The 55,590-nt window shown below is 45.3% G+C and overlaps 2 protein-coding genes across 2 annotated transcripts; one reads left to right on the forward strand and one right to left on the reverse strand.

Annotated features, from left to right (window-relative positions):
* Nucleotides 1-4,531: 4,531 nt before the first annotated feature.
* On the reverse strand, nt 4,532-49,175 carry LOC119161116 (coiled-coil domain-containing protein 6). The gene is made up of 7 exons (XM_037413454.2): nt 48,876-49,175; nt 48,429-48,578; nt 22,438-22,581; nt 21,017-21,417; nt 10,457-10,554; nt 10,041-10,228; nt 4,532-9,965 (listed from the first exon to the last, which is right to left on the reverse strand). Exons 1-7 carry the CDS (start codon nt 49,128-49,130, stop codon nt 9,792-9,794), a joined length of 1,410 nt encoding a protein of 469 aa, XP_037269351.1. The 5' UTR covers nt 49,131-49,175; the 3' UTR covers nt 4,532-9,791.
* Nucleotides 49,176-50,965: 1,790 nt separating this feature from the next.
* On the forward strand, nt 50,966-52,647 carry LOC119161119 (mitochondrial import receptor subunit TOM40 homolog 1). Its single transcript, XM_037413457.2, has one exon. It carries the CDS (start codon nt 51,132-51,134, stop codon nt 52,116-52,118), a length of 987 nt encoding a protein of 328 aa, XP_037269354.1. The 5' UTR covers nt 50,966-51,131; the 3' UTR covers nt 52,119-52,647.
* Nucleotides 52,648-55,590: the final 2,943 nt, after the last annotated feature.

Here is a 55,590-nt window from a genome sequence, read left to right on the forward strand (position 1 = left end):
CGGTGCATGCAGCGCCCCAAGCGGACCGGTTTCGGCGGCCGCTTTTCACACCTCCCCATTCTAGTCACCCTACCCGGGGAGTCTGTATGTTTATTTTCATCTTTAGCTTTGACCTTGAGGCGTCCCTTGGCGCTTGGTCGCCAGAATTTGGCAGCGCGTTCTTGTTTGAGCGCTCGTTTGTGACACACGGCTCCATGACGTATTTCCGTCACGTATATGACGTTGTAAAATATTTACTAACAGACTTCCACTAACAGACCACAGACTGCGAAGAAAATGATACGTCATCACCCGCTAAAGGGAACCGTGTGTAGATATGAAGCAGCTGGTGCTAACGATTACGCTGGCGGCGGCGTTGACGCTCATTGCGACGTTGCGCAGGAGAGAAACCTGGGGAGGTGCAAAGCACGCAGTGATGGACCGGTGTTTCCTACTGGAACATGCCAATCACTGCTAATGGGCGATGAGAGACTGAAGACGCTGATTGGACACACATTTCCCGCAGTCCGCTTTTAGTTAACACACAGGCGGTGATTTTCTATTGTTAGACAACGCACAGGAGAAATTTCCCACTGGCACTATCTTGGAGGTCAAGATCCAGTGCCTACATATACGAGGTGGCCAATGAACGCTTGCGCCCCGCCGCGGTGGTCTAGTGGCTAAGGTACTCGGCTGCTGACCCGCAGGTCGCGGGTTCGATTCCCGGCTGCGGCGGCTGCATTTCCGATGGAGGCGGAAATGTTGGAGGCCCGTGTACTCAGATTTGGGTGCACGTTAAAGAACCCCAGGTGGTCAAAATTTCCGGAGCCCTCCACTACGGCGTCTCTCATAATCAAATAGTGGTTTTGGGACGTTAAACCCCACAAATCAATCAAATCAATCAATGAACGCTTGTGCAGAGCGATCAGTCGGTTTTTAGGGGCGAAGCTCCTTAAAGGGCCACTCACCAGGTTTGACAATTTTGAGCTGACAAGCGCAATGCGTAGACGAGGCGTTCATGATCACGTCTGCCAAAATTTGCAACGCTACGTGCCGCAGAAATGGGTCAAATTTCAAGATCAAAGCTGCTCCCCTTCCCCTCTGCCAGCGCACGCGTAGAGAATGAGGGCATGACGTAGGCGTAGGAATGGCCCTACGTACACGGCAATGCGGTGACGTTGGTTCTCTACGTAGACGAGTCGGCTCTGACGTCAACAGTATATCCCGTGACATGGCAAAAATTATATAACACAACATACGTAGTTTATGTATTTGTTGCGTTAAGACATTAATAAAACTTGAAATAAATAATGAGACGCAATAAAAATTGTGCGCGTTTTCCTTTCATTTTTTCCCGTGAAATGGTACGAGATGCGGGGCTAATGTGCCAGCGTTTCACATGCGTTTGTGTCCCCGCGGTCAGCGCATTGAGCAGACGACCGCCGTGGAACGCTTCTACGCGTTCGCGCACTCATTGTGCTCATCTACTCTACTGCGTCTAAGCCAGCGTTTCAAACCATTCCGCAGAAACAGGCAGAATACCACAAAATAACGCATGTCAACAAAGCAACGCTGCTCGCGTGCTCGGGGGCTGGACTTGTTTGGGCACGTCATGCGCACGTCACCTCATGGTCGGATGCTCGAGAGGGTGGGGAAGAGATTTGGCTTACGAAGGCTTCGCGGAGGAGCAGCAAGGGTTTCGAGCTCGCCTCCTCTCATTGTCGTTTCGCGCCGCTTCAAAAAACCGGTTTTCTCCGCTCGTGATGAACCGATTCGAAAAATTTTTGTGCCAAGATGTTCCTCATCGGACACCCAACAACTTCCACTGTCTAGTTAAAATTCGGTATGGGGCCTGGTGAGTGTCCCTTTAAAGCGGCACCCGTTCGTCCCTCGTAGTCGTAGCGTGTAACAAGTGTTACATTTTGACCTGTAAGGTGGTGCCGGTGGGAGATTTCTCCTGTGCTTTGTTGAACAATAAAAAGTTCGCGGCGTGCGCGTTAACTAAAAGCCGAATGCTCCTGTCTCTCATTCCCCATTAGCAGCCATTGCCATGTACACTGAGCACTATCTGACAAGAAAGGGTTGCTACGTTATAGTCTCTGGGTGTAACCTCCTTAGTTTTAGAAAGGTTTAGCGAGCATTGAGCCGCAGTACCGTGAATACAATGAACTAGTTTATACCACGAACTCGAGGTGGTTAAAGGTGGGAAGTAGATACGAAGCGCAAGCCGTGAGAAAGTAAAAGCCGAATTCTCCTGTCTCTCATTTCCCATTAGCAGCCATTGGCATGTACATTGAGCACTATCTGACAGGAAAAGGTTGCTACGTCATACTCGTTGGGCGTAACCTCCTTGGTTTTAGAAAGGTTTAGCGAGCGTTGGGCCGCAGTGCCATGAATACAGTGAACTAGTATATACCAGGAACTCGAGGTGGTTAAAGATGGGAAGTAGACACGAAGCGCAAGCCGTAAGAAAGTGTGCGTGTGCCACCTCTCGTTTAGTCCTTGGAATGTTCGCTGGATGGCGGTGCTTCTATATGGGGAATATATGATGAAAATATGCGAGGTGGCGGTACTTGGAGTGTTGAATAGATGTACGAATGGACACACAGACAGATGCATAGATGGACCCATGAACGGACGCAGGGGCGGATGCATGGACGAACGCAGGGACGGACGCATGAACAGACGCACGCGTGGACGGGCGGATGAACGGTCACACAGACGGACGGAAGCAAGAACGAATGGACGGACGAATGCTTCGCCTCACTCTCCATCATTCACTCCGTGGATATGCTGCCATTTTTTTTTTTCATATAGAAACTCGCTAGCAGACGTTGCCTGCGTCGGCGTTGCGAAATGGGGAGCGTAGGAGTGGAGGGGGCGCGCACGCGCAATGGGGGTGTAAACGCCGTGGGAGGAGTGAGAGGGAAAGAGCGTTGTAGAGAAGACGCGCATGCGCAGTAAGGGTGGTCACGCCGCACACCGAATTGAGCTCAACCATGAGACGCTTCGCATCTAAAAAGCTAGTTCCGCAGTGGGGCGTCGAACCAGCGACCTCGCGCTGAGGCGCGCGTGATGCCAACCGCTACACCACAGAACGTCCCTTCTCCGCCATGCTAAATGCAAGCCATTTATATACACTAGTTTCATACAAGAATACCTAGGAGGGAATCTGGCGCCAGGGTTCACGCGGGTTTAAAACCCATATATTTTGAAAGCGACTCTCTCCCCCGCGCGCGCGTATTCCTCCAATTTTTGCCCCCTCCGGGCCGGCGCGGCCATGAACCCTCCACTTGCTCGTTATAGCCGCATTAGAATCGATGGGCGCGCTTGTTTATTCAGCTCCTTGGCGCATTATACGAGGTTTTGCGACTTGAAAGAAAAAACACCTAGACGAAAGTAGGATTCAGGTAGAACACAGTGGCCGACATATTTTTGATGCGCTTCGATAAATATAAGCGGAAGCACTTAATGAGTACCAACTATCGGCTGAGCAGCTTACCCAGTCCAGCAGCGAAGATAGCCGCACGAGGAGACGAGGTTTTCCACCTGCGGGTAAAGGCTTGTCTTACAAGCAGAAGAGTGTTTACCACCCGTGGTCGAAGTCGTGTTCTGCAGTCGCAGCGCATGAGTGGCCGACGTGTTACCGGTTAAGTTTTGTTATTGAAGTGCGGACATTTGACGACGCGAGAGTTTCCTGGAAGAAAAACTTCGGGCGCAACGGGACAAGTGTTTTCTTGAAGAGAATAATTCAAGATTTGTTCCAAGAATTTTGGACTAAACACGTTTGACGAACATTTTGGTCCAAGCATCTTGGTTAGTTAATGCACGAGATTGCATTGTAGCATTGTTGTGTCAGTTGTCTTGAGCATACCTTGTGTAGTCAGTTTTGAGTATTTTGAGTGATTGTTGACGTATTGTAGCCGATTGTTTATGCTCATGCTTGTGTGTTTGTTCTGCCGTATTGGAGAATATCTGGTTTGTTATAAACTCTCTGCTCTGTCTTGTTCATTGGACCACAGCGGGCATCTGCTGGTGCACTAAAAGGGACCAATTCTAAATTGTCCATGATTGCGTGGTGCGTTTGAGGGGGCCGACACTGGCGCCTTTGGAATCAGCCCAGCGATTACCTCACTAATTAACGGGACAAGTGACACCAACCATAATAAAGTCGATAGGCTCTTTTATCTGCAGGTACTATTGCAGCAAGCTCTAGTTTCATTTCGAGTCGATGAAATAGGCGCACAATGTCGCAAACGATGAAAACCGTCAATGATGAGGAGCAATCCAATGGTGGCGAGAATGCAAAGCTTACTACTGTCTGCGAAAAAGCTGGCTGCAGTGGCAATACTAAAACTCCAAATTTGAAAATGTCTTCTACATGCCAACACAGCGATTCGATTGTGACGTACGTCATAGCGTGGAATAACTTTGACTGTCTGATGATCTTTAGCATGCAGTGAATACATAGAACCTAAGCATTAGTACTACATGTCACTCCCATCGAAATTTGGTAGGGGTTCAATGCCAATATACAAATTAACCACAAACATTTCATGTGTGAAAGGCACAACATTGTTTTTATTGTAATGAAATGCTTCCGAAACCAAACCAATAAACAAACCTTTTTGAAGTCCTGTGTGCAAACACTGTTAGAAAACAGACACCTGTTACAACCTATAAACACACATACTTGTGTGCAGACACACCCACACATGCACGCTTGCATGTTCAATACCAGTGCCACTAATTGATCAGTTCGGCTTTACCCCTCCCCCTCTTTTTGGAGCACCCAATAAGATCTTGCAACCCATAGGAATTGGGTACACTCAACTGGTATCACAGTCAGAAGCTACAGCAACATCTTTCAATAGAAAAGTCAGAACACAAAGGAAACTTTCACAAACTGCAGATCTGCTTGGGACCTTCAGCACACTGGCACTCACATTGTGCCTTTTGAAATTGAAGTTCGGACACACAACAGCAACATTCAGAAAAAAAAGAAAAACAAAAAAAGAAAAGACAGCAGCACTAGGCTGTTATTTCATGGAAGCCTCAAAGTATAGAACCTAGGGGTTTTACTTTGTGTCTTTTGACAATGAAATTTCGGCACACAACAGCAACATTCAGAAAAAAAAAAAGGCACACAACAGCAACATTCAGAAAAAAGAAAAAAAAAAGAAGAAAAGACAGCAGCACTTGGCTGTTATTTCATAGAAGCCTCAAAGTATAGAACCTAGAGGTTTTACTTTGTGTCTTTTGACATTAAAATTCTGGCACACAACAGCAACATTCAGGAAACAAAAGAAAAAAAAGAAAAGACAGCAACACTTGGCTGTTATTTCATAGAAGCCTCAAAGTATAGAACCTAGAGGTTTTACTTCGTGTCTTTTGACATTGAAATTCCGGCACACAAGAGCAACATTTGGGAAAAAAAGAAAAAAAAAGAAAAGACAGCAACACTTGGCTGTTATTTCATAGAAGCCTCAAAGTATAGAACCTAGAGATTTTACTTTGTGTCTTTTGACATTGAAATTCCGGCACACAACAGCAACATTTGGGAAAAAAAAGAAAAAAAAAAGAAAAGACACAACACTTGTCTGTTATTTCATAGAAGCCTCAAAGTATAGAACCTAGGGATCTTACTTTGTGTCTTTTGACATTGAAATTCCCGCACACAACAGCAACATTCAGAAAAAGAAAAAAAAAAGAAAAGACAGCAACACTTGGCTGTTATTTCATGGAAGCCTCAAAGTATAGAACCTAGAGGTTTTACTTTGCGTCTTTTGACATTGAAATTCCCGCACACAACAGCAACATTCAGAAAAAGAAGAAAAGAAAAAAAAAAGAAAAGACAGCAACACTTGGCTGTTATTTCATGGAAGCCTCAAAGTATAGAACCTAGAGGTTTTACTTTGTGTCTTTTGACACAGAAATTCCGGCACCCAACAGCAACATTCAAAAAAAAAAAAAAAAAAAGAACAGCAGCACTTGGCTGTCATTTCACGGAAGCCTCAAAGTATAGAACCCACAGGTTACAGGTTACGAGTAAATAGTGCCAAAATACACTTTAAGAACAGGTGGTACAAGAACGACAAGGCAGAGGGACAACCGCAAACAGGTCTCTTAACACACAACATCACCCAGACCGCACTATGAAACAAGCATGTCGGGGGGCCCAAGTTGACTGCTTCCCTCCTCTTGCTGGCGACTGCACTAAAGATAGCACTGGGTGCACTAGCTAAAGCACATTCGCTACCACTCACAAAGCAATTATAGTTAACAAGAGAACCAAACTGACTGTTAGTTGAACAGCAACAAATTATCACACACCAGAAACTTTCATACAATGTGCATTACTCACAAACCTGAACAAATACAGAAAGAATGACAAAGTTAAAACGTGCGAACTATTTACAAAATGTTGCCAAAACTGCATCTGTAGTTTGACACACAGATTGTCGCACCAAAAGCAGAGCATGGCTCAAATGGCAGAGCCACCTAGAAAAATGTCAAGGCCTCCAAATCTCCTTCAATGCTCAATACATCATGACAGTGAGATGACAGCAGCAGATGGGGGAGAAACGCCGCCAAACGACGCACCCCGCATCGTGAACAAAGTATCTTTCTCTGCAATTGCGACACAACAAACTTGTCCAGCGTTGGGGAAAGAAAAAAGCTTTCTCCATGACTGCAATGCTACAGCGGCCGCATGCAGAGCATGCTGCATCACATATGTGCTTGCTTTCTACATGTATGCGTGGTTAGTCATTCCCACGGTCATCCACTAAAGCACAGATGCCTCCATGGCTGTTGCTGTCCACCAAACTGCATACCAAATTATGACTGAGGACCAAATCTTCGAGTGACCAGGTTTCCTTCCGACCCAACGAAGCGGGCATTGTGAACCAGAACTAACCTTGAAAGGACTTGTCAACCAAGTGATACGCGATACATTTATGATTGAATGTACACCAATAAAATAAACCTTGATAGTTCTGTGTATAGGCCTGTTTTATAGAATGCAAGAGTGAACACAACCACTGGAAATACGATTAAACTAACTGTTTTTACCATTTGTCATTACAGAATACTTTGTGACCCCCCCCCCCCCCCCCCCCCGGCGAGGTCCCACCTGTGTTTTTCAGGTGTACATGTGCATACATAGGCGCACATGTGCAAACACATATGAACGTAAATAAGTTACGACCGAAATAGCCTCCTCCCTCACACACCACCCCCGCTCACAAAATCTTTCGGGGGGAGAGGGAGGTGATTTTGGTTATAACTTATCTAGGTTGGTATGTGTTGGGGGGGGGGGGGGTCACACTGCTTGAGTTACATAGGCAATAAGCTGGTGGAGATACATAAATTCAAAAAAATATTTTTCAAATAAAAAAATACTCCTTAGTAACTTCACATATTATCTAATAAATGGGGCTTTCAAATAAGATATTGTGCACATTTTCAGTCCGACCACCAAGGCAAGTTTTTTGACGCTGAATAGAATGCTTTTCCCCAAAAAGGTGAAATTCACAATTTTTTTCAGACTATCCCCTATAACTTCAGTGACCAAATTATTTTTACTTTGCAGCATGTTAAATAGGCCACCAGCACATATTTTGTGTCCTTTGAGCTTGCGGTGTTCCCCCCAAAAATGCCAAATTTGGCAACTTTATTCAATATTACTCGTGGGCAAAGCCCGCCCTCGAAGAATTAAATCTGTATAAGACATTACTTTACAGCTAGGTCACTTCATTACCTTGCCGTAAATACAATTTTGTCAATTACAAAAACTATTTTGAAAAAAAAAAAGTTTGATGCTCTCTAGCTCAGTCGGCGCCAAACTACAGACTCTCATAAATAGGGCGGGAAATTTTTGGCAACAGAAATAAATGAGCAGGGTGCGTTTTGAATTTAACATGTGGAAATTTTTTCAGTCATATTCGTGGTGGTAGGAAAAACACTGATTTGGCATGCAATGACCCACCTGTCTCCATGCGACCGGGGACAAGCCCATCAGAACTTTCTCACAACTGCAAACTGGAGAGAGAACTAGAGAAGCGTCCAGAAGTTTTCTGGCACAATTTCAGGCATGGGTCCTCAAAGAGCTCGTATGAAAGAGTCTTTGTATATATAGTCTGGTCAGCATGCAAAAAGGTTCCCCCCGCCTGGTTTGGGATGCGATCACTTGAGCGGGCAGTTAATTCTTATTCCTCCGAGTCAAAGGTCCTGACATCACTTAAATTAGAGATTGTAATCAGTGGGACATTTATGAAAATGATGCCTGGTTGGGACGGTGATGTGGGCGAAGCTTATTTATTTTTAGACTGTAATCATTTACAGTTAATTAATCTAAGGAAAGAGTAAGAGAATGATGCTGCTTATGATGGGATACAAGGTCGTGAACCAGTGCGAAGGACTAATATTTTTCCATTAGTTATATGTGTCTGACGTTGGGACCAGAGCATATAAATTGCTAGGTTAAAAAAAAAGACAGCGCTAATTTTCTGAAGTCTCAAATAGCGACTTGCAATGGGACTGCCTACAAGCACAATAAGCCTAGATGCGCCGAAGCCAACGGTTAGGCCCATCTCACTGGCATGATGTTACACCGGAGTTTGGAGGCCTTCATATTTTTTCTAGATGTTTTGCACGTGCACTTCCCTGCATGTAATCTGGTTAAAAATACACATCCCCTTCAGAGAAAAAAAACGCATTCCCAATGCAAAAAAAAAAAAAAGCAACTATGGTAACCTTACAGCAGTAACATTAAAATTCTCACTGGGCTCTTTCAATGCCTGCTTCACCAATTTGCACTGCATCAAAGACCTGCTTTTTTTTTTTTTAGCACTCAGCAGCTTTCATGCAAATATTCCATCAATCAATTAATTAGTGTAGTAGATAACCCTACCTGAAATGACTAGAACCACTGGGGGAGTCATTACTCACTACTCCATATGATGCAACCCTCTCCTGCATTTATGAAAACCTTTGGATATCCAACTTCCTCTATTACCAAAGCTCAGTTAATGGCACAAACACAGACACCCTCGAGGTCAAAACTAAAAACTCCATCGGCAGGCGCTACTTTCTCGGACTGTAAAGGTTAATGCCAATGCAGGCTACGTCAAGAAGCGTGCACAGGCGAGAAAATAAAACATTCTATAGTGCTGCCCTTTTCACTCATGACAGTGTTGATTTACTGACATCCACCATGAGTGAGACATACAATACACTGCTGTCTGAATTTCCCCGTTAAATAAATAAAGCCCCCATCCCAAGCCTCTTTAGCAGCTTCTTTGGCTGGCAGTAGTGTCTCCCCCCTCCCTCCCGAACTTTGTCACATGAAAAAGCATGTCAAACCTGGTGTGTCAAACCAGCACATTAAGAACAAGATAGTACAAGCACAAGATAAAAGTATGTAATGCACAAAAACCTACTGTCCTGTAGGATAGAAAATTAAAAAAACTTTAGAGCTGCATTTTAAACCACTTGTACAACCAGCTTAAAAAGAGGGACATGTGAAACAAGGCATTTCTTTTGCCAACAAACCTTCCATGAGCATACTGTTGCCATCCACAAACCCTTGAGGCGTGCTAACTACTTGTAACAAGACCCACCAACTCTGGTGAATTGGTAACCCTTCCTTCAGCCTCAATTCAATAGTGTGCCTTGAAAAAAGCACTTGGTGTTGCGCAGCTCACTTGGGGGTTCTGCTTCCATAGTTAGGGCAGAAAATTGACTGTGACTTCAGTAGTAAGTGGAACACACAAAGGTTCCATCATTGCAATTTGTGGGAACACTGTCGGTCAGTCCATCATAGGGGATGCTGCAGCTGGCACAGTTGGCGGCGCCAGGTTTGTTGTGATGCTCAGGTGACCGGGTGCGACTGGAGACACCACAGGTGTTGCTGAGGCAGGGCCCTTGGAGAACCGCTCCTGTGATGACGTGCGCACACGGGCCTGGTTTGAGGAGGGGAAACTCTGCACAATACAAATGAGTTTCAGTCACAAAGAGGAAAGAAATCACTACTAGGGCAGTTGCAATGCCTCACTCACAGCAGGGTGTGGCGGCAGCATATTTACTGTGGGCGGAGATGGGGAAGGCAGCAGGAATGCAGATGGCGGTGCTGTAGGCCCACTTGCATGAAACAGGGACTGTCCACAAGTCTGGCAGCGATTTAGAGACCCAGATGGGCTTAGAGCCTCCCGAGACAGATTGCCCAGCACACCACTAACTGGAAGACCTGTAACATGTAGCAAAATGCCTTGGCTTAATCCTCTAAAGAAGTGCGAATCACAGGCAAAAACAAATGACAATAAAGAAAGAAAACCTTCTGCCCGCTATGTCACAGACAATTGAATGATAGGGTTACTCACTCAACAATACCTTACGCTTGGCCCCTTAAGATTACACTGAAAATGCTTGACCTGGTGTCTTGAAACTAAGAAAACAAGCAAAGAAGACACGGCACCTGGACTAAGAGGCCTTGAGGAGTTTGGAGACGGATTGTAAGGAATTGGGCTTGACACAGTTCTGGGCCGCATGCCGTGTGCCATTTCATTGAAGTGCCTAGAAAGAGAACAATTTCAAGTTAAAATGTGGAAAAAAAAAAGTTAAGGCTGTTCATCCCAACACACAAGGCAAATGCTTAAACTTTCTATGACTATTTGCCCTAATCTTCTGAACAAACTCGCATATAAGTACCATCGCCTTCAGCTTTTTAACCCTGCTAGTACGACAAGGTAAATTTTCTTACAGGTGGAGAGACAAAATTTTTTTTTATAATTGGAGCTTATTTGGCACCAAACTATTTGAACAGTTCTAAAAGAACTAAAAACATAACGAACTCACTAAGCCTTCTTTAATGCTTAAAAATCCAGCCTCTAGTTATCAAATGCCAATTTAGTGCTGGCCATAACGCTACAGCTTACAATTCAATTTGGCCAACAACAAGCTGGAATACAGTCAGGCTTGTTCGTCTGTGATCATGCTTGAATGCAGACATGCGTCGACAAGTTTTTTCGGCCACTCGGCCACTGGGCCAATAAAGGCATTTTTTTTTTCTTCTGGTCAATCCTTTCTTTCAAACTCGATTATTCAGACAGACTTTTCGGCGGTTCCCGCCGACTCTGAATAAAAGATTGGCCATTGTAATTCTTTCTACGTGCTGTTACAAAGCAGTAACGAAGTCCTTGGGCCAGCTGCCCCCAAGCGTGACTTCCAGCCATCTCGGACATTTTTTTATGGGGTACGGATTTGTCACCTGCACCGGCTGTCTGTCTCGGCTGTGCGTTTTGCCGGCGGAGAAGTGGCTATGAGCAGGCCCCTCTGGAATGTGCGGAAGGCCGGTTGTGTGCTGCAGGGGCGACTGCAGCGAATTCCTCCTGCGTGGTCGCCCCGAGTTCCCGCGCGTGTGCCACGTGTGTCTGCCACGCGCGTGAAGGGATACTTGTGTTGTGCTCTTCATGAGTGGTTGGTTCCCCGAAGTGACATTCCGCCCTTATCTTCGGAACTGCACAGCGAGGCAGCAGGAGCAGCACGGCAGAAGGAACGAAGAGAGAGACGCGAGAAGAGTCGTCGTTCCGACGTTACTGTCCGACATGTTGTAAATAAATGTCTTGTTAAGTTTTCCTCTACGCCGGTCCCTCTGCCTCAGCTTTCTGGAGTTCTGAATGTCCCCGTGGCCTGCGGAATGATGACCACCACCCAGCTCCACGCTACCTACTAGGTCCGCTGGGGCCACCGACGCGGCTCGTAACAGTGCATAGTTAAAAAATGAAGAAACGAGCTTGTAATAGGTATCTCAGGCCACGTTTACTATATGCATTCGTTTTTTTTTTTTGTCTTGCTACTGGTGAAACCCATAAGATGCATACAAGGCCCGTGTGCTCAGATTTGGGTGCACGTTAAAGAACCCCAGGTGGTTGAAATTTCCGGAGCCCTCCACTACGGCGTCTCTCATAATCATATGGTGGTTTTGGGACGTTAAACCCGACATATCAATCAATCAATAAGATGCATACAGTAGAACCCCGATTATACGACTTCCAGGGAACCACGCAAGATTCGTATAATAGCAAAATTAAGATTATAAGGCAGTGACACTCAGCCTTGCCCCCCCCCCAAAATACAGCTACAAACTGCCTGAATAAGCCCACTGCACGACCTTGTGCCTCTGTAAGGAAGCTGCATTAAATTATTCTCGCCGGTGGCAGCATTACTTAGTTGAAAATAGTGCGAGCAAATATTTATTCTAAATCTTACAAAAAAAAATCCAACACGCATCTTTCTAACGACAAAAAATAGTCTGGAAATTGCCTGCGATTGAAAATGAAACCGAAACAGTGTTGCCAACAACCTCCCGTAAGAAGAGTATGACAGTGTCATCGTTATCACATAATGGCGACGGACCACAAGTTTGCATAAAAGGCCTTTATGCGAGACTGAGCTGTGCATTTTCTAATTTGTTGCCTTGTGAAGTGCAGCTAGTGTTCTATACGGACGTTCCCTTGAAAGTGTGCACTTAGCAACCAAATTGTTTGAGTCTATTTTCATTGAAGAGTGCTAACAACCCCTCCAGTGAAAGGTTAGGCCTATTTACATGTTAAGGGGAGACGCGGGTCGAAAAGTCGCGTTTTTTTTCCAAATTTCACCTTTTCTGTTTTTTGTTGCTTTATCATCTTTATACATTATATTTTGACATCTGAAAATATCACAGCGAAATAAGCATCAGAAGTCAGTGAAAAACGCGTCTGAGTGAGCGGCAGTGACGCGCGGCATCACGAAATTTACACAAAACGGGCTGCTGTTCGCGTGCTCGCGGGGCCGCGAAGAGAGCTGTCCGCCATATTGCGGCCGCTGGCTCGTGTAGAGTTGTCCTTACTCTCCACGATCCCGGTTCTTGAAGTCTCGTACGTTCACGAAAAATCTAAAAAAAAAGCAACAAAAACAGTCTTTTCCCGCCGTTTCAAACCGCGCGCCACTAACGCAGGGCCGCCATTGGCTGACAGCACCCGTGTTTTCTTGCCGTAGTTCGTTTCACTGTTTTCCGGAGTTATTTTTCGCTGTTTTCGTGCGATGGCAAGCCCGAAAAAGGCCGTTGCCGACCATCGGAAATACAGAAGTAAGAACAAGTTCAGAGGGAAGCGGCGGAGGACGTACAAGAAAGCCACCGCCAACGAAAATGTCCGCGACGGGCCAGCGGCCGGTAGGCCTAACATCGACCACGGCAACGTCGACCATGGCAACTGCGACGACGAGATCAACGCTGCAGTGAATTTTGTGAGTGCATCGCAGAAAAAGATCGCGTTATTCGAAAACGACGTCAGGCCGAATGCCGATCGTGCCGAAAGCGTAGTGCTGTGCGAGTTGGGTGCATTGACGGCCGTCGTCGCAGGCGCGGCATGCCCCGTTTGTCACGAGAGTAAACTCGCAGTTCGGGCACCGAATAAAAAGCGGAAAGGCCTTTCGGCGTTTCTGGAGCTACACTGCGAGAATGCGGAGTGCTCGGAGAGCATCCTTTCGTCCGCGTACTCGTCGAAGCGGGTCGCGTCAGATGGCGGCCGCGGTGCAAGCAGAAGCTACGACAGCGGGAGTTCGCGTGACGCCTTTGCCGTGAACCTGAAAGTGGTGCTTGCAGCGCGTGCCGTCGGTATCGGGCATGAGCAACTTTCACGATTTTGTGCAGTAGTTGGATTGCCAAACCCTATGCACCATAAGACCTTCCATGCTATCGGCAAAAAGATTCACAGTGCGGCAGTGAAGGCTGTCTGTGAAAACATGCAAAGGGCACGCAGCGTCACCAAAGAGGTGGCTGGTAACAGTGACGTGCCAGTCATGTTTGACGGCACATGGCAAAAAAGAGGCCACAAAAGCCACAATGGTGTGGGAACTGTAGTGTCCTTGGACACTGGTTTGTGCCTGGACTATGAAGTGCTTTCCAACTTCTGCCTGGCGTGCAGTTTGCATAACGACATGGGAGGCGATGAAGAAACATGGCAGGCGTTTCATCATCCCGTTTGTGAGAAGAATTGCGACTGTTCTTCGCATGCCATGGAGGCCGAAGCTGCAGTGCGCATTTGGCAGAGGACTGTGGACTATGAGACACCCCTGCGGTTCACCATCTTCCTAAGCGATGGAGACAGCAAGGCCTACAACGGGGTCTGTGATGCCAACGTGTACCCTGACACTCCAATTGAAAAAGAGGAGTGCACCAACCACGTGGCGAAACGTCTGGGCACCGGCCTGCGGAAGCTGCCAACGCCACTTCCACGAGGGGAGAAGCTGAAGGAGACCACCATCCAGAAGCTTCAAACTTACTTTCAGGTGGCCATTGTGAACAATCGGGGAAATGTCCACAAGATGTACACTGCCATATGGGCCTCATGTTTGCACTCGTGCTCAACAGACGGTGCTGGAAGTCACAAGTTCTGTCCTGCAGGCCCAGACTCGTGGTGCAAGCACCGACGTGCTGAGGCGCAGGGCCAGCCTGCACCGTGCCACACCCCCCTCCTGACCAAGGCCCAGGGTTTGGCAGTCCTCCCAATCTACAAGCGTCTCACAGATGCGAAGCTGCTTGCCCGGTGCCTCCACGGCAAGACACAGAACGCGGCCGAGTCCCTGAACAGCAAAATATGGCTGCTGTGTCCAAAGACCCGGTTTGCTTCCCGGACTGCTGTGGAAACAGCCACAGCCATTGCAGTCCTGTGGTTCAACCGGGGCCACGCGAGAAAAGGTGCTGGAAGAGCTTGGGGTGCTTCCTTCGGAGGCCCTGGTTACCCTCAGCGACCGCCGAGACAGCATGCGCATGCACAAGATGAATGTGCGTCAGACCGCTGAGGCGAGGGCACACCGTCGCAGTGCAGCCAAGAGGGCCCGGGTGGAAGAGTCCTGCCGCACCAGCCGGGAAGGGAAAACCTACGGTGCTGGAGAGTTTTAGACAACTGATATTCCCTCTGGACATGTGTGTATGTGTTCAGCACAAGTTTCGTGCTACTGCGTTTTTCATTTTTGTAAATACAGACTTTCAAACTTTCAAACGCGTTTTTCTCATTTCGCAATTTTGGCCAATTTGCATTTTTTGCGGGAAGTGTTTCGGGCACTTAGAATGGTCATACGACGACGAAATTTGGCACACACATTGAGGAGAGTGCGTAGGGTGCCGATATCTACTTGAATCAGCACAACCTATCAGCTGTAAATATCTATTCATAAATTTAATGGTGGTCGAGTGGAAAAAAAAGGGTAGTTTGCTACACAGATGTTTTTTTCATAGTTTCAAAGTTGGAGCACAATTTCTAGCTAGATATCGGCACTCTATGGCTAATAGGGAGCAAAAGGAGCCATTGAACAACTCTCTGCATGAACATTTAGTATGCGCGAAAGTTCCCGGAAAACTTATCAAGTTTCACCATTACTTGAAACACAACTCCCAAACTATTGCACTTATGTAAAAACTGATTACAGATTTGGAATCAGGAGGAAAAACTGCATCAGTGGTCCAATTTCTGAAGCTCTAAGTTGAATAACAAAAAAAAAGTGCTTTCGAGGAGCGTCTCCCCTTAAGCGACTGCCACTGTGTGCTCACGAGTAAATTAACATTCGCCATGAACTTTTCGCAGCTCCACTAAAGCACAGTACCACAACCAATCATCCCTGGCTGGTTCCGTGCAGCAGGTCACTTGCTCTGCTTTCGCCGTTTTTTTTAAATAGTAGTAGGAAAGCACACAAATTTTTAAATAGTAATAGGAAAGCAGCAGATATTTTTCGGCATGGAACCGCAAAAAGTATGAATTAACCAATTGACAGAGTTTGAATTTGGAGGCTTTAATATACACTGAAAGAATAGAGAGCCAACCAAAAAATTGAATTTGGTTTGAATTAACCAAAAGTATGAATTATCGAGAGCCTACTGTATCTTTACCGCGACCATGTCAGAAGTGTTTGTTGTAACAGTAGGAGGCTCTGAAAAATATTCGCTATATATGAACAGTTTCTATGTGTAGCATAGAAAAATTGTTAAGTCCACCGAAATACGGTCGTTATAAATGATGGATCATTATATTGGGGATTGTTAAAAGTGGGTTCGACTGTACTCACAATTATACGGCATATACATGCATGAGTAATTGAGGAAAAATATATGCTGTGTCCCTTGACTAGTGCTAACTGCCCCTCCAAAATCTTAACATGCTTTTGCACAAGGCACCAGTGTACTACAGCGAAGGTGGCTTAAAGTAGAACTTCGGCGTTCTTTCAATATTCACAGATTTCAACAAAACTTTGAACATGTGTTCTCATCAGTACCATGGTAATATGTGCGAAATTAATACAACCTTAAGTGATTTAGTATTTTTAGAAAACAACTTTTAAAATCAGTACCAGATTCTGCAATCGCACTGGAAAACGCGGGCCACCCTGTGTATGTGACGTAAGGGTCTACTCCGTTTCAGAAACCCCGCTTGCCCCAGCAGACGGATGCAGCGTGCACTTTCTTCTACGAGGCAACGTGAGCATAGTTCAGTTTTGTTAGCTGCATACAGCGTGTTAGTCGTCGTTGACGTCAGGTCGAAATCAAAAAGCGATGCTTCCGCGCTCAAATAGTACTTGTCACTGGTAAATCATCACTGTACTTGTCACTGGTAAGTTCAGACGAGCTGGCATAGCCCGATTCCGCGTCGGACGACATTGCCAACTTTCTTTTCGCGCGTCAGAAGAGGCACGTGAGCTATATTTACACCCTGGCCAACCATGGTGGTGTGTAGCTGATTCGCGACGTCATCCAAACCTCCCATGGATGACGGAGCGGCTCCCTGCTTCGGTTTCCGTTTTGACTCATCGTTTATTGCTTAACTAAAATTACTGACAAGTGCCTGAGCAAAATGAACCACCCTAGCTTTAGAAGAACTGTCATTACTATTTGAAAACAGCATTATTTCAGAATGGTCGAAAATGCATCAGAGTTCCCCTTTAAAGGGCCACTAAATTCGATATGTCGTGTTTAACGGCCAAAACCACCATACGATTACGAGACGCCGTAATGGAGGGCTCCAGTAATTTCGACCACCTGGGATTCTTCAAAGTGCCCCTAAATCTACGACCCTACAGCATTTTTGCCTCCATCAAAAATACAGCCACCACAGCCGGGATTCGATCCTTCAACCTGCGGGTCATTAGCCTAGTACCTTAGCCACTAGATCACCGCGTAGAGGCTAAAAGGTCATTAAAGGCAAATAATTTATGTCAGAATGAAAGTTAAATGTACGACGTCTTAAATGGCAATATTATCAACAGCAGAGCCCTACTTACCGAGAAATTAAGCTAAATGTATCACACAATGTGCGCCACGAGTGGGGACATGTTGGAAATGATCTTGATGACGTGAGACTGCAATTATCACTAGTAATCAAACTGGCTACAATAAAAAAATGTTCCGTTCATTAGGAGACCTAATAAAATGCTACTTGCCCATTTCTGTTTGATTTACATTATAGAAAAAAAAAGAACCATCTGGCATTATTATGGAAAATGGTGCGAATCGTTCAAAAGTTCAGTCTTCGCCAGGTTAGGCTGGATAGGTGTTGCCATCTAGAGGGGCCCAGTTGAACAAGACAAATAGAAAATTGTTCAATATCAGTTGTTGCTGCTGTGGCTCCCGCTACTTTTACTCTGCTACTACTAGTGTCTGCAGTCACACAGTAAAGGCGTGCAATGTTGGGCACAGCAACAATGACACGATTTGTTTTGGAACACAATTTTATTTATTTCAAACACGATTTTATTTTAAATAAGCACTTCCTTAACACAAAAGTAGCACTGAGGTTTCTGGACCACTATTTTGATAATCAACGTCCGCTTATTCACCTTCAGAGCCCCTTTAAGGGGGGACGCGGCTTTGGGATCGCGAAAAATGGCAAAAAAAATCGATTTTTTGAAACTGAAGTTTTCAGTTTCTGGAACCCTTTTTCTATCTGGTTCCAAAATATCTACACTGAAAACCGCGCAGAAGTGCTTCGGAAAATTTGTTTTACCCACCTAGGTAGCAAAACTTTTTCTGGAAATGGCGAGAAAACGGCGATTTTCAAAAAACTATAGCTTCGCGATGCTTGGGCCGGGAGCCGGCTTCTTTGGCTCATCGGAAAGAGCGTTTCTCCGTGTAACTTTCCCGCCTCAGCTGGCTCCTCCCTTTAACAACAAGCGAGCAAAAAGCAAATGTTTGAAGGTCGTGTTGAGGCCCTTGATTGGCCGTGGCCGCCATGTTGACTCAGCTCGCCTCGCCATTGGCCCAATGCTCGCTCCGGGAGATCGTCGTCTGCTGCTTCTGCGTCGCGAGGACATGGCTCTCGGAAAATCGCCACTTCGTGACGTGTTCACGGCTTGATAATCACTTAAGATATAATTACGCTTTAGTTACGAGCAGTAAGCAGATGCGCGATCAGGTTACTACGAGCAGGCGCGCAGCGGTCCAAAAGTGCGGCGCGTCATCGGAGTCGGCTTTAGCCCTAACTCCGCCGACAGCGAGACTGCGGGCAGGAACGACGCGCAAGCGCACTCTTGGTGACGTGCTTCTTCGCAAGGAATGTACCACATCACTCGCTAGCTCCTCTGAATCACGTACGGGCATTTTACGCATCGGCAGCGGACAACACAGTCAAGCTCGTCACCCCCCCCCCCCCCCCTCACTGCCAAGGATTGCTCGGAACAGCGGCTAGCAGTTTCGCGCGTCGTCATTTGAAAATGCGATGCCAAGTGCAGTGCTCGCCGATTTTTTGTCATCGCAGTTGCACATTTCGCGCATCGTCATCGAACGCCGCCGGCAAGTGCATTACGCGCCGGCTGCACTGCCCACACAGCCGCGCACACCACGGTCATACGGAGTGCTGTCAATAAGCTTTTGTGATGCGATTCAGACGTGCTTGGAGCCGCGCTTGATATCGCCACGAACGTCTATGAATGTTCCGAGGTTAATGAATTGCTGTAGATTAGAGTTTCCGCGACCGGCTGTATGATGATGCGTTTCACAGCTAGAGCGGCGAAAGAGCATGTATGAATCAGGGGCACGAATTTTTATATGCCTGTTTCGTGTCATTAATTATACTGCTAGAAATTCCTGTGCCACCAGTCTTCTGCCCATAACTGTTATTTGGAAAGAAGGCATAGGCCGTCATGGTGTTATCTATTTTTCTGGTGCAATAAACCGCTCTCCAAATAAAGAAAAGTTCAGTGAATATTTGTAATCAAGTACTTAATTATGCTAATTACAACTTCATCACAAAAAATATGTGTAATAATTTCAGTATATGGTTTTATTCAATTACAATCTTTTCTGTCATACCTATCACACCACTCTTTCATACAAAGAACTTGGTTTGAAATCCATACTTGTTTGTAAATCATGAAAATAAGTCAAATATCACAAGACAAACCTGAGATCACAATTTTTAGGTGCCTTAGAGACGTAAAGAAAAGTTGAAACTTTAAATGCAGCTTTCTCAATACTGTTTTTTTGACATTATGCTCAGCCCCTACACATGGTTCAATGAAGAAATAATTTGTTTCTCGTAAATTATTTGTGGTATCGCTTCAAAATTTTTGTGGAAGCACTGTGAGGTCATTCTTAGTGTCTGTGCCAATTTTCATCAATATCCAACGAGAAACAAAAAAGTTCATTGAAAAAAGCCTGTCGAAAACTTCGACAGGCTTTTTCTCACAAGTGTGTTTTGGACATTGCGCATTGCTCGTGGAAAGAGTAGCACGGAAATGACTGGACCGATTTGGATTCTGTTTTTTTTTTTTCCTGAATCCCTGAACACTGCTTGTGGGTACAGCAATCTTCAATTTCTGTTTTATGTCCCTCTTATTTTTCTAGACGATGATTTGTCCGTGCCACTGTTTCTGACAATGTGTGTCGGCAGCCATTATGATCTCTAAAAAAAAAAAAGAGAGAACTTATTAAAAAATTCTGAGTGCCATACCCTGTAGCTTTCTTTTGAGTAAAGATCAACACCATTCGCAGCTTCTTGGCATGTTTTGTTGCAGCGCTAGGCTTTACACGAGCAGACCATGTAATTGAACCATGTAGCATTATGTAACTTAAGAACCGAAGCTATCATGATGAAACTGCATATCTACCTATTCGAGACACTTATGAGTATGCATGCCAAATGTTATTGCTGTAGGTCAACAAATAAAGTTTTTTTCAATGCCACCTTCCCTCCTTAAAGGTGTACCGACACAAAAACTTTGGCCTCGCAGTTCTCTGCTGCAATGTGTTGCTGGGGGCCCATTAGTCATAACACGACACATCGTTTGCTACAGCACGCGACAGATAATTATGGGCCCCTTGTTACCGGCCAGTTTCGGTTTCGGAGAGCTCCAAAAACGAGAAGCCCCCGGGTGCAACTATCGCCACCAAGTGTGTGCAGCTGTCGACTACATCAGCACACAGAACTGTGACACACTTCCGCACGGTCCGAATTACTTTCGAATAGGAAACACTGCAGTGTCGCCAAACACAAAACTTTCAAAGTGTGCGCCCCGGCTACTAACTCGTGAGTAGCCACCAAAAAGTACAGACTGCGGGAACAAACGCAGCAAAAGAAAAATGGTCGCTATGACCACTGCAGCGCGGTGACGCGAGGAAAATGGAGGATCCTCAAAGAGTCCCCTTCGAGGGTGTCAATGGCACGATGAAATCTAGTGCTCACGCAAACTTCAAAATTAACTTAAAATACCTTCTAAGCTATATTCGCTGTTGATATTCTCCAGATGATACACGAATATTCACAGGAATCGACCCCGCAGGCAATCTCTGCTGCGGAATTTTGCGTCAGTGCCCCTTTAAGCAGAGTTCTGCACGTAGTGCAGTGTCATGCATTGCAGCCTGTAGTGAACCTCTGTGCATAAAACACACATGTGCCATTGAAAATGCCTATTTTCAACCTAAGCATTTTTAACCTGCCCCAGAAGACTATCATGCAAAAACGATAGATCACTATGAATTATATCCAGCGCTATGCAAAAAAGCTGTCACCTTTCCTCGTCCATCTCTAAGCTTGACTCTGACTCCGACAGGTGGCGGCAGAGAGCCTCGCGGCGATCCATCTCAAGCTGCAGCTTGCGCTGAAGGCGTACATTCTGCTCACGGATATGGCGCTCATCCTGGGCATACTGGGCCACCTTCTCATTGTGCTCCTGCTGTGTGTCATACAGCTGGGCACGAAGGCGCGCCAGCTCCCCATGCAGTCTTGCTACGTGGGCCCCCAATGCAGTGGGCGTGTCACGCCCAGGCTCAAGAGGCGATGGTGGCGCTGATGGGGGCTGCTCCAACCGTTCTTGTAGCAGGCGCTTTTCGGCCTCCAGCTTGTCCATTCGCTTCCACAGGCGGTTCACCAGTGCCTCTTGCTCTTGTTCCAGTGTGCACTCCAGCTCCACCTGGAATATGTAACACGCACATCTCTAAACCGCCATGTCTGCACAATTATGATGACTTCAAGAGAACTATTACTCTCTCGAGGATTAGCTAGGACTTGTTTACAAGGACCCAGGAAGCTGCCAGAGCTCAAGGCATCATGGGCTACTCGCGACTTTCTTAAGCAACCTTTATAAGTAAGGATGCTTATTAGAGATGTGTGAACATTCAAGTTTCAAATTCAAATCGAAATAGACCTCATTATAGTGACATTCTATCTTACACGAAAATAAGCTTGCTATAGTAGCAAATTCGTTATAAAGGTATATTCCTAACGCTATTTATTGTAGGACTATTCATTTACTTCATTACAACTGATCTTTCGTCATTTACTTCATTAGAACTGATTTCGTTATATCCGGGTTCATCATACCGAGGTTTCAGTGGAATTCATAATTGAGTAATTCGAACAGCCAGAATATCGAAAACGCGACGTATGTTAATGCTTCAACTTAGTTAAGGTGGAGTGGCTAAAACTAATGCCAATGTCATTACGACAGGCCTTTCATGAAAACTTTCTCCTATGTCTTGGATCAAGAGCGGGCGCACGTTTACTTTAAAAGCGAGCACACGTGGCTAACAATGACTTCAAGGAAATTATTACTCAAGCCCTTTAAGAATTAGCTAAGGCTGATTTAAGACTGAGGAAGCTGCCCGAGCTCATGGAAGTAAGGACGAAACTCGCCTCTCCTTAGCAACCTTAATAAATTAAGATGTTTGTTAGTGAGAGCCTGTTTACACAGTTTTTCCAAGTAAATAATGAACATCCACAGTTTGGTGTACAGTAGCACGGTTAGGTATACAAGCAACTATTTTTTTCTTGCACATTCTGTTTCAAGTTGCAATATTAATAGTTTGTATCACAGCGAAAAATAGTGTGTGTGTGCATGTTCGAGAAAGTTTCACTGAATACTTTCTTTAAGTATGACACTCCAATGACGATAAAAAACAGATATAGAAAGACGAACTGCACGACAGGTCACCTTTTCTCGGCGCAACTGCTCCAGGTTTGCTTGCTTGGCCAATGTCTGCGCTTCTAGACGTTCTATCTTTCGCATCAACTTATTCACAAGTGCCTCTTGTTCCTGCTCCAAGCTCTTCTCCAGCTGAACCTTCTCCTGGCGAAGCTGCAAAACAATTTGAACTACATTAGAATGCAATACAAAAGCACAAATAATCGAAAAAGGATTAGTGTTCAAACCCACATGCACACAAAAGATACATCTGTTAGTCATAGGACTGTGCGAATGTTCAAAATTTCAAACAACAGACCTAGGGTTGCCAGCTGGTCGGTTTTTTAGACAGCAGCCCAGTTGCTGGCCCGTACCCACTGTCATCGGCCAGTTTTTTTCAAAACAGTAAACGAAGCATCACTCTAATCACAGGTATTTTTATGCATGCTATTAGACTAGTAAGTAAGCTCAGTATGCTATTTTAGTTTGTACATCAAGTTTATTTGGCTCAAAGAAAGGAATATTACATTAAGTGGCACTGTATGCTGAAGACCTGACATCACATCTATTGTTCAACACTAATTTAATATGTTTAATTTTATTAATTGCACCTACTAGGACACTGAAAACAGGCATAATAGACAAATAATGCACTACTCTGATTATGCCAACCACTTAACACTATACAGCCCTAGACTTCTATGTACATTACTAATGGTCCAGTCCAAGACTATTTTAGCTAGTTTTAGGTGCTATGTGAGAACACCCCTTCCTATGCAGGCCCAGCAAAACTTTTTTTCATTCTCTATTATTGCAGTCCTTCAGTGGTACTTTCATGCTATGTAGTACCATTCAATGCACTCCCCAGGGTGAAGCATGGTGTGAATGCTGTGAGAACCCCCTCCCCCAACCCCTCATTTATTACATTTTTTCCAAAGCTTTTTAACTTTGTACGTAGCTGCTACCTCCGAAGAACACAACTGTACACACACAATGGATATTATTTTACCTTTTACAATGCATCAGGGCACAGAAATATGAGGTGACCTTTCTCCCATGTCTGCCACTGCCTATCTAGTGGCATATTTCCTTGGTCAATCCTAGAGCAGGACTTGTTGATCCACAGCTAGCACATGCTTATTTCACAGGCTAATAATAAAATAATTGTTTGGGTTTAACGTCCCAAAACCAGCATATGATTATGAGAGACGCCGTAGCGAAGGGCTCAAGAAATTTTATACACTGGGGTTCTTGAACGTGCACCCAAATCTAAGCACATGGGCCTCAAGCATTATCGCCTCCATGTATTTCACAGGCTAATTTGGAGTGGGTTCGCATGTTTCACCAGTCCTTTCAGAACAACTCGCTCTCCACCAGATTGCTCTCACTTGCTTCCCCACCAAGTTGCGGATTTGAGAGGAAATAGAACGAGCAGAATATGTAATGTCATGTCACTCTGCTAGTAACCTTGGTCGCACTTCACAGTGGCAACCAAGGTTGCCATGGAAATGCACAAAGCAGAGGTAGGAATAATTTCTGGAACCTGTTAACCCTTTGTTTCCCAAAGCCAATCAAGTTGTGCCAGTAAATATTTTTTTTTGCACATATGTAATTACAATACATTTAAAAGTGGGACTAAACTGAAAACCTGAAACATTTAGCTTTAAGTTCTAAAAGAACACGAGTGCCCACATACGTGGACAACTGGAAACACCTGTTATACTAGGTCCGTCATCCTTGGAAGATTCAATTGGAAGATTCAATTCCACTAGTAGACTAAAAAATGATGGCATGTATATGTTGATCGCTTAATCTACGTACTGATCAAAGCAAATCAAATTCAAGTTGTATTTGCCTATATACAAATAATGTTTTGTGCAGAGCCGCTTGGCAATGAGGTGGGTCCTAGTACCATACGGCGTTTTATCAGCTTCCTACACATACTCTGAATACCCGCGGATACCGCAGCGCCAACTCGCATTACAAAATTTTAGTGGTCTGCAGTGCAACGAAACACACAAAAACAAGAAAAGCCTTTCCTTTTCCCAAATCAAGCCGAATATAATTTAAAAGCTCTGAAGAATTTAGAGTGAACTATTAAACACATGTAGGCCTAGACCTCTACGAGCAACTTAAGAAGAATGGCACTTTTCTGTGAGCATTTACTGCTGCACCATGTGAACACATGCATATATTTCATGAAATTTTGAAAATACCAACATTTCAAATACATTTTTAAGTCAATGTGTTGGCTAGCCTCATGGCACTACACTGATATGTTTTGTCCACATATGTGGCACAAAGTTTTAATCCGACATGTGGCTAAGTAATTTAAGGTGTAATCTCACGGGGAGCATCCCAGTGTTTCACTGATGAAGAAATACAACCCGAGTGCTCGCTCCACGATTTTGGCCACCACTCCAATCCCTCACCGTGAAAAATGCCATATTGCATTTCAAGCCTAGCTTTTCTATGAAATAATCACCACTGCTTGGCATCCTCACAGTTACGTACAACTGTATCTACAGCAAACATACATTGGCCAGCAGAAGAAAATTGATTGCATGTGCTTTTTATATTAACCTTGTTAAATGCCAAGGAAAGGTGATGTTATTTTAAGTAATCAAAATGTAAATGTGAAAAAAAAATGTGGACAAAAAGATGACTTGCCCCAGGCAGGGACCGAACCTGTGACCTTCAAATAATGCGTCCAATGCTCTACCAACAGACGTGTACATGTGCTAAGCGACACCAAAAGGGAAAAAAAAAAAAGTGTTCCACACTTGCCGTAACTGCTAGTGGTACCGCTGACTGATTCTTCCAGTTTAAATGCACATATGCCCAACAAAATAGATTGAGGGATGACCGCAGACTTAGCATCGGACACGTTATTCAAAGGTCACAGGTTCGGTTCCTGCTGGAGGCAAGTTACCTTTTCTTTACATTTACATTACAATTACTCTTAATAACATTCTCTACTTTTTTTTTGGCATTACTGCCTGGTAGTCCCCATTAATATTGTTTAGGGAATGTGATACATATGTTTTTGTTTTTATGAAATGGTGATGCAATGCCAGCATTCCAATTCGATTTTTAAGGCAATGTGTTGGCTAGACTGATCCCACTAGGTTTTATCTTCACATGTGTATGTTGGGACACAAAAAGTTAGGTCTGGGAGTGTAATCAGCACTGCTTATAGCCATGATGGCAAATGTGGATCACTTTTTTCTGCATGCTGAAAGGTTGAAGATTCAGTACTTGCTGGCTACAAGTTCTCTTTTTGTCCACTTAAATTTCCTCTCACTTATATTGCCGTTGCAAGAAGATATAACATCCTCTATACTTTCCTTGGCTAGAAGGTCTGTTACAGTGAAACTTCCCTTGAATAAACCTATGAACCCCAGGAAAAAGCTTGTTAAAGAGAAAGTTTGCTGAACTGAAATAGCTGTGTTGCAACTTGTTATTGGAAACTGAACATCAGTAGTTAAAATTAAATTTGAATCCTCTTGACAGTAAGTGCAAAAAAGAACACAAAAAACAAGTAGACACCACAAGCGCTAACAACCGAAAGTTTACTGGAATGAAATTTGAGCCCTTTGGTTTGCAATGCAGCTCATTTTGAATGGGAACTGCTTGTTTAGCAAGTCTTCAAGACTTGCTAAACAAGAATGTAATCTTTCGCTGCACTTATGCCCTTAAGACTGCAGTGTTCATGAATTGAGTCACTGTGTCCAAGCTCTCAAGAACCTTGTCCAGCACATTCTGCTGAGCAGTAAAGGATTTCACGTTTTCCTTTCCAAGTGCTTCTTAAGCTAAAATTACTGGTGCTTTCTCTACAAGGGCTACTTAATTCTGAGGCATGATGCATGATACAGCCTCTTCAAAAGACAGAGTGGCGCATGTCTACACTCGAAAGTCACAGGTGACAGTCTTCAAATCGCAAAGTGCTATCTGCACCCAGTTTTTCAGACAATCTCTGATCAATACGACATAACAGGCGCTGGATGGTGTCACAGAATCTGTAGAATATAAAATACGCTCTGCACTAATTTTGTTAAACTGAAAAGCATTATCTTTTACTCCAATAGCACTTCGGCAGATGTTTAATTATGTTTGTACAACTAAATAGTTTAGCTTAACTGATGTGGTGTTTATTGTAGTTCTCATTAATTTGATTGATATGTGGGGTTTAACACCCCAAAACCACCATATGATTATGAGGGACGCCGTAGAGGAGGGTTCCGGAAATTTCGACTACCTGGGGTTTTTTAACGTGCACCCAAATCTGAGCACACGAGCCTACAACATCCGAGTACCTTAGCTACTAGACCACCGCGGCGGGGCTGTAGTTCTCATTAATGTTGTGTCTTACAAACAAAAACAAGCCTCTAAATTCCTCCTCATTCGTTCATTCATGATGATGGTGATTTGTGGTGCTTAATGGCACAAGGGCCAATTGATGACCAAAGAGTGCCATTTCAGTAGACAAGAAATGTGAACAACGACATAGTATGTGGCTGTATTGGGGCCTTAAAACTCCTCACGCAAGTGCACGTAAAAACATAGAAATATCAAAACCATGAGAGTGACGTGAAATATGAGCAATGAGACAGAAAGGCGAAATGTCGCGATAATAAAACTAGGGTGACGATGTAGTGACCGCAGCCACAGCCTCAGTAGTGAGGTCATTCTACAAATCAGCTTGGTAAAGCTATGTATAACGGTTAAAAACATAAACAGTGATTAGAGTTTAAAAGGCGGATCCTTATTGATGAACATGACAGGATGTAGTGCGAGCTGCTGTCAATAGGGTAATAAAAAGTGCCTCTTCCTTGGAGCATCTAGCTCATTGCACTGCACTAGAATGCGGAGAACCACACGTCGTTCTCCACATCTCTCGCACAATGGCGGATCATCACCGGACAAAAGTTGTGAATGTGTTGTGCATCCTATTCTTAATCTGGTAAGTGTGACTTACCAGATGTGGCTTTACAAGATGAGGTTTATTCTGTGTTTGCCTGCCCCATAATTGCTGCCAATAATCCCCGAGTTTTCTTTTAAGATAGGGTTTCAGATCAAGCGCAAAGACTGCTATGGCTGTATTGGCAGCGCTTTCGTGGACAAATGCAGCTAGCTGGTTTACCAACACATTTTCTTGGATCTCACGGTGCCCAGGTACCCAGCAGACTACGACATGCTGTTTCTGTGCATATACCGTGCATAACAGTGAGTATACAAAGATAAGGACAGGGTTTTTGTGGTTTTTCATTGTTTTTAAGGCTTTTACTACTCTCAGGGAATCTGTGTATATTACTTCCTTCTGTAGTTTTAGTTGTTCAATATGTTTTTTTTTTATTAATTGTATTCGTGTGCAGACCGCCAAAATCTGAAAAGGATAGACTGACGGCTGCGTATGACACAGAAGTGTGGGACTTGCAGGCATCCGTAAAGAATTCCAGACAGGTGTGCCTTTGCAAAGAGAGCGTGTTTTGAAACTTCCATGAAGGACACATCACAATCTTTTAGGTGCCACTGCCACGGCGGGAGACTTGCAGCAGGTGCCGTCAAAAGTGTTCTAAAATGGGCACACCAATTTCCTCGGCAAGGCCCCTCACATGGAGTGTATAGGGCTCTCGTAGCAAAGGGCGGTTATAAAAATGGGTAGGAAAAGACAACTCATTGACAATTGAGTATGAAGGATGTTTGCTGCTTGCGTTGCCCTTCACAAAATATGCAAATGATAGATAGGACCACTGCAGATCGAGTGACCACTCATTCTATTCAACGTAAAGACTTTCTACAGGGCTAGTGCAAAAGGCGCCCGTAGATAGGCGATTGCTCAGATGATGGAGAGGATCGAGCACCTGCAAAGCGCTTGGCGTGGCAGACTGATAGATTATTGCACCTTAGTCTAAGCGAGTGCGTATGAGGCTTTTGAACACATATCAGACACTTCTTGTCTCTGCCCCACGAAGTGCATGACAATACCTTTAGAACATTCATTGTTTTCATGCATTTATTTTTTAAATACTTATGAACGTTAGTTTACTATGCAAAATTAAGCCTAAGAACTTGTGCTCTGTCTTTACGGACAGATGTTGACCATGCAGTTCAATATCTGGGTCAAGATAAAGGCATCGCTTCTGGGAAAACAGGACGCAATCTTCTACCCAATTTGTCATCTTGTTTAGACCTAGCTGGGCCTACCGTTCACACAATGAAAGATTGCATGATTTAAAACCAATCTGCACATCGTCGGCATAAATGCAATAGAACATATTTTGTGGGATGCAAAGGCGCAAGGACTTCATCTTGATAATAAAAAAGTACAACTAAGCACACCACCCTGCGGCATTTTTGTCTCTTGCACAAATGTTTGGGACAACACATTACCCACCCGCACATGAAACGTCCAGTCGGACAAGTAACTTGATTATGGTAAACATTCTACCATGCACACCAAGGTGATGCAGGTCTCTTAATATATCAAAGCACCATGTAGTATCGTAAGCCTTTTCCATATCGAGGAACACAGAGGAAGAATTGTTTGTGCACGAAAGCGTCTCGGATCTGTGCCTCGATTCGTACTAGATGATCGATGGTGGATCTTCCTTCTCGAAACCTGCAATGGTAAAGGTCAAGTAGACTATTCATGGATTTATACGGCCCTACTGACACTGGGATGTTTCCAAAAGAGACAAATTTTGACAGTTTCTCGTACTGGAGCTTGTCACAAACTTCCAGCATAAGATCGCTGCTTCCCATCTTAGTTACTTTATATTCGGGGCTGATCGCCTTTGTGAGAGATTTTGACACAAGGAATGGCGATATTGTTCGGACTGTCTATGTTTCATGTTGGCTGTGGATCACGTGGTACTCAGGGAAATACTCTTCGGGTTGGGCAAAAGTGAACAGTTCGTCGGTGCGCGCCCTTTTCGAGCCGCGATCAGGTAGGGCGGGAAAAGCGTTTGCCATAGAAGTTTTGAAGTTCGGCGGTGATGACGGCCTACCACCAAGGAGCCCAACAAGGGGACGCTACAAGGTGGCATAAGGAACACTTGTAGTCGCCAGCCATGCGTTGCCGCTATAACTAAATATAACTGCCCTAGGTTGAGCAACTACACAAAGTTAACCCTTGCCGCCAGGAAAACAAGAAGTGAATGTGAAGAGCAGAAGACAGGAAAGAGGTAGACAACGACGAAGATGTAGGGAGAGAAGGAGACAGAAAAAGGCGACTGCCGATTTCCCCTGGGTGGGTCAGCCCAGGAGTACTGTCTACGCGAAGCTGGGGCCAAAGGGGTGTGTTGCCTCTGCCCGGGGGACCTGAAAGGTTCTTCAAGCACCCGGCATCAGCTCAATCCCCAGGACCCCCTTTTCCCCGAAGACTGCTAAGCCACGCACAGTGACGGGTGGGAGGGAGTCGAGACCGCCCTGTTGGCTCGGGCCTGTGGTGTTGCCACAGACCAAACGTCTGCTTATACAGATGCACCTGCGGGGCTTTCGTTCATTTCTAGCAAGGGTCTTTTCTGGCAGACTTTATGCCTTCAGGTAGCAGGCAAAAGATTAGTCAGTTGCGAAGTCACGAATATATATATATATATATATATATATATATATATATATATATAGGAGAATAAAAGGAGTTTGACTCACAAGTGAAAAGATTTTTTACTTGACGTTTCGACCGTGGGCCCGGCCTTCGTCAGAATGAAACAAAACACAGCAATGGTAACCACTTATATGCCAGTTGGTCACATGGATTGTAGATAGGTACAATCAATACACGTGGAAAAAATGCGTTCAAAATGTATCAACATACTGTTCGTCAGTAACATACTCGCGTAACAAGAAGATTCAACAGCAATTGACAGCTCATGTGGTGACGAAAAAAACACCGATAACAGAAGATTAACACGTGAAAAACAGCACCTACACTGTTACGGACAATTTTCAAGGATATAATAATAAAAGGTGATCAATGCGCATGACATATTACTGGCGCAAGAACGTTAAGGTGCCGGGATTTTCGTTGAGACCGAAAGCAATGGTACTGAATTTGTGGATGAGATATGATTCCCGGACTTCTCTGTCACGATGGGAGCTAAAGCCTGACTCTAGAATTGTAGCTTTTATCTTGCTGAAGGAATGACCTGGAAGCGCAACGTGTTTCGATAACGGTAAGTTAGGAAGGGAAATCGCGTGTGCTTTATGATTATTAAAACGTAGACGAAAGCTGGTCTCGGTTTGTCCAATGTATTGCATACCACATACAGAGCACTCCAGAAGATAGATTACGTTCGATGTGTAACAGCAAAAGTTACCCTTTATTTTAAGACTGAAACCGGAGGCGGTACTCTGAGCTGAAAGTGATGTTGTCATATGTGCACAAATTTTGCAGCGTGATTTATTGCATGGATGGCAACCCGAATATTGCGGTTTAGTAACTTTAGAGGATGTGACTAAGTCGTGTAAATTTTTAGAGCGTCTGTAGATTACTTTAGGTGGAATCGGGAAGATTGTTCGGAGACGTTGGCTTTGCAAGAGGATATTATGATGCTTTTGAAGAATACAGTTTACTCTGGGAGCCGAAGCTGAATGAGTGAGGACCAGGTTGGTTAGGCGTGAGGTGGCAGTCTTTTTCGGTGCCTTTAATAAGGTCTTGCGTTCGACGAGGTCAGCCTTTTTGAAAGCGTCTTCTACGAGACGGACAGGATAATTCTGTTTAACTAAAGATTCCCTCAGGGAAGTGCAGTTCTGGTGATAATCAGACTCATGTGTACAAACGCGTTTGAAACGGAGTGCCTGACTGTATGGAATGCTGGTCTTCCAGTGCTTTAAATGACTACTGTGAAAATGAAGATATTGGTGCCTGTCTGTGGGCTTCTTGAAAAGCGTGGTGCTTAGTCTGCCGTTCCGCAAAAAAACAGTAATGTCAAGAAAATCTGCGCGCTTGTCCGAGAATGAATGGGAGAATGATATGGAACTGTGAACATTGTTGAACGCTGTTATAAATGAAAGTAATGCATGCTCCCCGTGTTCCCAAATCAGGAAGATGTCGTCAATGTACCTTTTATAAAAAAGTGGCGTTAATGTTTGACTACTCAAGAATTCTTTCTCCAGCACACCCATGAAGATATTAGCGTAATTGGGGCCAATTTTAGTCCCCATGGAAGTCCCGTTCACTTGTACGAAATGGTCATCGTTGAATTCAAAGTTATTGTATTGAAGAATTAATTTCAATAATGTTGCTAATGTTGCGCCATCTATAGAATGGTCGGAGGCCGAACGCTCGTATTCCTGACGAACAGCTTCGATTCCGTCCTTGTGTGGAATGTTTGTATATAGGGAACAAACATCCAGAGTAACCAAGAGGGATCCTTCAGGAATAATTAAATCGGCAATGTCGCTCAAGAATTGGCCTGAGTCTTTGATGTAGGACGGGTAAGTTTGCGGAATATGGCTAATGAGGGTGTCAACAAAACTGGAAATCTTCTCAGTTACGGAACCGATAGCCGAAACTATTGGTCTGCCGGGGTTGCCTGTCTTATGAATTTTGGGTAGTAGATAAAACCTTCCTGCTGAAGGACTTAGCGGGAGCAAGAAAGATAGGTCCTTGACTGTTAACTTTTTATCTGCCACGAGTTGTTCTAATTCTTTTTTGATGACACATTTAAAATCGTTAGTGGGGTCCATTTCCAAGCGTCTGTAGAAGGTGTCATTTCGTAACTGTCTGTAAGCCTCTGAAATATAGTCAACTCGATTCATAAGAACAATGGCGCCTCCTTTGTCTGCTTGCTTGATGACAATGTCGGTATTGTTAGCCAAGCTCTTTATTGCCTCCTTTTCCTTAATAGAAATGTTGCTCTTAAATGGTTGTTGTTTTTGATATGCTTCGAGTAGATCTCGCTGGACCGCTTCAATGTAAAGATCTAGGCATTTCTCGCGTTGAATTGGAGGTGTCCATCGCTTATTCGAAAACAAAGGAGCAGTAGAGTTACTCGACGTAGGCATATTATAGAAAAATTCTCGAAGCCTCATGTTGCGGGCGAAGTTGTCTAAATCTTGTAGGAACTGAAATTCGTTATACCCACCGGAAGCGGGGCAAAAATTGAGGCCACGTGATAATACAGACTTCTCGTCATCTGACAAACAGTGATTGGAAAGGTTTACTATGTTATCATGCTCGGATGTTCTACAGGAAGTTCTTGACGTAGCCCGTGACGCGACAGTCGTCAGAGAGGCCGGTATAGGTACATTATCACGCGCAAGTTTGCTCATCTTAATCTTGACAATCTCATCTCGTTTCTTAAGCCGATACTCATCGAGAAGTATTACTTGTTCTGATGATAACCTTGATTGGGAAAGCAGTTGTCGTACAGTGTTCGACAAAGATTTTGCTGAGTGTTCATAGTGATTTAGGATGATACGGGTCAAATTCAAGGACGCATTCTTTAGTGCATCGTCCCATTTTGCTTGGTGAGTGGGCGACAATTTAACGGCTGGATGATGCACAATCATGAGACCTTTAGGAACCACTGATTCTGACACGTAAGCATTCAATGCGGAAACATGCAACTCTGATCGTATCGTTTTTTCAACTACCTTTCTAGTGCGCAAAAAATAGGTATTGTTGGAGGCAGAATACGTACCATTGCTAACATGTAGTCATTCGGGCTGTAACGTAGTGGCATCAGAGTTTCTGCACTGAACGAATGGGTTGCCAAGAAAACCAGAGGATGCAGCGCTTGGGGGAGAAGCGGTGGCCCGATGGCCACTAAGTGGAGAGGAGGTCAGGTTAGGTCGGACAGGTGGGGGGCTTGGAGAACCAGAGTCAGAAGGACGTCGAAGACGCTTGTTGGTCCTCGCGGGAGGGGCACAACTAGAAGGGCCAGGAAGCGAAGAGGATTGACGGTGTGCACCAAGAGACCCAAATGTTGGTGTACCAACAGATACACGGGAAGAGTTCAGAGTAGAACCGGAAGGAAGTCTGGAAGAGGTCATTGACGCAGGCGCTGTAGTGGAAGGAAGGGTGGAAGACTGGGTAGAGGCGGGCACGAAGGTGTCGACTGGAAGCCGCAGCAAAGGACTTGGCGATGGGTGCGCATTTGACACGGCAGGTAGAGCAGGGAATTCGGAAGTGAAATCGGCATTTGGTAAAGCGTCAACCGAAGAGGAATCGCGCCATGAAGAGGGCGTGCTTCTAGGAAAAGGACCGCACAGCCTGCGAATATGGCTGGCGATTAAAGCGACTCCTTCAAAACTTGGATGTAATCCATCCATGCATAGTGTGCGGCTGGGGGGAAGCCATTCCAACCCATGATCAATGAAGAACACTTGTCGGGAGAATCGGCAATGGTTGCGTAGCAAAAAATTCAAGTGACATGCTTCTCGATTGCAACGGCGAATGAATGCTCTATTCCTAAACTTTCTTCGACGACTTTCGGAACGTGGAAGAATAAGGCTTACGTAAATGCGCCTGACATTAGGGTGCTGTGCAATCACCGCTTCTAGTAGCGAGCAGTACTTTTTGAAGGCGAAGCGACCTGAAGAGGACGCAAGGTCATTTGTGCCGACATGGATAATCACAGTCTGTGCCGTATCCGGGATGAAGTCGAGCAAGTTGTGAACGTCATCAATGAGAGCACCGCACAACGAAACAAATGCAGGTGTGCCGGGAACAACGGGATCGAAATGTTGATGCAAATACTTGGTCTGCGAATCACCCAACACGATTGTGGAAACCTGGCATCTTGGAAACATCCATGATATTCTTTTCACTGTGGGTCGACCGGAATCCAGAGTAAGAGACATTGGAGGAGCGTTTGTCGCCGGATCCGGGAATAATAGGAGAATAAAAGGAGTTTGACTCACAAGTGAAAAGATTTTTTACTTGACGTTTCGACCGTGGGCCCGGCCTTCGTCAGAATGAAACAAAACACAGCAATGGTAACCACTTATATGCCAGTTGGTCACATGGATTGTAGATAGGTACAATCAATACACGTGGAAAAAATGCGTTCAAAATGTATCAACATACTGTTCGTCAGTAACATACTCGCGTAACAAGAAGATTCAACAGCAATTGACAGCTCATGTGGTGACGAAAAAAACACCGATAACAGAAGATTAACACGTGAAAAACAGCACCTACACTGTTACGGACAATTTTCAAGGATATAATAATAAAAGGTGATCAATGCGCATGACATATTACTGGCGCAAGAACGTTAAGGTGCCGGGATTTTCGTTGAGACCGAAAGCAATGGTACTGAATTTGTGGATGAGATATGATTCCCGGACTTCTCTGTCACGATGGGAGCTAAAGCCTGACTCTAGAATTGTAGCTTTTATCTTGCTGAAGGAATGACCTGGAAGCGCAACGTGTTTCGATAACGGTAAGTTAGGAAGGGAAATCGCGTGTGCTTTATGATTATTAAAACGTAGACGAAAGCTGGTCTCGGTTTGTCCAATGTATTGCATACCACATACAGAGCACTCCAGAAGATAGATTACGTTCGATGTGTAACAGCAAAAGTTACCCTTTATTTTAAGACTGAAACCGGAGGCGGTACTCTGAGCTGAAAGTGATGTTGTCATATGTGCACAAATTTTGCAGCGTGATTTATTGCATGGATGGCAACCCGAATATTGCGGTTTAGTAACTTTAGAGGATGTGACTAAGTCGTGTAAATTTTTAGAGCGTCTGTAGATTACTTTAGGTGGAATCGGGAAGATTGTTCGGAGACGTTGGCTTTGCAAGAGGATATTATGATGCTTTTGAAGAATACAGTTTACTCTGGGAGCCGAAGCTGAATGAGTGAGGACCAGGTTGGTTAGGCGTGAGGTGGCAGTCTTTTTCGGTGCCTTTAATAAGGTCTTGCGTTCGACGAGGTCAGCCTTTTTGAAAGCGTCTTCTACGAGACGGACAGGATAATTCTGTTTAACTAAAGATTCCCTCAGGGAAGTGCAGTTCTGGTGATAATCAGACTCATGTGTACAAACGCGTTTGAAACGGAGTGCCTGACTGTATGGAATGCTGGTCTTCCAGTGCTTTAAATGACTACTGTGAAAATGAAGATATTGGTGCCTGTCTGTGGGCTTCTTGAAAAGCGTGGTGCTTAGTCTGCCGTTCCGCAAAAAAACAGTAATGTCAAGAAAATCTGCGCGCTTGTCCGAGAATGAATGGGAGAATGATATGGAACTGTGAACATTGTTGAACGCTGTTATAAATGAAAGTAATGCATGCTCCCCGTGTTCCCAAATCAGGAAGATGTCGTCAATGTACCTTTTATAAAAAAGTGGCGTTAATGTTTGACTACTCAAGAATTCTTTCTCCAGCACACCCATGAAGATATTAGCGTAATTGGGGCCAATTTTAGTCCCCATGGAAGTCCCGTTCACTTGTACGAAATGGTCATCGTTGAATTCAAAGTTATTGTATTGAAGAATTAATTTCAATAATGTTGCTAATGTTGCGCCATCTATAGAATGGTCGGAGGCCGAACGCTCGTATTCCTGACGAACAGCTTCGATTCCGTCCTTGTGTGGAATGTTTGTATATAGGGAACAAACATCCAGAGTAACCAAGAGGGATCCTTCAGGAATAATTAAATCGGCAATGTCGCTCAAGAATTGGCCTGAGTCTTTGATGTAGGACGGGTAAGTTTGCGGAATATGGCTAATGAGGGTGTCAACAAAACTGGAAATCTTCTCAGTTACGGAACCGATAGCCGAAACTATTGGTCTGCCGGGGTTGCCTGTCTTATGAATTTTGGGTAGTAGATAAAACCTTCCTGCTGAAGGACTTAGCGGGAGCAAGAAAGATAGGTCCTTGACTGTTAACTTTTTATCTGCCACGAGTTGTTCTAATTCTTTTTTGATGACACATTTAAAATCGTTAGTGGGGTCCATTTCCAAGCGTCTGTAGAAGGTGTCATTTCGTAACTGTCTGTAAGCCTCTGAAATATAGTCAACTCGATTCATAAGAACAATGGCGCCTCCTTTGTCTGCTTGCTTGATGACAATGTCGGTATTGTTAGCCAAGCTCTTTATTGCCTCCTTTTCCTTAATAGAAATGTTGCTCTTAAATGGTTGTTGTTTTTGATATGCTTCGAGTAGATCTCGCTGGACCGCTTCAATGTAAAGATCTAGGCATTTCTCGCGTTGAATTGGAGGTGTCCATCGCTTATTCGAAAACAAAGGAGCAGTAGAGTTACTCGACGTAGGCATATTATAGAAAAATTCTCGAAGCCTCATGTTGCGGGCGAAGTTGTCTAAATCTTGTAGGAACTGAAATTCGTTATACCCACCGGAAGCGGGGCAAAAATTGAGGCCACGTGATAATACAGACTTCTCGTCATCTGACAAACAGTGATTGGAAAGGTTTACTATGTTATCATGCTCGGATGTTCTACAGGAAGTTCTTGACGTAGCCCGTGACGCGACAGTCGTCAGAGAGGCCGGTATAGGTACATTATCACGCGCAAGTTTGCTCATCTTAATCTTGACAATCTCATCTTGTTTCTTAAGCCGATACTCATCGAGAAGTATTACTTGTTCTGATGATAACCTTGATTGGGAAAGCAGTTGTCGTACAGTGTTCGACAAAGATTTTGCTGAGTGTTCATAGTGATTTAGGATGATACGGGTCAAATTCAAGGACGCATTCTTTAGTGCATCGTCCCATTTTGCTTGGTGAGTGGGCGACAATTTAACGGCTGGATGATGCACAATCATGAGACCTTTAGGAACCACTGATTCTGACACGTAAGCATTCAATGCGGAAACATGCAACTCTGATCGTATCGTTTTTTCAACTACCTTTCTAGTGCGCAAAAAATAGGTATTGTTGGAGGCAGAATACGTACCATTGCTAACATGTAGTCATTCGGGCTGTAACGTAGTGGCATCAGAGTTTCTGCACTGAACGAATGGGTTGCCAAGAAAACCAGAGGATGCAGCGCTTGGGGGAGAAGCGGTGGCCCGATGGCCACTAAGTGGAGAGGAGGTCAGGTTAGGTCGGACAGGTGGGGGGCTTGGAGAACCAGAGTCAGAAGGACGTCGAAGACGCTTGTTGGTCCTCGCGGGAGGGGCACAACTAGAAGGGCCAGGAAGCGAAGAGGATTGACGGTGTGCACCAAGAGACCCAAATGTTGGTGTACCAACAGATACACGGGAAGAGTTCAGAGTAGAACCGGAAGGAAGTCTGGAAGAGGTCATTGACGCAGGCGCTGTAGTGGAAGGAAGGGTGGAAGACTGGGTAGAGGCGGGCACGAAGGTGTCGACTGGAAGCCGCAGCAAAGGACTTGGCGATGGGTGCGCATTTGACACGGCAGGTAGAGCAGGGAATTCGGAAGTGGGGGCCACCGAAGTGGGGGCCACCATCGGGCCACCGCTTCTCCCCCAAGCGCTGCATCCTCTGGTTTTCTTGGCAACCCATTCGTTCAGTGCAGAAACTCTGATGCCACTACGTTACAGCCCGAATGACTACATGTTAGCAATGGTACGTATTCTGCCTCCAACAATACCTATTTTTTGCGCACTAGAAAGGTAGTTGAAAAAACGATACGATCAGAGTTGCATGTTTCCGCATTGAATGCTTACGTGTCAGAATCAGTGGTTCCTAAAGGTCTCATGATTGTGCATCATCCAGCCGTTAAATTGTCGCCCACTCACCAAGCAAAATGGGACGATGCACTAAAGAATGCGTCCTTGAATTTGACCCGTATCATCCTAAATCACTATGAACACTCAGCAAAATCTTTGTCGAACACTGTACGACAACTGCTTTCCCAATCAAGGTTATCATCAGAACAAGTAATACTTCTCGATGAGTATCGGCTTAAGAAACGAGATGAGATTGTCAAGATTAAGATGAGCAAACTTGCGCGTGATAATGTACCTATACCGGCCTCTCTGACGACTGTCGCGTCACGGGCTACGTCAAGAACTTCCTGTAGAACATCCGAGCATGATAACATAGTAAACCTTTCCAATCACTGTTTGTCAGATGACGAGAAGTCTGTATTATCACGTGGCCTCAATTTTTGCCCCGCTTCCGGTGGGTATAACGAATTTCAGTTCCTACAAGATTTAGACAACTTCGCCCGCAACATGAGGCTTCGAGAATTTTTCTATAATATGCCTACGTCGAGTAACTCTACTGCTCCTTTGTTTTCGAATAAGCGATGGACACCTCCAATTCAACGCGAGAAATGCCTAGATCTTTACATTGAAGCGGTCCAGCGAGATCTACTCGAAGCATATCAAAAACAACAACCATTTAAGAGCAACATTTCTATTAAGGAAAAGGAGGCAATAAAGAGCTTGGCTAACAATACCGACATTGTCATCAAGCAAGCAGACAAAGGAGGCGCCATTGTTCTTATGAATCGAGTTGACTATATTTCAGAGGCTTACAGACAGTTACGAAATGACACCTTCTACAGACGCTTGGAAATGGACCCCACTAACGATTTTAAATGTGTCATCAAAAAAGAATTAGAACAACTCGTGGCAGATAAAAAGTTAACAGTCAAGGACCTATCTTTCTTGCTCCCGCTAAGTCCTTCAGCAGGAAGGTTTTATCTACTACCCAAAATTCATAAGACAGGCAACCCCGGCAGACCAATAGTTTCGGCTATCGGTTCCGTAACTGAGAAGATTTCCAGTTTTGTTGACACCCTCATTAGCCATATTCCGCAAACTTACCCGTCCTACATCAAAGACTCAGGCCAATTCTTGAGCGACATTGCCGATTTAATTATTCCTGAAGGATCCCTCTTGGTTACTCTGGATGTTTGTTCCCTATATACAAACATTCCACACAAGGACGGAATCGAAGCTGTTCGTCAGGAATACGAGCGTTCGGCCTCCGACCATTCTATAGATGGCGCAACATTAGCAACATTATTGAAATTAATTCTTCAATACAATAACTTTGAATTCAACGATGACCATTTCGTACAAGTGAACGGGACTTCCATGGGGACTAAAATTGGCCCCAATTACGCTAATATCTTCATGGGTGTGCTGGAGAAAGAATTCTTGAGTAGTCAAACATTAACGCCACTTTTTTATAAAAGGTACATTGACGACATCTTCCTGATTTGGGAACACGGGGAGCATGCATTACTTTCATTTATAACAGCGTTCAACAATGTTCACAGTTCCATATCATTCTCCCATTCATTCTCGGACAAGCGCGCAGATTTTCTTGACATTACTGTTTTTTTGCGGAACGGCAGACTAAGCACCACGCTTTTCAAGAAGCCCACAGACAGGCACCAATATCTTCATTTTCACAGTAGTCATTTAAAGCACTGGAAGACCAGCATTCCATACAGTCAGGCACTCCGTTTCAAACGCGTTTGTACACATGAGTCTGATTATCACCAGAACTGCACTTCCCTGAGGGAATCTTTAGTTAAACAGAATTATCCTGTCCGTCTCGTAGAAGACGCTTTCAAAAAGGCTGACCTCGTCGAACGCAAGACCTTATTAAAGGCACCGAAAAAGACTGCCACCTCACGCCTAACCAACCTGGTCCTCACTCATTCAGCTTCGGCTCCCAGAGTAAACTGTATTCTTCAAAAGCATCATAATATCCTCTTGCAAAGCCAACGTCTCCGAACAATCTTCCCGATTCCACCTAAAGTAATCTACAGACGCTCTAAAAATTTACACGACTTAGTCACATCCTCTAAAGTTACTAAACCGCAATATTCGGGTTGCCATCCATGCAATAAATCACGCTGCAAAATTTGTGCACATATGACAACATCACTTTCAGCTCAGAGTACCGCCTCCGGTTTCAGTCTTAAAATAAAGGGTAACTTTTGCTGTTACACATCGAACGTAATCTATCTTCTGGAGTGCTCTGTATGTGGTATGCAATACATTGGACAAACCGAGACCAGCTTTCGTCTACGTTTTAATAATCATAAAGCACACGCGATTTCCCTTCCTAACTTACCGTTATCGAAACACGTTGCGCTTCCAGGTCATTCCTTCAGCAAGATAAAAGCTACAATTCTAGAGTCAGGCTTTAGCTCCCATCGTGACAGAGAAGTCCGGGAATCATATCTCATCCACAAATTCAGTACCATTGCTTTCGGTCTCAACGAAAATCCCGGCACCTTAACGTTCTTGCGCCAGTAATATGTCATGCGCATTGATCACCTTTTATTATTATATCCTTGAAAATATTGTCCGTAACAGTGTAGGTGCTGTTTTTCACGTGTTAATCTTCTGTTATCGGTGTTTTTTTCGTCACCACATGAGCTGTCAATTGCTGTTGAATCTTCTTGTTACGCGAGTATGTTACTGACGAACAGTATGTTGATACATTTTGAACGCATTTTTTCCACGTGTATTGATTGTACCTATCTACAATCCATGTGACCAACTGGCATATAAGTGGTTACCATTGCTGTGTTTTGTTTCATTCTGACGAAGGCCGGGCCCACGGTCGAAACGTCAAGTAAAAAATCTTTTCACTTGTGAGTCAAACTCCTTTTATTCTCCTATTATTCCCGGATCCGGCGACAAACGCTCCTCCAATATATATATATATATATATATATATATATATATATATATATATATATATAGACAAGAGAGAGAGGTTACATGCTACATGATACCAGCAGAGAAAAAAACAGTTCTACCCATAGTCTTGGCTACTGGCGATGCTGACTCACACTCCCAGGCAGTTTTAAATGCAAAGATATACACGATAAGTGGATGGAAGGATGACTGCCGCCCTAGCTCATTTGCTAGAGCATCGGACATAACATTTGAAAGTTGCAGGTTCAGTCCCTACTGGCAGCAAGTTATCCTTTTGTCCACTTTCATTCCTTTGAATTTACACTACGATTACCACAAATAACATCCTCTCTACGCTTCTTGGCATGATTGTCCATTAGTTCTCACTCACGACCAAATTTTGAATTCCTTATAAAACATACATTGCTCCATTAAAGCCTCACACGTGCCACAATGCCTTTTGTGGGACAACTAAATTTCACAAACAAATCATGTGGCTTTCAACTACAACCGTGTATAGAGATGTAGTAGCACATATCCTTAAAGGCCAACTCAGGCAATCTTTTACCACGTCAAAGTAATTGTGCTTTTATGTCCCCGAGATGCACATATTATGCGCCCGACAGTAAAACATGCACAAACTGCACAATAACTTTACATACACAAAAGAGCGTAACACCAATCCATGCATGTGCAGTCTTCAGCCGGTATCATATTAAGACAGTTTCTGAGTGGTTAACTGACATTGCTAGCTAAAACATTTCAATATCGAGACAAAGTGTAATCATGGATAAACATTAGCTGCGAGTGTTTTACAACTTTTCAGGTAATTATACGGGTAATCCTGTGCAGCCAAAATGCAACACCACTTGCCACCCATCACACGTGGGCCCACGAGGAACAAAAAAAAATGGGCAGCGACTGCAAGAGAAGAAGACAACATCCCTGTGGCGCCATGCCACACACACTCGAGAGACGAAAAAGAGGAAGTGTTCGATCAGGGGTAGCTGCGACAAAGAGGCAAAAAGGTTCTGGGAACGATAATGGTGGCTTGTAGTCTACCGTGGCACTCATCCTTGCAGTCTTGGACCTCTGATGTTCTGGCGCGGCTGCCAAATACGGAGAGCGGTGACGGACTGCTAGGTCGCCATTCTAGAGGTCACAGCTAGAGGCTACAGATAAGTAGCTGGCCAATCCAGCTTCAAGTGCACCGATGGCACCCTCCCTGCGCAGACTTTCAACGTTATGATGGCCCCGACAGCAACAGTACCGTAAGGGGAAAATAACAACGGGTACTGTGGGTGTACTGCATGTGAGCGATATCTTGACGCTACTTTGTCGCCGAGGAACTCTTCATGCATTCCTTGAACTTACGGAAGCTCATTTGTGTTATGTGTCAGTCTACAGTCTCTCCGAGTTGCATATAAACGTATTGCTCTTGTCCACATCTCGTCTCCTGTTTCAGCTCCTAGGCCCATGAACCACCACATAAGCCGAGGCAGAGTTTGGGCAATCTATAAAATTCATTTGTAAAGAATCTGCGCATTTCTATAGCCTGTAATTCGGACGCACAGATTTGTGTATACGAATGTACCCAGCAATTTTTAGAGATTCATTGACCTCGGAAAACTGCCAGGGATGGCCTTTACAGGGACCCTAAAATGGTTTTGACCATTTTTACAAACACATTGGGCCGGTGGACAAAGTCCTAAGGTTAACTTAGAGACTGATTTCAGATCTCGTAATTCATTAGAATGCTTTAAAGCTATGAATTGCTGCAGACCAGTGCGGCTCAGCCAAATGCGTTTTCAACCACCAATTCACAGTATGACATGCTCTGGTAGCCCAACGCTCCTGATTTGATAGGCTGTGTGGAATGCGTGGATATAAAATTGGCCAGTAGGGTGGCAGCACCTGTCGGCGAATATATAAACTACTCGCGGTCTTCGTCTCTATTGACGGACGGCATGCGTGCTGCCGGGTGCACTTGGCTATGATCTCGAAGGTAGCATGCCGACAGGTTGCACTCAATCTCTGAGGCCAAGCAGAATCCAATAGGCGTGATTATGAGAGCGCTGCGAATTGCCACGAATGCCAACATGTCTCGTGAGCCGTGGAGGCAAGGCAGGAGTGAGAAAGAGATAAAACTGTCTGTAGTGGCCTTCGTACACAGCGTGCCGCTAAATTTGTGGTGTGAATGATTTGATGCTGCTCTAACCTAAACGTTGAAAAAACTTCAGCGAAACAGTTTCAGGGTCCCTTTATGAGGGTATGTAATAATATATCAACCAAACATTTTTTTTTAAATTAAATTTTTTTCTGGGGTTTGTGGGAATTGAGGCTAGCCTGCGGCTTTTACTGCACATTTCTGCATGACCCCTCCTCCGTGGTCTGCCAAGCTGGGGGGAGCGGGGAGTGAAGTTTAACCCCATTTCACCCGGTAGCGGATGTAGACTGCGGCGCCACGCGCAGAGTATCTGGAAGTTTCGCACATGTGTCGGGAGCGAGAGAGAACCTCCCCAGGGACTACATGGGGTAAGCACGCATTTCTTTTCCATCCATCGGCTCCCTTTGTTTGGGGATTGTTCGGACTTCGCCAACAGCACCTCGCGCCCGCTGTGAACGCTTACCTTTTGTCGCCCCCCCCTCCCCCCCCCCCCGAAGGCTAGCGAAGAGCTGTGTCTTAGTGCATGGCCAGGCTACGCCGACTCGTATCTCTCCGAAGCCAACACGAGCGCCTTTGCCCTCGCTCGAGCAACCGGGCCTTTGACCCGGTGTCTACATAAATCACTTTTACCACAGAAACGTGCTCGCGGCACCCCTGTGTAGTACTTCTGGCCCGTGGCGCGGAAAAGCCCATTTGCTTTCCCGCCGCACCTTTGCAACGGGCTCTGTACTGCATTTTTTGTATTACCGCAGACAATAAAGAGTTGCAATCTTGGGCAGTATTGTGTCCTTCCCACGGCGACAGTTAATGCGTGAGCTGCGGCTCGCTAACACCACGCTAGTGGCTGTACTTCTTCGGGATACATTGTTATGCCTGCAAGTCCACAGCGAACGTCCATGCCTCTGAAAAAGGCAATCTGTGTCAAGGCCAGCCCGCGAGCCCACCTGACGCGAACAACTCAACGGCGTCATCACGTGGCGGTGCGTTTCTGCCGCGCACGCACAGCGAGTCACCTCAGCCAGCGAGCCCGTAGAAGCAATCGGCGCCTTCCTGTCTGGCGAGTCTGACGCAATGCGTGGCGACGTCACTCGTCCTTGGGTGCAGCCACGTGCAGCGTAGCGGCTCCAGATTCGATGAGAATGACGCGGCCCAGCGGCGACCCCATTGGAGGATTCTGACCTCACGACCAGCGGCGCTTCTGGTTGGACATTTGGTTACTCAAAGAATCCACCCGGTGCATATAAAAGAAGCCCTGCGGCGCGTCGCGAGCAGTAGACCGATGTGTCAGAGAAGAGAGCTCGGCTATTCGAGTCTCTAAGCTGTCAGCCCCCGTGCCGAATTTGTAATGCCTCTGTATATATGCTGTACATAAACTTTGTTTAACTCACCGTCGTCTCGTCCGCTCGTCTATCAGCTTTATGCAGAAGCAGTCGCGAGCTCAGAAACCTACGCTACCAAACGGCTGGTGACCTTCCCGGCGGAGTTTGAAGCAGTGATGCCTCGGGACCGTGTTGGCGTCACCGTCTTTCGTAACAGTGGAGTCAGCGGCGAGATTCGTGGCGCCCTTCGTAACGTCGTCGGAGGCGCGCTTCGCAACAACGTGTACACTACACTGGCACCCAACGCGGTATCAAAAGCTCTAAGCTTTTGACTGCTCTAAGCGAGTCGGTTCGCCTGTGCGATTCGGGCTCGTTGCAACACGCCTGCTTCGTGGCATTTTGTCCGCTGACCCGTTTAGGCGGATGCCGCGTTGCACAAAGAGACCATTGCCTCTATCGACAGGCACCCCTTTTGCAGCCGTCCATGTCTTCACCCCCCTTTTGTGGTGAACTCATAACCAACATGGTAGCTGACGCGCTTTCTCGTGCCCTCCGTTGTCCGCCGAGAACCTGGATTCCGGTGCGACGGCCACTCGCGGTGCCTTAGCACATGCAAGCGTCAGGGGCAAAACAGCGGCGCACTGCGTAGCGGTGGAGCTTTCCGAAGCCCACAGTGCTGAGAGCGAACCCGTGACGCCGTGCACGCAGCAGTTGCTGCAGTCCTGAGTGGGCGCAATACCAGACTCCCCCTTTGAGAGAATGGAAATCGCTTTCGGCAGCGACGAGCTACTGAAGGCTCAGCAAAGTGATCCGTTTAAAGTCTCGGAGAGACAGAGCACCGTGTACACTGCTTGCTCTGCGGCGGGTGCCGTTAATGACCGTCTCGAAGAGACGGAGCGCAGTTACGCTGCTTGTTCTGCAGCGGGCGGAATAGGGGGCTGGAAACAGCGTCTTTCGCCGAGTACCCGGCGAATCCATTTTGCTGGACCATGACGGGCTCCCGCTGAACTATATAGCCACCGGCGAGACGTCTGCGAATCCGTTTAAGGTGGCTATACTCAAAAAAGTCCAATAGCCGCACTGTTGCGATCATCTCACGACGAACTCGTGGCCAGTCACCCGAGTGGCTCGAAAGTTTTTGCAAACCGAACAATGACGTGACCTGGTCCGGCACGAAGCGCGACATTTATCACTATTTCGTGCCTGCCCTGTCTGACAAACGGTGGAACCAAGGGTTGGCAAGCTGCCCAGTTTAATGAACCGATTGTCAGTGAGCATCCGAGGCGTGTACTTGCTGAAAGATCCCCTTTTGGGAAAATTCAGCCATGCCCACATCGCAGTCATGAAGTCCTATGCCACGGTCCAACGAGCTCGCGTCAGCACCCAGCAACACTTTGCGCAAGCAACGAGGCACACCCGGGGTGGCGGACCGCATTCGGACCCCGTACCGGTATAATCTGAGGAAATGGCCACCTTTGCGATTTCGCGCCGGACGGTGGACTTCTCCACAACCGAAGGCCCTCAGTTTACTGTCTAGCCTCAGTATAGATTAGCTTCTTTACGGCCTTTTCTCGTAAAGAAGTTGACCCCGCCCATTTTGCTGCCAGTGTTCATTTTTTAAGTGTTCATGTGTATTTTGTTTCTCTTGTGTAATATTAAGTGTGCATTTGTATTTCGTTTTTATTTTCTTTTGGCCAGATATTGAGTGCCATTATTGCTCTCTTTTGCTTTTTCTTCCGTGTTTATTTCGTCCACGTGTTTATTTCGCCTTTGTGCCGGTGTCTCCGTGAATCACTTTTACCACGGAGACGTGCTCATGACACCCCTGTGTAGTACTTCTCGCCCAAGGCGTGGATAAGCCCATTTGCTTTCCCGCCGCGCCTTTGCAACGGGTTCTGTACTGCGTTTTTGGTGTTGCCGCAGACAAAGTGTTGCGACCTTGAACACTATCTTGGCCTCACCACGGCAACAATTAATGCGTGCGCTGCGGCTCGCTAAGACCGGACCCGCGCTAGCAGCCGTACCCCTTCGGAATATGTGTTCACTACAGGTTCAACGTCCCAGAACCACCGTATGATGAGAGATTCCGCAGTGAAGGGCTCCGGAAATTTTGACCACCTGGGGTGTTTTTAACGTGCACCTAAATCTAAGTACACAGGCCTCGAACATTTTCACCTCCATCGAAAATACAGCTGCAGTGGCCAGGATTCAATCCAGTGACCTTAGGTGTCAGTAGTCGAGTCATAACCACTAGACTACTGTGGCAGGGCTAAATTAGTATTTAAATTAGTATTCTAATTAGTATTAAATTTATCCTACCGTGGGCAGGACCAAACCTGAGACCTTCGAGGGTCGCAGATTCGGTCCCTTCCGACGGCAAGTTATCTTTTCATCCACTTTTCTTCAATAACGATTACCTTATATAACATCCCCTATATTTTTCCTTAGCATGGTTGTTTGTTAGATCTCATTAAAAGTTGTCGTCGTTATGCCATACCTCCACGCCGTGTTGCAGTTTGAAGAAAGTGGAAAGTCATTATGACACAAATGTCTTATGCTGGCAAGAAGCTAGGAAGCGTGTGTGCAAGAGTTGACAAAAGAGTGCAGAAGGGGGAGGCCACTGTCAGTGCTGTAGGTTGCTCTATAAAGCACTGCAAGCATTTCACTGACTGTGCGAGTGGTGTGCTTCACCCCTAGCCATGCAAGACATTGGGCAGACGGGACGTTGCCTCAACGTCCGTATAAGGGAGCATGCTAGCTCTTTGAAAGGTACACCATCTACGCATCTTGCCCTCCATTGCTGGCAGTGTGGCTGCGCAGCTGAGCTTGACAAAACCACCATGCTGATGAGGCATAGTGTTCAGCGCACGCCTGAAAATTGCTGCAGCATATGAAATCATAAAAGCAGGAGAGAGGTGCATGAGCCAACCTTCAATCGCTCCCACAGATGCTGAGATTTCGTATCTGCAGCATACTTGATGACATGTGTGGTGGTGCCTTCATGTCTGCATACATTTGACATGATTCTTCCATTAAACTTTCAGTTATCAGACAGCACTTATGTCATGCACTTTCTTGTGTTTTTTGTCCGTTTTGTGCACTGATCATAATACACCGATATATAGGAGAGTTGCTTGGGGCCATAGTGGCGTCTCATGGTGCTGATGTCTTTGTGATGCGCTTCATCAGTTCTGTCGAAATGGTGAGCAGCAACAAAAGGCTGTGTGCATAACAATATGCATGATGCTGCAGTGGGTACAGATACGAGTGCGGTTGAGTATGGGGAAACCGCCAAGATCAACGTGCTTGCTGTCCCGGCGCTGGCACCATCTCGGTGGCCCTGCCCGCTTGTTCAACCCTCCTATACACAAGTGGAATTAACATTCAGCATGTCTCAAACCAGAAGTGGTACTCGTCTATGGCAACACTGACCAATGATAACACACTATAAGGCTTGTTGTCCTACACTACTGTTCTACTGAAATATAAAAATGAAGACAAATATGCTCATGACAACAGTGTTCCTGACAGCATTTTAACACCAACATGTAAGCAAACTATAATTGGCCATGGCAATTAACGTCCAGCACATCTTCAGCATTCTGTGTATTGAAACGTTGGAATCAGCACTGTGTCCTTATCTGACAGACGTCTGCAACTAGCACAGCTCCACAATGTCACTGTAATGGCGGTTTGTTGCAACTGGCCATGGTGCAGCAAATACACTTTTCCTAAACTGCATGTCACACACTGTGAGGCCTCTTTAATGTGTGACTTGCAGCAAGTGCGAAACTATTAATGCCAAGGGATGTGTGTATGCATGTAGGAAGCACATCAGGCAATAAAGCATCTTTACAGTACAATTGAATCGCCAAGATATTCCGACGTAGACAACCCACTGCATCACTATGAGGCGGGGCACCATGCGACTGCAGATACCCTGCACATGACAACCAGAATGAATATGCCCTAATAACGAGAATGCAAACCTGGTTGAGCTTTCGGGAAAGATCATTCGTAAGGCACTCCTCCTCCTGTTCGTAGTTAAGGGCGAGCGTCTCCTTTTCTTTCTTGAGCGCTTGAATCTTCTTCAACAGCGTGTTGCTGATGAATTCCTCCTCCTGTTCGGCTTTGGCTTGCTGCAAAAGCGTTAGACAGTGTCAGCTGCTCCCATGCTTACAGTACGCATAAATATCGATATACGTAAACTATGTAGTTCTTCGGCTTACGCACTATGCAACATGCCGGTACTTTTCAATTTTCACGACGAACGAGTACACAAATGGATGCAAGGGAGTTTAGTCTTAAGACTTCTGCGGCGTGAAGCCGTTACTTTACGTACCGCACCCTGGCTTGAACTACGTGGCAGCACAAACTCAATAGTTTTTGAATGAGCGAAACCTATAAATTCGTAAAATGTCAAGGTTAGGCCTCACAATGTTGACGCTGACTTGCCGCAACGCGCGGTTCTGCTCCTGCAACGTCTTCACTCGAAGCCTGTAAGTTTCCAGTTCCATCTTCAGCACCCGGTTCTCCTGCTGGAGAGAGTCAACGCGTTTCTGCATCTGCTCTCGCGACAGAGGAGACGGGGCAACCATTGCTCCGTCAACTGAGCTGCTATCACTTTCACTAGCACTATCCGCCATATTTCTGGCGCCGCCAAAAAACATGTGAGCGCCGTCGGCGAGCATCCACAGCGAGCGGGAAGTGCGATCGGTGTGATGGTGGCGAGGATAAAATGGCGACGCCTCTCACACAAAGCCGTCTGTTGTGCCAGTGACACAAACAAACAATCACAAACGTAATTAATTTACATAAAATTAATGCACAGCAATTTTTAACGAGCGTTGTAAAGCTTTCGTTAACTTTGTTTGCATTTTAGTTGTGCGTATTTTGTTTGTGAGAGACTGCCGCAACCATGACCTACTACACTCCTGACCTGCCCAGAGAGCACCTCTTCCAGCGCCCACGTTCTAGTTCATACCTTCTGCCGCTAGGGCCGTCACCTACGAGCGGCGTGGCGCTAGGCAGCACCTGTTCGCTGTCGTCTGCTTCAGCCATCGCTGTGGCAGTGCAAATCGTTCTTATTGTGCATGAATTGTGTATGAATGTGTAAAATATGGCAAATAAAGCGATATGATTCCTCGTCAGAGTTGGCTGCATTCGTGTGGACGTTTGAAGCAGAAATAGAACCGTAAAAAAAGCACACAAAGGGTCACAGTGGCAAGCAGACGGGAACTTTTCTACAAATGAAGGAAAATTTATTATGAAAATATTTCTTGAATGAAAACGTAGTCCAACGAGATAAAAAAACTATTGTTAGGCATTCATTGTTCACACTGAATCACGATGGTTCCAGACGATACGCATACACAAATTGCAGAAGATACGCAGAAACACAGTAGGTCGTGTGCAGAAACTTGCAGACGGCAGATAGCTGCAGTAGTCAGCTCTAATAGTGGCCGCGTGCAGTTTTTTTTTTTTAGATGAGCTGACACCTCAAATGTAAGTATGGTGTATTGCTGCGTGCCATATTGCAAATCGGAACAAGGCAAACAAAGTAAAGTAAGTTTTCACGAGTTTCCTGCCACAGACATACGGGAAGAATGGATCGAGGCAATTGGAAGAAAAGGTGAGTCTTGTGTTTTTGAGAGTCGTTTCAATTCAGAACGAGTTGCAAGCTAGCAAGAAGCACCAGGGTGCTTTAGTAAACTTTATTTCCGTGTGTTATGCTAATTCACTGAGCTAAAAAACATGAAAGCTTTTTTAAAGTACCGCGGCTAATATGGCAGGCTCCACAAATAGTGCCAAGAAATTTAAATATAGCACACAAGAAAAAAGTAAATATACGAAATCTGTAAATTATGTAAAAATGCGTAGCGGTGGGTTGCGAGGGGTTCGAGCACCCTTCCCGAAGGCTGCCTCAACAAATGCCGCCGAAATCCATAAAAAAATTAATGATATGAAATATTTACGTGCTGCCTCCACAGTTTGTCTCTCTGTGTGTGTGTGTGTGTGTGTGTGTGTGTGTGTGTGTGTGTGTGTGTGTGTGTGTGTGTGTGTGTGTTTAGCGATGGACAACTCTTGAACACTGGGTGTCACTGAAGTTAGCGACCGAATTTGGTCAAATGTATTTCTCATCTCAAACCTCTATCTTCCCATACAGCTTTGTTCGTTTCTGTATAAGCTTACTTAAGGTAATTAGAAACGTTACGCCGGTAACGAAATGTGGCGATTAACTGTTCACTCTATATAGGGCTGGCAGGCGGTCGGGTATAATGACATAATTGAAGTCCTTCGTGCACGTATAGGCAGTTTGTCACAGAAGCAGACGCATGGTATCAGTCCGTCGCCCTCCTGCCGGCCGCACAGTAGCAGACGAACAGGTTATAGGTAGCGCCACCTACGGCGAGCGATTGAACGAGAGCGGGGACACGCGCTCCCATAGGAACCCCGCTATCTGAACAGGTCAGGAGTGTAGTAGGTCATGGCCGCAACTACCGTGTGACTGATTGAATCCACAGACTCTGTCGAAGTCGCGGCCGAAGCCAGTGCTGTTTCTCTTCATGGTGGTCGGGTAGTCGGAGCTACCTGAACACGTGCTCCCATAGATTACCCGTCGTATATCCGTGCTCGTTCGCGACTCGCAGGTCACGGCAACCAACGCTACCGGGCGAGTATTATAAAGAGCGATGGGTAACGTGTTCGCTTCGAGTCCTTTATCTCCCCCGACGGCCATGGCCCCGGCACCTCCACCATCGGTACCCGCGCCACCGGACCAGCGTGAGTTGTCACTTCAAGGCGACGGTGAAGTGCATAACCCCGGTACACTAGAAGACCTCCATAAAAAGTGCAAAGACATATTTCCCGCAAACTTCGAGGGAGGTCGCCTGATGGTCAACAAGGGTCTCAGCAACCATTTCCAGATCAGTCATACCCTCAACATGAGCTCCATAACGCCTTCCGGATACAGATTTGGAGCCACGTACGTGGGCACGCAGCAGTTTGGTCCGGCCGAGTCGTACCCGGTCCTGCTAGGTGACATCGATCCGAGCGGTAACCTAAATGCGAACATTATTCACCAGTTCACACCTCGCGTTCGCACCAAAATAGCGGCGCAAGTCCAGGACAACCGGTACGTTGCAACACAGTTGACCGCCGACTACCGGGGTCCATCGTACACCGCATCGGCCACGCTAGGCAATATTGACGTCTTGAACAATTCTGGCGTCATTGTGGCGCACTACCTTCAGAATGTGCTTCCGAACGTGGCCCTCGGCGCCGAGTTGGCGTACCAGTACGGACCTCAAGTTCCGGGTGGCGAAATTGCCGTCCTCTCGATGGCGGGACGTTACACTGGCCCCAACTACATAGTCAGTGGCACCTTGGGCATGGCGGGCGCACACTGCTGTTACTATCATCGTGGCAGCGAGACTACGCAAGTGGGCGTTGAAGTCGAGACAAACTTCAGGGTGGGCGAAAGCGTCGCTTCTATTGGCTACCAAGTGGACTTGCCCAAGGCGAACCTTGTTTTTCGCGGTATGGTCGACAGCAACTGGACCGTGGGTGCAGTCCTCGAAAAGAAGCTGCAGCCACTGCCGTTCACCTTTGCCCTAAGTGGCATGCTTAACCACGCGAAAAACCAAAGCCGATTTGGTTGCGCACTTATCATTGGGTAGCACGTTTTTAGTGCAAGGGCATGCTGTTTTTTGAACGAAGGCTTTATGATGGAAGTTCTGTGCAGGAAATGCCTTCGTGCAATTTCACAGTGGTCCCCCCCCCCCCCCCCCCAAGAGTTGTTATTACTAGGGTAGTTACTTTACATTCATTGTTCCATATGTAGCAGCCTATTTTTTGCCGACCTGTGGAGGTGTACGACTATGCGTAAATGGACAAATTTATGTCTGAATGTGTTGCTTTTTTTTTTACTAGTGGTCCATAGCTGCATAGCTGTAGGTAATTTGATCTTGGCGCTGTATTATTTCGTTTTCTTGAATAATGCGGACGATGGCTGTTTCGGTAAATGCCAGCACAGCTCATGATGTTGCAGTAAATGCTAATATACATGATAAAGCCTTTTTTTATCAGCATTTATTTGTATGCAGAATTTGCAGAGTCTGCTCTTCGTGTAGATTCCATCTGAAAACAAAAAATGCAGTGGAATTAGTTACATGTCGACTACAGTCTGAATAAATGATATGAACAACATTCAGACTATTTCTTGCATCTAAAACTAGTACTTACAGGGAAAACCTTGCATAATTGCAACTAATTCATTTACATTACATCACACAGCAACTGTTGCTTACACTATTAAATTATGCCTCATGTAGCGAGGCTCCTGCAATTCATACGCATTTTGCTGTTACATCTGTTGTAAGCTACCTTAGTTAAGCATGCATACATGTTGAAAGCAATTGCATGATTGCATATTTTCAGCTAGAAGCTTGACATGTACTCTTCCAGAGGGAGAAAAATTGCTCAAGCTTGTTGCTGTATGTGCATATCACGTATGAATTCTCACTGTACAATTTTTGCAATAATGTAATACTGTGTAGTATTACCTTTGTGTGCACGTTTTGTTATACTGGACAGTATTACCAATGATGCAAAAGTGTGACAGTCTCATCGTCTCAGTGACATTTTCTTTCGCTGTATTAAAACCAAACCAGCATTAGTATGCACATTGACCACTATGTGCTCTAATCAGATGTTATTTGATGTATGTGCTTTACACCAGTTACGAATCATACTACCACCAACATACTGATAAGAATCATTCATGGCTGTTGCCAAGAGGAGGTGTCTTGGAAGGTCGTGCAATGCTTCATTCAGTTAGATCAATTCACTGACTGCTTTTAAATAGCTCGATGTCACAAATGCGAAAACACGCTAGCACCATTTTGAGCACCTCGTGCGACTTAACACTCGTACATGACAGTAATAACCTTGCAAATTAATGACGTCCCTGCTCTCCCTGGGGCTAGCTTGCACCACCATTTTCTGCAATGGACATTTTTAAAATCGGTGCCATGTTACGCACTCTGCTGGAACACTGAAGTGGATTGCTCCTAACCTGTAGATATGCTAAACCTTTGAAGAACTGTGTTTCAATTGTCCGGGGCAAAAAATAAGCGCAGTGACCTGACATGTGCAGTTTTTTTTTTATTGAAAGCATAAACACTTGCAGTAGCAAGTTTTCATGGAGCTGTACATTCTAACACCTTTTTGTTGGGAAAACTTTGTGGAAGATAACGAGAGAATTCACACATTCTAGCAACACTTCCTGGCCTACTAAATGAAGCTGGAAACATTATAGGCCTGGGCCTAACATCGTCTTCATGAAGATTTGACAACCAAGACGGCGTAGTATCGGTGGATGCTTCTTTGTCTCATTGCGTCCCGCTTTCTAGTGACATTTTTCCCAGGATTCTGGCTTTTAGAGGCGCTCTGAAGTATTCCTTCTGGGTATACGCCTGTCGAGACATGTGTAATCCTGTAGTGAAAAAAAACAAAGTAGCCTAGCAATCTCCAATAGATTACCAGGTGTTTAAGCTGAGCTGCTTAGTTACATCAATGACATATCAGCAAGAGGACATTGAGAATGTGTGCCAACTGATGTCAAAAACGTAACCTATGAGTTCTATACAGTACATAACACATTTGCAATACTATATTTTGTACTATTTTTTAGACAATAATTGTGCACTTATAATTGTAAAATGAGTACATTAAAAAATGACAGGCGGGAAAGGGGGGGGGGGTCTTGAAAAATTTCCTGAGTGGATGTCAAATAGTCGATAGCAAGCTAACTGTCCTGTGAGTGGAACAAAAATTTTAAAAAGAAGTCGATGCAGAGCACTACTTGCAGAATGAACTTCAGTAAGCTTGTATTCCTTCACACAGTTAAATATGAGCCACGACACTTCATCATGTGTGACTAGTAATAGAAAGTTTTAGGGCTGCACAGGTGTAACTCCTCAATATGAAAGCAAGTGCAATGAAGCATTGAAATTTTGCAATGCAACACCTCGTTCCCTAATGGTAGAGATTTGTTCTCGTGTAAAGCTCCATCTTGAGTGGTCAGAAGTGCACTTCAAGCTGAATAAGGAACGAATTGGCATATAACAACCTAGTGTTTGGCTATCTTAGAGACCAACCAGTCATTGTCGAGGTCATTCTCCTGACTTTCCAAGTTTTGAATAGGTTAAGTTTTATTGGCCCAAGGGTGTCTAAGGCCAAAGAGTGCCAGTACAAGCATTGTTTCATTTCAGGTTATTAGTCTAAAATTCAAAACCATTGCTGTGTAGGGAACGTCTTATGAAATATTTAAAACCAGGGCTAGGCAGTATCGCAATAGTATTTCAGAGATACTTTTGAGTATCTGTATTGCTGTATTGAGATACTTTTCAGAAATGTATTTGTATCTCAGTAGTGAAATACATTTACGATGTATCGCTCGTATCGAGATACTTTCCAGGACACGGGTATCTCGTTGCTTTTGGGGGGTTGTATCTCAGTAGTGAAATACATTTACGATGTATCGCTCGTATCGAGATACTTTCCAGGACACGGGTATCTCGTTGCTTTTGGGGGGGGGGGGAGAAATGAGTCGAGACGTGTTTACAATGGGGAAAAAATGTTTTTTTGCTGTGACCTTGGCAGTCCACAGCGAGATATGCACCCACCTTTTCTACATTTCTGCTGAGGGCGAAACTGACTCCTACCTTTTCGAAAGCGAGCTAGTCGCTTTGCTACCCGCATCCCATTGTGCACCGTCAGGCAGAACTAGAATGTGTCTGAATGATCATCTGCTTGAGCTTGCCAACAATGTTATACTGCCATTTCGAATTCCAGCACTGATATTTTCACTCTGAGGAGCATTGCACACTGCAAAGTGGCCACCAGTCAAAAGCGTCATTTTAAAAATGTGTTTTCTCATGCCACTTGAACAAGCAGTGCTTTTTTTTTCTCATTTTTTCTTTCTTTTTTTATGGCGCTCATTTGAAAAATCAGAGCTTATCGCGGAAGCCACAAACCACCCAAAGAATTTGGTGTGTGGTGCCATGTGCCATCAACGATACTTCTTTCTCCAGAGCATTTCTTGAAGACGCAAGCGTGGCCACACGGCGATTGGAAGGCGGTCTTCTT

Source organism: Rhipicephalus microplus, unplaced genomic scaffold, assembly GCF_043290135.1.
Source record: "Rhipicephalus microplus isolate Deutch F79 unplaced genomic scaffold, USDA_Rmic scaffold_49, whole genome shotgun sequence".
Taxonomy (NCBI): domain Eukaryota; kingdom Metazoa; phylum Arthropoda; class Arachnida; order Ixodida; family Ixodidae; genus Rhipicephalus; species Rhipicephalus microplus.

Bases quoted from the DNA above. Each gene is read 5' to 3' on its own strand.
- LOC119161116 (XM_037413454.2), bottom strand. From the start codon at position 49,130: ATGCTCGCCGACGGCGCTCACATGTTTTTTGGCGGCGCCAGAAATATG. The intron at 48,579-48,875 runs GTGAGGCCTAAC...ACGCTTTTGCAG, and splicing joins GGCAAGTCAGCGTCAACATT to CAAGCCAAAGCCGAACAGGA. The intron at 10,555-21,016 runs GTGACAGCTTTT...TTCTCTTTCTAG, and splicing joins TTAGAGATGGACGAGGAAAG to GCACTTCAATGAAATGGCAC.
- LOC119161119 (XM_037413457.2), top strand. From the start codon at position 51,132: ATGGGTAACGTGTTCGCTTCGAGTCCTTTATCTCCCCCGACGGCCATG.